Genomic DNA, 72,089 nt, shown 5'->3' on the forward strand with positions numbered 1-72,089 from the left:
GCTGGGGGAGATTATTTTTTGGAATGCAACAGACATTGTGAGATCCCCCTCCCCTTCCCCTTGTTCCCCTCCCCCATCAACCAGCTGCAGCTGCGCTCCTATTTGGCCTCCCAACTTGGACAGGTATTTATTGCTCTCTTCATCATACAGGTTGCCTCACGGTTGTGTGGTCCCTAGGGCAAAAAAAAAAAAAAAGATTGGAATAAGCATGATACATATACCTCCTCTCACTCCCTACCCAACACCAGCCCACTTCCTTTAAATATACCTCTCTCGCTCTCTCTCGCTCTCGCTCTGTTGGATATCTTTAGTAAAGCTGTGCAAACATAGAAAAAAAAGGTGCTCATCTATCTCTTCTTCGTACTCTTTGTCATTCTCTCACTCGGGCTCCCTGCCATTCCTTTAACCTGCGGTTGGTTAAATGCTACCCGCGCCTTGTCACACAAGGACAGAATCCGAAAAACTGCACAAAGTTAAGCACATTCATTCAATCGACCTCCTCATCCTTTGGGCAGGAACTATACAAGTCAAGTGTTTTAAGTTTAGGACAAATGGGTGACTCAATGTTTTTGTTTTTTTTCATCAAACATTCATACAGGTTTTTTCAACCACCCACAAGCTTCACTCTGTGAGAAATATGACATCAAGCCTAAGAGGAAAAACCCGATTGGTAAGTACACCTCGACATTAAGAGGGGACTAATGTCATATCACCACCTGCTGTATATACATGTATACAATTATAAAGTGTCAAGTACCCAAAGCAGTCAACAGAAAGGAACAACGACAAGAAAAATTAAGACAAAATCTAAGAAGGGAAAACAGAAATGCTGAAATTGCAGGGTTGTGAGGGATAAGAGGCAACGTAGTCAAGCCAACAGATACATTGACGATGGTAGTGCTTTAAAAACACAAACCCTCCACCCCTCATATTCCCTAGTCCTGCAATTGAAGAGCCCCCATTAAAGTGGATTTGACTCAATATGAATTTGTTTTTCAAAAAGACAAACCATAGATTCTTAAAATGCATTTGTATAGAGTAAGTAACACTTCAATCAAACCCTTGTCTGATTCTTTCTGGAACATTTAGAGAGAAAAAACTGTTGCATCAAAATTGTGGTGAGCTTTCCTTGCATATGCCATATTGTGACAATGGTGTTTCTATGGTAACTGTACATTTCAGACCTGCAAAAGAATAGAAAAAGAGTTGTTTTCACTGGGAGGATTTGTCCTCGCTTCACCCGTACAGCAGCCAGAAGGTGCTTGATAGACACCTTGCTTAGAGCTTGAAGGCTGTGAGGACAAAACCAATAAAAATCTAAATCAACTGCATAGTTGCTCAGAGTTTCTTTTTAGCTATCATACATTTGCCTAAGCACATATGCCAATGTACAAAACCCTTAATATTATAAAGAAAGAAATGGCCCAGAAAGTGGACGTCATGGGTGCATGATTTGAAGCGTCCTTTGCTCTTTAACAGATAAACCGACTCAAGTGCTTGCAAGTCTACTCCATTTCCTAATGTAAAAGGAGAAAGAAATATAAAGATTAGATTTTTCGTGACACCCTGATTTGGTTTATAGAGGAATAGTTAGTTGTTTCATTATTATTTTTTTTTAAAGTTTGCCTTTGCGTGTTTTTTTCTCCTCTCTGTTCACTGGCCTGTCTCACAGGCGGTGCAGAGTGACTATGGTGTGCAGCAGTGTCCTTGTCGCCCCTGCAGTATCAGGGCCTTGCCTCCCCTGCCTGCTCCTGCAGTTGAGGACTGTGTGCATGGGCTTCAGCAGCCCCTTCCATCTCTGCTGCTGAGGATGCCTCCGAGCGACGCCGTCCCCTGATGGTACGAGGCCCAGGGCCTGTGTCGGAGCCGGGGCTCAGCAGGCCCAGGGGAGCATCAAGGAGCCCTGGCTCTCGCACCCGAGGCTTTCGGCCTCGACGAGACGGGATGCCGTTGCAGCCGTCCTTCTTGAGGTGGCGGTGCAGGTGATCCGAGCGAACGAATGTCTTAAAGCAGCTTGAGCACTGATAGGGGCGCAGGCCGGTGTGTACACGCATGTGGTTCTTCAGGTCGTAGTTGTGAGCAAAGGCGGCTCCACATTGCGTACACAGGTAAGGCTTCTCTCCTGTATGCTTCCGCATATGAACCTTGAGCTTGTCCTGCCTGCAAGAAAGAAAGATAAACAAAATCACATCGGGATACACAGACAAAAAATTGAAATGCACTGAAGGATAAGATTACACTTATCTGAATACACTCAGTACACACACACCGCTTCAGGTTTTCTTTTCAGCCTCAGTTACTAATCAGGATAAGTAATATCATATACAAATATATAATTAACTCAAAATATATTATTAATTCTCATATGGTCAATTTAATATGCTTTGGATGGTTTTATTTCCTATTAAACAGCCATCTTTTGAATCTCTTCCAATGGGATTATTCTGTGAGGGCAGCCAGGCCAACTGAGGAGAAGCCATAAACTTTACATCTTTATCGGTGTAATTGCACACAAGAGCGCAACTGTGGACGGGCAAGACAGCTCAATGTTCACTGTGTCAGTTTTTATTTTTACGATTTCTGTTCACTTGTCTTTGAGGACGACCCCATAACAATTGACAGATTACAAGAATGCATTTATTTTGTGAATAGAAAACGAGGACTTCATTGTCCTTTGCAGCAGAACAATTCCAAAATCATTTTTGAAAACTTGACGTTTATCTTTGAGTAGTGCTGAAATATAGATGAGTCTGTGAAATATCATCAATTTCTCAGCCTGGTTCTATCCCCACAAGCCGTCATTTGATTGAATTTTGTATAAGAGCAGTTGTCACTTCTAAATGAAATGGCTCATATAGAAGACTTACTTTCCACATACAACTATTACACTCTGATCAAAACAAGACCAAACTACTACTTGACTTCTCTAAATCTAAAGTCATCTCATCACATCCTGGAACATGTTTTACTTTGTGTTGGTACATCACTGCCCACTAAACTTTATCAAGCTGCCTTGGCCTTCATCTGTCTCTCGTCTGTCCCCCCCCTCCCCCCTTTAGCCCTTACTATCTCTCTAGCTCCCGAGCACTTTAATCGCCTAACCCTTCTGCACTCAGGGCAGAGGGCTCCTAAACAAACAAGCGTAGTTAAGACAACTCTATTTGAACACACATACACACATGAACACACGCGTATGCCATGTAAGTGGATTAGCTGTCATACGAGCAAACAAACAAACCCACGGCAACCCTTACAGGTCTTTACAAACTGTGCCCCAAATAAAGAACTTAACAAAGAAACATGTACATAAGTGAGGGGAAACACACACACACACACACACACACACACACACACACACGGACCAAAGCCTTGGAAAAAAGCAGCACACTGACTGAGGTGAATTATTTAAAGGACAGGAGTGATTTATTACCGTGCGAGGCACACTCTTAACCCTGATCAAACAGGATTAAGATTACAATACCCCCTTCCCACTGCAGGTTGAATTGAGCTAGAAGGCAAATTCAGATTGGTCTTGGCCCTACCTGCCATGTCAGCAGAGGTTCTGGGTATCTCTAGCCAACTTCATCTATTTCCAGCAGCCCACTGATTAATTAATTAAAGGAATTATTTCAAGGAAAAGGCAGGACTCCTAAATACAGGGAAACCATGTGCACTGAAGTCCCCTGCTACAGACCTGCCACATTTATCTGAGTGGCACATGGCAGATTTCATTAGAGCGGTAAAGGAGGGACAGTGAGAGGAGGGGGGGGGGGGTGGGTGTAACTACTCTGCCGTGGGCAATAATCAACATAACCAAAGATCAAAAGTTCAAATTACTGCATTGGAGCACATAGAGCACCATACAGGCCCCTCTGTATCAGAACACAGCACTTTATAGCAGCCCTCCACTAGATAACACTACCATGGCACAGCCTTCTTTTATAGGACCCCTATGCTAAAATTCTAGGACTTTGCTATGAAGGCTGTTACAATAAAACAGACCTTTTATAACCATATGACCCCCCCTCTCTCAGAGCTAGAATATTCTACATAGCATTTTGATTAGCATTTGGCTACAATGTGACATTGCAAAAACCTGGTTAAGGACACGCCATGAACAAGGTAAACATTTAGATTCACTGTGCAACCTCCCTAATGAAAAGCTAAGTTGGTTAGCGCTAATACTCCTGGCTTTGTGGTGTTTCCCACTGCTGGGCGATTTGTCTACAGTGCCAAGTTGAAGACTATTAGTGCATGTGACATGGGGTAGCCACTTCATTAATTGGGCTTACCTGGTAAAGCGCACTTTGCAGATGGCGCATTCATAAGGTTTCTCTCCCGTGTGCGTTCGGATGTGGCGGGGTAGCTTGCCTGCTCCTTGAATGACCTTGGAGCATATGGGGCATTTCTGGAAGGCCTTAGAGCGCATCTTCCTCTCGCCTCCACCTCCTCCTCCTCCACCCCCACTGCCTCTCTCACTAACCCCCCTCTCTCCTCCTCCTCCTCCTCCTCTGTCTTGGCCTGTTCTGCCCCGTGATAACCAGAGTGGCGGAACTCCCTGTGTCACAGCAGCAGAAGCTGGATCCTCATTCTGCGTGCTGTTAAAATAATTCAAGTAAAATTCCATGTCGGGGTCATCCCCATCTCCCGGTTCCTCCCCGGTTGTTGCACGCTCCTTCTGTCTCTCAATGGAGTCCATCATCTGCTGCAGGAGGGCACTGGCAGAACCCCTGTCCCTCGCCATCGCCATCGCCTCCCTACTTCCATCCTCAACCTCTGTCTCCTGCCCCAGCCTGGACTCAGGGGGGAGGTAGAAGTGACCATTTTGGGATGGAGGGTAATAAGATGACCTTAGGCTTGCTCCGTTCCCCTGCACCGTATCCCCGTCCTCATCTTCCTCTTCTTCCTCATCCTCTTCCTCTGGCTCCTGTGTGGTGGCCTGGGCCAAGGCGAGGGCCAGGGGGGAGTAGTACTCACCAGGTCCAGCAGGAGCCCCATTGCTGGGGGTCCCCCCATTACTGTTGTTAAAGTGCAGGTGTGAGGGCAGGTCCCTGAGCTCTGGCGTGCTGCAGCTGCTGCTCCATTGCGCCCCTTTCAGGAAGTACTCCAGGTACTCCTGGGCCCGCACACGGTTTCCCTGCTCCCTGCCTCCTCTGCCCTTGCCCTCCTCATCTTCACCTTCATCTCTTCGCTCACTGCCCGCCTAGTGAAACATGACAAGGAACAAAGAGAATGATTGCAGGTGAAATTTTAACTCTCTTCACACAGACAGATGTACAGACAGACAGACAGACAGATGTACAGACAGACAGACAGATGTACAGACAGACAGACAGATGTACAGACAGACAGACAAATGTACAGACAGACAGATGTACAGACAGACAGACAGACAAATGTACAGACAGACAGACAGACAAATGTACAGACAGACAGACAGATGTACAGACAGACAGACAGATGTACAGACAGACAGATGTACAGACAGACAGACAAATGTACAGACAGACAGACAGACAAATGTACAGACAGACAGACAGATGTACAGACAGACAGACAGATGTACAGACAGACAGATGTACAGACAGACAGACAGATGTACAGACAGACAGATGTACAGACAGACAGATGTACAGACAGACAGACAGACAGATGTACAGACAGACAGACAGATGTACAGACAGACAGACAGATGTACAGACAGACAGACAGATGTACAGTAGTAATATAGAAAAAAAAAGAACTATTTAAAAGAACAAGGGCAATTTCCCTATACCCACGCGTTCATGCATTCCCACGTACACAACCTCACAAACTCTTGACCTCCATGCCAAATTTAAGCCTTCGAGGGAAAAAACTTTGCCCGCCCAAAGGGTGGGGGAATTTTTGGTCGACCGACCAACCGACATAGCAAGCTATAGAACTGCTGGTCGCGGCTAAAAATCCCTTTCTATAAAGCACATCAGCTTAGGTGAAGGATGACAAGAACAACCTAAACCTACAGTAAGGCCTATCAGCATAGGCAGATTACTATCAGGTTATCCTGAATGCACAGCTAGGGGTTCCTTATACCCAGGAGCACATTCATGTGCATATCACAGCTACACTTGATTGTGTTAAAGTGTAGCTGTGATGTGATGCGTCTGTAGTGGGCAAAATAGCATGCTGTCCTTGCACACACGCTATTGGCTCAGAATGAGTAAGTGCTGAACCCAAATGCTGTGGATGTGTGTTTGGCATGGTGAGAGAGACTGATAAAGGCCATGATGTAAGCTTGACTATGCTGACTATTTAATGAAGGGGGTGGTATGATGACCAGACACCTCATTCCCTAAGTGGCTGAAGCAGAAGAGCTACATTTTGAATGAGTTATTCCAGTTCGACAACACATCTGCTCAGCAAGAACTGCATCTTAGATGGTCTGTGCTTTGCTATAAATCCTTCAACACACATATTGTGTCACTAATTCACTAAGGCAGAGCAGATCAAATCTCATCCCAAAGCTTAAATTAGTCTGATTTTATTTCTAGTTAATGATCTTGTACCGGCGGGGAGAGCACTTTGGTGTCCAGCAGGTGTGTACAGACGTCCTGGACAGGTGTGATTTCCAGCAGGCGTGCAGCAGCAAGGATGTCAGCAACACTGCTGTGACTGACTGTCAATGTAGCTGTGTAGACAAAGTCCAGCAACGCTCCCAGAGCCTCCGCCACCACAAAGTCGATGTTGTAGATGTTCTGTTGGTCAGCAGTGACCCCTGAAGTGAAGAGCTTGTGGAAGTAGGAGCTGCAGGACGCCAGGACGGATCGGTGAGCTGGGAACTCCCTCTCCTCGGTAACCAGGAGCACATCACACAGCAGGCCGCTGAGCCGCTGCTTGTTCAGGCTGCCCAGGATGTCTGCGCTGTGCTCAGGGAAAGGGATCCCGACGGGTCCTTCCTCTGCCTCTCCTGCCCCTCCTCTCCCTCCTCCACCACTGCTGCTTGCTGTCCCCCTGAGCCGCCTTCCACCCCTCCCACCGGCTCCTGACGACATCTTCCACCAGCCTGCCGCCGAGCCGCCTAGCACAGCCCCCACCCGTGTATCCGTCCTGCCGTCTGTCCGTCTGCCTGTCTGCGGGGGGGGGGGGGGGGGGGGATAGAGGGATGGGATGGAGGGGAAAGACAAAGAGGAAATAATAAATCAGTTCATGACTTTCTTCATGTGGATTAAGAAAGAGAGAGCAACATTGATTAATTGATTCACCACAGTCAGAAATATACACAGGAATGCTTCAGAACAGAACTCAGTACACACAAAGCGTTCATGGAGGACACAGTTGAAATTTAAACACTGATCCCATTTAAGTCAATCTGTGCTACTTGCCCGATAGCCAAACGGAAAATGTAGGCCTATGAAAAATAAATAAAATCAACAGGGATTAAGACAATTTTTATTATTTATTTATGAAGCCTACAAAATATACAATTAATATGCTCTCCTCAAAGCCACTAGACTTCATTGACAGATTGACTCTCTGATCATCCTAAAACACACTTAATTCAAGAATTACAGAAGCTAAATAGAACTCATCAAAACCTGCTTTGTTAGTCTTTTCACTGTTCCAAGAATCACAAACTCTGCTTGCTTTGCACAGAAGCAACAGTCCCACTGAAACAAGCAGTCTCATTATGACTATCATGAACTGATCGGAGCAGCATTAACCTTAGTTTGGAACAACCGACATAATTGTGCACGTGCGTGTGCCGCTGCGCTGATACAGTCTCTTCAACGACACTTACATAGCCCACTTATATAGTCTTGGTATTATCGTCTAAAGATCCTGAGGCTACAAAAAGGAGTCCTACTGTAAGAACCCTGAGGATACAAAGGTATTATACATTGTCACGCATATACAGTATATCTACCACAAGGGATTAGTGCACAGTACATAACACAGTGGGTAGACACACACATACAGACGCTCTCAGCTAAATTTACAAAGTTGGTTCATATCAGTTTGTGTGTAAATGTGTATCGTTTTCAGCTGTAAAAAGCTGAAACTGCTGCATACCTGCATACATACAGGTGGTAGATCTGCAACCTAATATGGCCCATTTAAAAAGTGTTGACATTATTTTTCTCTATCCTATATGGTATGTGTATGACCTTCATCCGAGTAAACTGTGTATTGACTTTTTCAGTCTCTAAATAAATTTAAAATGAGTCACTCTAACGAGTCATCTTTATTCATTAGAATCTTGGCAATTCAAAAACTACTACTCTACTGAGTTTTCACATCAACACGTTGACAGTTTCATGAAAAGATGTGTTTTTATTCCCAAGCCATCGATATCAAAATCTCTCCCGATGATGCGTTTCTTCAATACCAAAACAAAACAACTAATTAAGGTTTCTAAAGTCATGTTGTGCTCTGCGAGTGTCCTGACCTGGATCTGAACTTCACAGTGAGCGGTTGACATTTGCTACATATGTTAAACGCTGTAAATAATCTTTTTTTTTTGGAAGGAGTAGCTCATGTAATAGAGTAGCAAAAACAGCTAATTCAAACATTGCACTCAAGTGTCCCAAGTAACTGGAGAGAAGCCACACAATGACACCACAGTGATGAACGTCACAACAGCTTGGAACTGATTTTAAAGCAAATCTACTGGCACAACAATTGTTTCCAGATTTACTACAACACGAGTGTGACGATGTGCAAAAAGAAAGTTTCTGGTGGCACTGAATAAATAGTGGCTCACAACAATTTTCCATTGTTTGAATTGCTTAGGAAGGTTTCTGACCAGACACACACATCGAAATATTTTGTATCTCCTTTAGCGTAGGATATACTGGACCATCCTTTACTAACAAAAAAAAATAAAAATAGGGAGATAATGCCGTCCCACAATTCCTTGCAGCAGCAACATTTAAAGCGATGCACCATTCGGCCGACAGTAACATCTGCCGCCGCTGTTGTTGTACACTGTGGATACATTTAAAACATTATTCTTAGGAATTGGGATTCTGTTGTGGATAGGAATCCAGTTAGTCACTGTATTCAAATTGCTTAAAAAAACAAAAACAACAAAGAATATCCGCTATCGCATAGTGCAAGTCAGATTCTCTTAGCACTGTGGTTGTCTTTTCCTAAGTCCTTGTTAATTCTCCTTCACATCTTTCCTTGACCTCATGACGTTTTCCAAAAGGAGGTTAAGGAAAAGACTATAGGATGTTTGTTTGACTATTCGACCACAGACCGTGACTTTGTGACTAAGTGAAGATGTTGATGTACTTTATATGTGTGCGTGTGCAGGTAGCTGTTTTTTTATTTTTTATCTGCGGGGGTGTGTGCATGCACTTGTGCAAGAAACTAAGTAATAGACAGATAGGCAGAGTACAGTGGGGATCAGAGTGCATGCTGGGAGCTGGACTGTGCAGCTTGTTCATTCTGTGTCAGTCGAGAGCTGGGGAGGTTAGCAAGGGAGGTGGAGGAAAAGGGAGGAGGGAGGGGGCTGCCAGAGCAGACCCTGTGGAAAAACTCCACAGGAGGAGGAAGAGGACACGCAACAAGCTGCGAGGCAACAGTATTAAAAAGGGAGGTTGTCAATCCGGTCTGAGCTGGTTACCCCACCCTGTACTGTGTGCCAAGTTTCAGGAAAGGCTGTCCCCTCGCTCACGTGTGGGGGGAGATTAAAATGATCGACTGAAGCCTGCGCAGTGGGGGGCGGGGGGGGGGGGTTCAGCAGAACAAGCCATCCTCGATTTCTCTATTAACACAATCACACATGCAAATACTGGAACATCACGGAGACATCAATAACGCACAAAACACACACGCACATAAACAGACATATAGGACATCCACCCAAGCCAACCCCCCTCTCCATCTGCCAGGGATACCCAGCAGGGGGTGAGGCCGGGAGGGGGCTGGGGGGAGGAGAGGATGCGTTGAGTGTGTTGCTAGCCGTTCAAATGACATTCCTTCAGATCAGCCCTCCTCGTATGTTTGTACACTACACCCCACCACCAAACCTGCCTAACCTGGCGGCCTCTCCTTTTCCCTACCTGTTCACCTTTTCTTTTCTCTCCACGGTTATACTTTCTGTCTCCACACCTTGAGATCTAGCAACATGTCAGCTGTGCCTGCCCACAAGTGAAAATAAGGTAAAGCCTTCGGCAGGAGACATTTGTTCAAACTTATCATGATCCTCTAAATAGGTCAATGATTGTATTAATTTCGGCAAAACATTGATAATTATAAAAGTTTATATATTGAAAGAACACAGGTTATATTACAGAGTTCTGCTTTGTTTGATTATTGGTCACATCTTTAACGGCTGCACTGTTTCTTCCTCCTTACTGCACGTCTCCCTTAACTCAATTAAGTTTTGATGGACAGCTGACCACAAAGTCTCTGCAAACACTGCCAATGTCTTTCCCAGAGCTCTGATGAAACCGGACTGTCAGACATGGCATGAGCACATTTTATTATCCAAGCCCTCATCTGAATATGCTGCGAGGGGAGGGGAGGGGAGGCGAGGGCAAAGACAAAGAGAGATGGCACAGGAGGGAGAGAGGAAGAGAGAGCAGAGTGAGATGAGATGGAAGAAAGAGCAAGACAAAGGGCAACCGCATGGCTACTGGTCACGTCCTTCACAGGTGGAAATAGATCTCTGTGAGCCCATCCAGACCCGAGCCAACCTGCTTCTCTCGAACACAGACACACAGCACCTGCACTAGACCAAGCTTTGTTGCAAGCTTTTGTAGCGCGTTATCCCCCGTACATATAGCTGACCCTGGGTCACGGCTTTGTGGGGTAAAGACGCTGAGCTGAGAGGAGATAAAACACACACACACACACACACACACACACACACACACACACACACACACACACACACACACACACACAAACACAAATGCAATTAAGTGCCAACGAAGCACGGAGAGACTACTCTGCATTCAGGAGCTACCTGTCCCTGGATAACCCCGCAAAGAGCACTAAGAAAGAGGAAACACAGTGCAACAAACCTGATCCTGACACCTCCCCATGGCTCGAAACATTCCTTATCACTAATTCATGCCTGTGGGTGACAAGGCCCGCAACCCAGCACAAAGCGGCGCAGCAGCGGTCTGTGTCCCTGGTGTTCCACTTCCAGGGAAGGGCCTTCTATCAATGTCCAATCAAAGAGCAACCAGGTCTGCTTTGCAAGTCAAACAACTGCTTTAACACAGGACCAAACCTGCCCTCATCATCTCCATCTCACCCCTTCCCATTTCCACACACATCAAGGACAGATATCAAAATCACACTTGAGGAATGAAACAACCCACATCGGTCTCCTGTAAAGCAGTTTCTTTAGTTGACTGCGCTGTGTGTGTTCCTACTACGCACGCCAAGACCGTCACACCCAATTTGCTTGTCATTCACTGACACATATTGACATCAGGCCGTGGTTGCAGTTAGTAAATGTGTTTTTATCATTCCTGATATGTATCATCTAAGGACGGCATAATTTCCACTCTCAAAGTATCTCTGTCTTTGGCTGACACATACCAGTCATTCCTAAATACAAAGGAACAAACTGTTAACCCTGTGCAACCTCAGATGTTTCTAAGATAGACAAAATAAATAAATACCTAACCTTACTGGCAATAACATCTTTAAAGGTTGTTTTTTTTAACTCGAAAAATGCATAAAGTAAAGATAATTACTATCAAACTATTAAAAAAAAAAGTAACATCAGTTATTTCACTCACCATTACCATTTTGGAGGACCGTTTAGGAATTTTAAAAGCAAATATCCTCCCTTAGGTCTCCTTTTATTCATAACTTTCAGTTACTAGTTTCTCAGACTTTGGCATACAAAAATAATGCACAATTCAAAACTACTGAGCAACCCAACTTCAAGCGAGAGCAGTCAGAGCAAACATAACTGAATCATTGATCCCATAAATGTTAATGCAGTACAGATCGGGTCACCTTTTAGTACTGAAATACAGTCATTCAGTTTATAAACACCTTGTGAAGTGTTAATAGCTTTTACAAGAGAACAATTCTTAGGTTACTCCAGATTTTACACTTCATGCATGCAAGTGTTTGTATTAAGATTAGAGTGCAACAGAAATACAAAGTCAGGACTGAAAACAACTGAAAAATCTGGATATTAAACAAGTTGAAGACTTTGGAAGCCCTTTGCTCTTTTCTATGCCTCCATGAACCTTTCTTTATTGTTTGACTTTCCTCCCCTGTCCTCATTTCACCACCTATGTCAGCTCTATGGCAACAAACCTGCCCAGCCCGTCTTGGTGCAACGGAATCACGTTCACTCAGATCAAGTGGGTTCAAGGTCGGACCAAGATAACACAAGATAATCGGAATGGGGAGGGGGTGGCAGTTCCTTGGAGGAGTGGATTTTGAGCAATTGCCACTGCCAAGTGACTCACTGCTGCCAGTAGTGGAAGGAAACCTGATTGGTCACATTGGGAGAAAAGCAGGAAGAGGGCAAGTGACTGATAAAAGTGAAGTTGCATAGGCTGGTCTAGGCCTGGCAGCTTTTACTAGAAACTAACCAGGAAGTTCAGCCAAAACACAGACACAAAGCATGTGAAAAGGTAGTGGGCGAGGCAGGGCGTTAAACTTGAAAGCTCAATCATAACTCCTGAGCGTACAGTGGCCTAGGAATCCGGCTCAGATGTCAATGATAAACTCAGAGAGCTCTCATTCAGTTACCTGGTGTAACCTGCTTTATTAAGAGGGAAGGTAACCACCCACAAGTTGGGCAAAGTTTTATGTGAGGAAGCTAGCAGGGGGTTTTACGATGTTATAAAGGTCTATGTTTGAGCTGCCAGATAGGAAAGGAACTGGAAAAGTGAAAACTGCAGCTGCTGCTGCTAATTACTCGTGCAACTCTCACACTGTTCTATGTTTGTATTTTTGTTTTCTTGTTTTCTTGCTTGTTTGTATCAGTCAGACCAACTGTGTAGCCACAGGCTAGCAAATTAAAAAACAGCTGTGAATTCCTACATTTACAAAATTTAAAACTATTAAATAGTTTATTGTCATAATAAAAGGAAGATAAAACTCTCGGGTCATTTTTAAGTCTGTAGTTTGTGCTGTTGGGTTGCATTACACTGTAATATTTGTAATGTAATGTGTAATTGATGCAAAATATTAGAAACATGAACTGCATATGCATATATTATATATTATATATATATATGCAAATGCAGTTCAATGCCACTCCACTAAAATGTATAGCATCACAAATTACAATAGCATTGTAACACCATAAAACAACTGAAGTAGTATTCTCAGCAAAAATATATCATTTTAAATAAAGTAGTAGTATTTCAGTGTTTCTATTTGTGTGGTCACTTCATACAGAGAAACATGCCAGCTAAAACATTGTCTTTTGGAGGATATTTTATCGTGAAGTCATGATTTCTATAACACATGTGTTGGGACAGTAGGCTTGCACAAGCTGCAGTGTAATAAAACCACATCCACGGTCGGAGTTCCTTTTAGCTTGAGTAACATGCTCTGACACTGCCATGCTGCCAACCAGGAAGTGTAACAAAATCAAAAGAGCGCTACCACAGCGTCGTCCTGCAGAACTCCAGCCGGCCAGTGTTGGTCAGTCCGCAGGCTCAACATGCACCACTTTGTGCATGCGCAGCCCGACAGGGAAAGGAGGACTTCCTGTGAGTCTGTGACAGGCGTGTAACAGAACCCGCTCTGTTATCAGATGACCAGCTCTCTGCTTGCTCACTCTCTCTGTCCCTACTGTCTGACCCTCTCTCTCTCTTCCTCTCATCTGTCGCTCTCATCTCATCATTGCTCCATCTCTGTCTCAGACTCTGCACTGAACAGTACCCACCACATCACCCACTTCCCCTTTCCTTTGCTGAGACTGCAAAGCATTGCAGGCCCACCCACCCTCCTGTGTCTCGCTAGCCTTACTTCTAATGCAACCCACCCATCTACTCTCCGGTTTCATCCAAAACCAATTCACTATCAACATGCAGACAGTGTCAAATTGGTCTCATATCCCCTTCCTTATCAGTTGCCCTTTCCGCTTGATTAAAAGGAGGTTCTGGTACATCTGTACTACAGTGTTTAATATCAATATAACAATCAATTATACTGCCTTCAACTAATTCATGTTTTGACAGTATGCTGAAATTGTTCAATATGTCAACAAGAAATCATCAAACTCAAAAAGTGTGAAAATTCAAGCCTAGCTTTACCCCAACGCTGAAAAATACACCAGCCTCTTCCTCTCCCACTAATTTGATCAGGTTGTGTTGGCCTCTCCATAATAAATGTCCCAGAAGAGAACAGAAGAAGCCCCTTTACTCCCCCTGGACTTTAGCACAACAACAGAAAAACAACAGAGAGGGGACTGTCTATCTGCCTGGCCAGGCTGGGAGCTGTGGTATACTGAACAGCTGACCAGGGGAACCAAACATAAGGGGGAAGTGAAGCTGAATTCACCAAGGAAGAGGGAGATGAAAGTATTAAAATGTGTTAACTTAAATGAACATAGATAGAACAGCAGCCCAGAAGTTGTGTTGTTTGGTATAAAAGTACAAAACAACAAGACATTTTGATTCCACTATATGGGCGACAATACATCATTTGACCACATAAACAAACTTTGAACAAATGTAATTACTGTAACATGTAGAGTATTGTATACAGCCAACATTTCACTCTAAAATAAAGCCTCAAACTGCCACGGCGACATCACAAAACCTGTCTTCTCAGTCTGTCTGAACCTGCTAGTTTCAGGCCATAGTGGTGCAGGCACAAACATACAGGAATATCAAACTGTATTCAGCCTCACCGCCAAATTGATGGGTGGTGTCTTGGACCTGCCCACAGCCACTGAAGTCCCTGCAATTCCCCTGGAGTCTATTGTTGGTAACACACACACACACACACACACACACACACACACACACACACACACACACACACACACACACACACACACACACACACACACACACACACACACACACACACACACACACACACACACACACACACACACACACACACACACACACCTCTCTTGGTGGAATTTAGTTGAACAAACTATACTTTGTGTTACCTAGGAAGTGGCATTGAGGGTAGCATCAGGACAACATTTACTGTAACTAATATTGTCTGTGACATTGAACTGAATAATAAATGTCATCAACCTTGTCTGTTGCTGTCTTCTTAAAAGCATTCCAAACACTTTCCCAGCAGTTGGGCGTCTTCATGTACCGTGCTCTTCTTGTACCCTCTCCGCGCCCACATGTTTAAAAAACGGGTTTAACAAGTATGCAAAGCCAAAAAAATATGCATCTGGTTATCGAGCAAAGACAGTCAGGGTTACTGTGAAGTCTTTAAACCACGAGCCACAAGCAAGCAGGACATGACAGGCGAGATTAGAATCTGCTTTTAACAAGATGTTAGTAAGAAGGGGGGTGAGCGGACTGGGAAAAAAAGATGTCATGAGATTGACCATGGTGTGAGTAGCTGGGAAAATGTTTAATCAATCAGCAAGTACACACGTTGTCCAGCGTAGTGCACAAAGTAACCAGAGCTTAAGTTTGTATATTCAAATGTTGCATTGATTTAGCTGAGGCAGGTTACCCTACTAGTGAAATCCAGTTGTCTCAAGATGTGTCACATCATTCCCTTCGTCAAGAAGAGATGACACTTACTGTGGTTTCTCAAATGAACTATTACTCAACACCCCACCTGTACTCTGTCAGTTATCAACATGGTCGCTCTGCCACAGTCTAGCAAACATCTGATGCAGCGGTTTTAGTGGAATTACTGTAACACCCTGAAGGAAGCAGCGGTACAGGATGCGCAACTGTCAATGTGCACCTTTTCACTCTACTGATAATAGCAGCATTGCCATTTCATCACAGCAGTAGACTAAAGACATTAAAAGAATATTGTGCCTTAATAAGATGGAAACAACACTGTAGTCTGATGTGGATGAAAACTTTATGACACAAACTATTTCACTGAGCGGTGTTCTGTGCAGCACCTTACACTCAGCACTGACCTATTTGCCGATCCCTCCTTTATCTGCAAGTGGGTCAAGAACTCTGAACTCTATCAAGCCCCATCTCTCTCACTCTCCTTCAAACACAACACGCTATGGTATTTTCTTTTCTTCTGCTCACCTCTCTTCTCCTCTCAGTCACAGTCTTAAGACACTGTGTGTGTATGTGGATGTCTTTGGAGTGCTTACCAAATAGGCAGAAAATGTTTCCTGGGCCCTATCTGCCTCCCCTGCCTGCCGGCCAGCTCTGCTGCCTCCGTCTCTGGGCAGGGCTCGAGCTTTACCAGACAGGAAACTTGCGAGTGGCCCTAGTCATACAGGCAAGCCCTTGCCTGATCCCACACAAACAGACACCTACCCCTCTAAGCACTACCACCACTTCACCCCCCTCCGTTTTCAGCCCACAACTCGGCTCTGCATCCCCTCCTCTCATTGGCTTGACAGCTGCTCACTCACCACACCTCCTTGTCGGGATAGGCTGGCAGCTGTTCCCTTTCCTGGATGGCCATGGGCAAGGCACTCTGGGATATAGAGTTCTGAAACCCCATTCAGCCTGCTTTACAGCCCTGGCTGTGGACTACGAGTCCCAGCTCTCTCTGCCTTCACCACCCCCACTATCTCCAAGCCTGCTCTAACGTAAGCACTCAGGGCTGAATTATACACTACAGTATGTTGCTAGCAGGCTGTCAGGTATTAAAGTACAGACCAGCCATCAAACAGGGCCGAGCTTCGTATGAAAAAAAAGAAGAAAATTCAACTGTCAGAGCAGTAACATTAGAGTTGGATTCTTTCATTCACTCACACTCTAGTGACATTTCAGACACACTTAAAACTCCTGACCTAAATTATGAGTTATGAGTTATTCCTATTCCAAACAGCCTAATGCTACTACAACATGCCCTGCGCACACAGCACACAACTTGCCCCGCACAGAGCATTTCAATCGGAAAGTTGTTGCTATCGCTTATACCTTGTTCAATACAATTATTTTTGGTTCCTCCTTCCCCTCGTTCAGTACCCCCCACCCTCTCTCGTGAGCCCCCATCCCCCCCTCCTCTTTCTCTAAGTGCTTCCACCTGCCTGAAAAGTTAATGCCTTGAACACATCCTATAAACTTTATCTCAAGATTCCCCAGAGGTAAAGAGCAGTACAGAGGAAGTACTTTAGGAGGATTAAAAAAAAAGAGGAACCTTGACTAGGGACTACTGCTGCGACCCACCTCTCCTCTCCGGCCAACCCCCCCACCCTGCTCTCCTTTCTGTCCCCCTCCCTCATTCCTCCCTCTCTCCTCTCCTCCTCTGCCCTGCTCCCCTCTGGTTGCCAGGCCCGGGGCAGACAGCATGGGGATGGCAGGGTGCCTTTAGCTCACCTGCGATGGCCGTGGTGAAGCTTGTTGTGGGTTAGCTCAGCCCTCTCCTCTCCTCCTCTCCCTCTCACTGTTGTGCAGCTTAAAGCCCCGTATGCGCTAACCAAGCAGCAGCAGATCAACTCAATTCCCTTCCTGGTTTCTGGAGGGCAAAGAGGTCCCTCCCTTTCTCTCTCTCTCTCTCACTCACTCTCACTCCCTCTCTCTTAAAGAAACAGCATTCCCCCTCCGTCTCCTCTCCCTCCTCCCTCTGTGAAGCAAAAGTAAAGTGGAAATTTATTCGCACTAAAAAGTGGACAGTTGTCAAAGTCATAAACTCAATCGGAGATGACACAAATCATTAACCCATACCTTTCCAGTCAGTGATTTCCCAGTGAATGTCAGCCAATGTTTCCATATATGAACACTCATATGTTTAGTTTAAGTGTAAATGAGTTGTAACTCTTGTCAATTCTTCTCACCCGCCTCATCTCTCACTGCTCCTTTTCCTTTTCTATGTGAGTCGCACCCACCCATCCTATTGCCTGAGGTCATGGTGTCCCACCCCAAAAGCAAGCCATGGCACATTCCAGCACATACAGTAGGGGCTGCCAGCAACCCCCTTGATACACTTCCTGGCTCGACCTGGTCTATGTACATAATACCTGCCAAGCTCCAACAGGTGAGGCATCAGAGAAGACATTACTAAGTCGAAAAATGTCTTATCCACTATGGCAAATGGCAAGTTCCCATGTGTAAATTTACAGCTATTGCACTTGATGTTGCGCCATTTCCAACCGCCCACCCGCACGCCCCCTCAGTGAGTGCAAGCCAGCCATTGTGCCATGGAGTGGGATGGAGCACAAGATGTATTCAATGATTCTGTTGCATTATAAACCATCACAACACACCTCTGAAAGCACTATAGTCATATACTGTATTTCATGCACACACTATATAAAACGTACCTTTTACAATGATGCTGTGTGTAAACTGTTGTCTTTTGGCTCTAGTCTCACAGGAGTCGTGTCCCACAGTGCCGCAGGGCTTGACACTGGCTTGGCACTGTACAGATAACCATGCAGGGGTATCAGGGGGCTTTTCTGGAGAGGTAGTGACATACCCTCTGCCAAGAGGGCACTGTTAGGCACCGTCTCTCCTTTAGCACAGGCGAGTCATAGCTTTCAAACTTCAGAAACACACATGGATTGCAGTATTTGGACATTTGGTGCCATCACTTGCTATAATTTGCAAAGCTAAGTGAAGATGATGCAGGTGGATAAGTTGCATCCTAAGTGACATGAAAACAGTAGGACATACACTTTCACATAAATACATAATATTTACACAAGTTGCCCTTTATTCTGTTTTGGCCTAATTACCCACAGTCGAAATTAGTTGAGCCCATGTCTGAGATGATGTCAGACATTTTTATGGCAATGTCGTCTTTCAGTCCAATATAAACTGCTCCTCTCCAAGTCCAGACAGCCCACATCAAATCTGTGTTTACCATTACTGTCTGAATGATGGTTTTGATTAAAACTAGCTAAAAGAAGGAGGCAGTTAACTAAAATCCCTGTATTCAGATCGCTGTTTGACCCTACTAACAAAGACTGAAACAGTTCAAATTAGTAGTCCGTGTGGTGGAAAGTAACAGTAAGTACATTAAATCAATTACTGTACAAGTTATGAGGTATTGTTACTTCACTTAAGCATTTTCATTTATGCTACTTTATATTTCTACTCCACTTTATTGTACTTTTTACTTCACCACATTTTTCTGATAACTTTAATTACTATTTACTTTGCTTGTTCAGATAAATAAAACAACATATAACCTAATCAACAAATAGATTACAACTTATTGCTATGGATAAAGATAATACTGTATTGATGCCTTGGTGAAGTTTATAAGCTACCCAGGCTATATATAGTAGGCCTAAACAAAACACTTTTACTTTTGGCACTTTAAGTATATTGTGATGCTAATACTTTTGTAGCCTACATTTATTATTTTGAATACAGGACTTTTACTTGTCACGGAGTATTTCTACACTTTAGTATTAATACTTTTAATGAAGTAAAACATCCGAGTAGCCTACCGTAATTCTTCTAATTATTTTTCGTAGTTCATTTTGACACTATTTCCTCATTAACCGGAAACGTCAATAAGCTAACGTTAGCTAACGTTAAAGCCGTGCTATTCTGAACTGAGATGGCACGAACGTAAAAAACAATAATATATATATTTAAATATATAAATAAAATAAGTATTAAAATAAGCAGTTACCATTTTAAAATTAGAAATAGTCGTCATCCATCTCTCAAACGATTTGTAGTCAGTTTAGTGAAAGTTAGTTAGCTTATTGGTACACGTGTTGCCACGGTTACCTGCACTGAGCGCGCGGATGGTTAACAGAAACCTGCCAGCCAATCAGAAACGAGTATCGACACGTCCATAGTATAGTAAAACTATATTTTAGAGGGTGGTTTGAAAAAAATCAAGGTAGGTGACTGAATATTAAAATGCCTTGAAAAGACAAAAACACACACATTACAACCAGGGGCCACGTCCCCTATCCAAAAATATATTTTTTATAATTATATTTGCTGTTAAAACCTTCTTCACACTAAAGAGCAAAGTTGTGGTAGGGAAATATTTATTTTAATACATTGGCCTAAAAGTAATGCAATTTAAATGACTTAAAGAGCTGGAAAAATACAAGTACATGACCTCTATGGTAGCTATGGCCCTGACAACCATATCAATGTATGATAATCATGAATGAAGTAAAACATTAGAGAACAATTCAAGTCAGTTCTACTCTAAAATGGAGTCTGCAACTGTGTAACTGTAATATCTTTGTTTCTTCGTTGTCTGCTGCAGTTAATATTGTTTTGTTAGAAGGGGATAAATATATTTATTAGTGTGGTACAAGTCTGTCAAGAGTCATAGATGCATAGAAAGTGGATACCAATAGCTGTCAACAATGAATAACAACTTACAGTACATTCACAAATAGGTTTTATTTTTAATCTTTTGTATACATTATAACCATATCCAACATTTTTATATTATAATAAAATGACTCTTCTCCCTTGTCATTTACATAAATCAAAAATTTGTATATTAAGACTGCAAAATAGTACTCCTGTGACTTTTGAATATAGCTTTGTACACATACAAGTGACAATGCATTCATTTATGCTCTGAACAAATGCACATTTTTTTGGGGAATAAGAAAGGTCAGCCATAAGCAGAGAGAATGCAAGTGCTCTAGCAAGACGACAGGCTAGCAAGTAACATCACCATCATGTGACCAACACTGACCTGGGTTAAAATGTTCAGTCAAACCCTTTTTAGTACTTGAAACATCTGAAGCACCACTCAATGTTGGGTTGTATTTTTACCACAATTAATTGGGTTAAATCACAGGGAAAAGGATCTGAAATGTATATCAACACAAGTCTTTTCCAAAAGCATGCCTCTAGGCTGGTTGTGTCCCAAGAGAAAGCTTGGAGCGTCACACATAGCAGTACAGTGAAAACATAACCAAATACACCTCAGGGGGAAAGTACAGACCAACAACAAAGAGGAAAATAAAGTTAAATTCAGTCAACGTGATTGAAATCTCATATTGACATTGCAGAGATTCAGGATTTTGATAAAAACACCAGCTAATCATCCCCATCATGATCTTGGGAAATACAATACACATACAGTATTTGGAAGATAATAACCCATGCTATATCATCCCATGAATACATTTTGATCATTGTTTTCTCAATGTCAATAACGACATTATGGCATATGTCGGGCCTCCACAGCATAAGCCTCCTCCCGTGAGAGAGTGACAGCGTGGGATGCGCATGTATGTTGAGGAAACAATCAAAAGTGTAGATCACTGAATGAAATAAATCAAAAACATTCAAAGTACACTGATATGATGTTCATGAATGTGCATACGAGAAAAATAACTGATCAGGCATTGCAACACTGTCATGAGTACCCTCTTTGGTTTGTGACATTGTTCACAAAGTGATCGCTCATTCACCAAAAAGTGAAAATGACTCCGTATACGCCGATTTGTCCTGCACTCTCTACTATCAAATGTAATCATTACATTGGGAGGTAACTGCAAGGTCTCTGCAGAGAACATTTTAGCAGATAGAAGTTTGACAAAGGGATTTTAAATCAAAATAGCAGCATTCACCTTCAATAAAACTAATTTAGAATTTGCAAGAAGGGGATATGTTTGGATTTCTGTTTTGAAATCTCAACAGCAGGTAATTTATTAAAATACATGTTCCACAAGCCATCAGCTGTTGCCATAGAATAGACTAATACAGAATATTCAACAATACAAAAGAAGTTTGTCAATCAATGCAAATTCAGCTGACACAATGGCAGCCCTTAAGTGCTTTACATCCTCTGTAGCATGGTGGAGAAGTGAGCTGTGGCTACCTTTTGACACTGGCATGGTGAAGCTGTGGTCTTACAGTACAATGACTCAAAGGGCCTGGCTGCTGGTGAAGAAATAAATTGGGGAGGGGGGGGGGGGGGGGGGGAAGGGACAAAACCATTTTACCAAGAGCAAGATGGAAAAAAGTGCCAATGTGTGTGATGGCTTGTGTACGTGTATGCAAGCAAGACCCCGGGGCGTGATAGGGCAGTGGGGGCCTGTTCACTCAGTGCCGCGGGTGGGAGTACTGGGCTGGTTGAGGCCCATGGTTTTGCACAACCAGCCGGCAAAGTCCACTTCCTCCACTTCTGATCGTTTGATGAACGTGTGACTCTGAAAGAAAACCCAAAGTCATTAACACAAAAAATGATAACGGCTTAAAATCAAACTATCAGATAAATGAACATTTAAGTTCAGGTACCCACCATCAACATCTTCAGATCTGCCCTCTCAGCCGGGTTTTTGATCAAACTGCAGACACAAACGACACCAAAAAAGAAAAAAAACTATAGAATTGATTTCGTCAATGAAGGTTTAAATTGGATTTAAACACTCTCAGATCTCACTAGATTAGTTTCTGCAAGCACCTCGTACATAGCAAAACATAAGCATTTCAGTCAGCACCATCTGCTGTCTTCATGTCACATGACATTAAATGCACAAGGAGACAAGAAAGTAAAACTCTACATTATGTAGTCATCATTTTTGCACAGAAGATATAGGCAGAGTCCTTTTTTTAAGTTGCTCACTCCAAACATGTCACTGTCGATGCTCACCATTTTGTCACAAAGTCCTGGAAGTCATTGGTGTAGACCCCAAGTGGCAGTTTAGGGGGTGGCTGAGGAGGAATCAAAAAAAGGTAAAAAAAAATTGTACAATTGATGCAAACATACACTTTGTGCTTATGTATAAAGAGAAAGAAAGGTGTGTGTTTATGCAAATCAGTGTTTTCTCACACCTCATTCACAATGTAGTCCAAAAGTTCAAAGATGGCCATAGCTGGTCTACTGTCCATCCCATGTCCTGTGGAGAAGTTGCATATCATAGACACAATTATCATCAATTTCCTCCATTACAAATCATATCTTAAACATGTTTCGTTTTTTTTATCATTATATTTGAAAGACTTTATCCTGAAAACATGGATGTAAAAATGCTAAGTCTAAAAATCTACTTCTATGAGTTTGGAATTGTTTTTTGCGCTTCTTACCGCTCACAGGCCGGCCCGGTGGTCTGGGCCTCTGCATGTTGGTGTGAGGCGCTCCCTCAGCCCCGTCCATAATGGCCCGTCCGAAGATGTTCTCCAGCTCTTTGGCGTCTGGTGGGGGGATGGGGTAGCGGCCAATCGCCAGCTCCACCAGGGACAGACCCATGCTCCACACGTCAGACTGAACAGAGTAGTGTGTGCCCTGCAGTCTCTCCGGCTGTTGAGAAACACACGATCTACGTCAGAGGGAGCGGGTAGAGCCAAGATGCCGGGCAGGAGAGAGGGTTGGGCAGAGGGCTGGGTGGGGAAGGCACAGGAAGTGGTTGAGAGGATAATAGGAGGGGGGCATGATGGCAAGAAGAGTTGGGGTGTGGCGAGGGCAAGAGGACAGGGGATGGGAGGGTTTGGCAGGAAGTGAACGAGTAGCTTTGGACTGCTTTAGTTAGAAGGGTGAGCAAGGACAGGTGTGTGTGTGTGTGTGTGTGTGTGTGTGTGTGTGTGTGTGTGTGTGTATGTGTGTGTGTGTTGGGAATTATGATCAAAGGGCAAGTGTCTCTACACCACTGGCGCTTTGTGAGATGGGACAGACAAGCAGCTTTCGACACTGCACCCACCAGGTGTGTAAGAGTGAGGGGAAAGAAGGACGAGAAGGAGCGAGCACAGTTGCCTCGCTCATTGCCAAAGAGCCCTTTCCTGGGCACAGCCCTCGGTTCTTGGCAGGGGAGTGAGGGAGGGCCAGAGGAAAGGAAGGCAGAGGGCGGGGCCAGAGAACAAGAGCAATGTGAGAAAAGAAGAGAAGGAAAGTGGGGATAGGGCCAGAGGAAAAGGGGTGGGGGCGCAGGCGTGCAGCGCTGACTCACCGACATGTAGGAGCGTGTTCCAACAAAGGAGTTGGCCATGGAATCTATGAGCTGGCCGCTCACACCAAAGTCGCAAAGCTTGATCTCCCCGCGGGAATTGACCAGGATGTTGGAGGGCTTGACATCTATGTAGCAGAGGGGACGTGGAAAAACAAATAAATGTACAATACATTTTCAAGGCGACTCGTATCTCATCTGTCGTTCACACTCAACATCTCAGTGTTGATTATTTGAGAAGATGAGAGGAGACGGCTTACAATAGAAACTCATGACTTAACATATAACAAATAAGGACACTGCTACACTGGTATGTTAATATACGGGTTTAGGTATGCAAGTATATGCAGGGGGAATTAATGTACGTGTATACATGTCTATTGCATGTTTCCATGTGAGACACAAAAGTGCAGGCTCTGAAAACCTCCAGAGACAGTAAAAACTATGCATCTGATAACAGAAGCAAATATCTTTTGTAGATTAAAAAAAAACATTTTCTTGCAACATAGAATGACTTCAGAAACAAATATTTATATGACGCTTCAGTCTGCCTCGAGGCTGGCATGCACAACACCCCCAGCTTTATCTGTGGTGCCATGTTAATGGAGCAATGGAGGAAAATAGCTACATCTCAAGCTGAGCCTCCGTTATAAACAAGCCTGGTCCTCCACATTTCCCGCTCAGCGCTGAAAAACATCCTGCAAAAATAATGGGTTAAGACTGAGCCCTGCAATCTGTCCTCTGTGGTGCGACCCCCCCCCCCCCCCTCCCACCTACCAAGGACATGTGAAGAGTGACTGAGAAAGAGGAGGCATGAAAGAGCGGGAGAACGATGGAGGGAGACACGGAAGGAGGGGTCAACAGGGCGCGGCTGCTGTATAATCACATCTGAGAGGCTGTAATTACTGCCTGAGCTCACAGACAACTGTCCCAGTACCACCGACCCTGTAGCAGTGAGACTTCACTGCACTGCACTATGCAGGTCTGAACGCTGCCTTCAACTGTGCTTTTCATGGCAACACGCCCATGGTAGCTCACTGGTGTGCTATGGAAAAGTTCTGTCTTGGAGACTGTGCGACTTGTGATTTTGTTTGAATGCAAAGATAATGGGTTTTACCGAGCCTTTTTTCCGTCATGCTACAAATTTCTATGATGAGGAACTTGTGATGTTCTCAAACAATACTTTGCCTTGTGGTGAGCGCACTTAAGCTCTTACGATGTTGCTCGAGTGCATTTGGAGGAAAAAGCATGAAGACAATTAATTAAAGTGAATTAATGTGGCGTATTTCGTATCAGGCTTGGTTTCACTAGCAAAACAAAAGTTTGGGGAAATAGCAATCATACCTAAATGCTTTCCGTTAGTGTGTGTGAGCCGGTGTAAGAGCAGCAAGGATAATGTCAGGGGAGAATTAAAGGATAACCCTGCATTTTTTTTTTTTTTAATGTGCTGTTGAGACTGTATCATTTGCAGGGTCTGAATCTCAGCTGGTTGCTCCACAGGCAACAGCAACATTAGCTGCAACTAAAGTCCAGAGAAAAACATCTAACATTGCATTATTTCTAAAGGAGGATGACTGGAATCTGGAAACAAGGCATAGTTGCCCCTACGCATGTATTAGCTAGTACCTAGTCCATACACTAAACAGTGTTGAGCCTGTAGTGAAAAACTAGACTTGAGTGTAATTCTCAGTCACTACTTTGTCATAAAATATAATCAGGAGCGTATCCATCAAGTGTTTTAGTCATCTTGCTCCGGATGATTTGAAAATGTTGCCGAAGAGATTTTGAGAGCAATAGTAATAACTGTGACTAGAGAACCATCTTACCTCTGTGCATGATCTGGTGCTTCTCCCGCAGGTAGGCCAATCCCCTCAAAACCTGTGAACAAGAGAGAAAAACCATTAAACATAACACACAAATACACACAAATACACACAAATACAAGAATATATGGACACATGATTTAAAAAAAAATGTTTTCCTTATGTAGACAAACATTATTTTGGTTATCCCAGTATTACACTTAGTTGTTTGGACTTGATGCAAGAGTTTACAGTAGTGACTCATACATGACTTGACAACACACAGCTAGTTAAGCAACACCGCAGGAGACACACACCCACAATGAGCAGTGCATCTGCAAAAACATGTTTAGTGTAGTAACGAGCTTTATGAATCTTCATACAACTGCCAAATTACAACCGAAACCAATTATACAATTACAAACATGTCATTAAAAGGCTTTTTTTTTTATGCAACAGAATTAGGGAAATACATACAGCTATGCTAACTTTCCCCAGGATTTCTTCTGGGATTCTTCTGGCTTCCTTCAGGACCTGGTCCAAGGATCCACCATCCTGTAGAGACAAGTTGCACAATTATAATCTGACATACCATTTTCAAAAATATAAAAACTACACATTTGGGAACAAGTATTTTGTCTGACCAGATCAATTCTGTGTCCGTTTTGTAGGAGGCCCTTGCTAACAGTCTTTGTCTCTCACCATGTGCTCCATACAGATGCTGATCTCCCCATCGCTATAAAAGGCCCCATAGAAGCCCACAATGTAGGGGGAGTTGCATTCATGCAGCACCTGCAGCTCTCTGATAATCTGGTTTCTGATGGCAGGCTTGATTTCCAGGTGGATCAACTGAGGAGGGAAAGGATGAGATCATAAACTGCTGTTCTGACAAAAAACAAACAGCTGCATCTACATCATTCACTGATTGCTTAATGTCTCAAGGTAACACATTTCAGAGGTGGTGGTCAGAATAACTACAACTCTTTTAAAATATTTGTACTCACAAACACAGACCAGGTCTGTACACCTCTTTTAATAATGATAACCACAATATAGCAAAGACAAGTTCCCATATTTCCAAATTGTTTCACGTCTTTTGCATAATTTGTACGGGGGAAAATAAATTGGCATGACAACACACACTTAAAAGGCTCAACGGCCTACAAGCTTGTGCTTGCTTGAGTCGCTGCTGCAGTGTCTGTTTGGAGTCCCAGTAACTTTCTGTCTCATAAACTGTACACTATTCATTATGATCAAATTAGAGGGGAAAATTGCCAAACCAACCGCCGCAAGTTTACAACAACTTTTGCGAGATAAATCTCTTTTACACAAACAATGTAATCGAGACACTGCTTGTAAATTACCTCAAACATATTTTTGGCATTTCTTCATTGTAATTTTGTATGACTCATAATGTGCAAAAGATATTTATCTGTGATAAGCCAATATTGGCCCAGATGATTTATGAAGACATATTTATGTCTAGGTCAAGTATAAGTGGTGTGAGATATAGCATCTTATAGCCCCTCACATTTTTATTCATGTTAAGAAGTTAAGTGCTTTTCTCCACACAGAAAGTCAGTGTGGCTCCATGTAGAAATGGGCGCAGCAAACCAAGCCAGCACCAGGGTGCAAAGATAACATCTAAATTGAATTCCCAAATACACCTCTGGAATGTGTTTTGTTTCAGCTCCCTCCACACTTCAACTGCAACAACAACAAAAAAATCCAACAAATGTTAATTTTCACCTTTCGAGCCATGACCAAACCCGAGGGTTTGTGGCGGACCTTGTTGACCACTCCTCCGTTTCCAGCGCCCAACTCGCATATGGGCTCGAAATCCTCATCCTTCAGCTCCCCAACTTGAGCTTTCTGGGTCAGAAAGGCCTCCAGTCGTTTCCTCTGTTGTTCATCCAGGTCCAACTCACCCAGCTTCTTTTGTAAGGCCTCGAGGTTGGCTCTGTGAGGAGGAGAGAGGGAGAGAGCGTTGAGAAGACACGGATATTTAACGACGCAATTTAAATGGTGGTGATGACGTTGTGCAGAGCTTGGTTATAACTTGCACGCACAGAGCAATCTCTTTAACACGGGTTCAATTAATCTTAACCTTTTTTTGTAAGGGTTGTTGTTAGAATGTACAACAACAGCCATACCAACGCATTCAATTTCAATGTAAACAACTTAAAAGATGAGGTTGAATCAAAACATTTAGGTTTAATAATATGAATTGTCCCTAATAAAGATTTTTTTTTAATATCACAATCAAAATTAAGTGATTTGTTTTACCTTCAATACTAACTGTGTGTGTTGTTTTGCACAATATATAAAATGTAATCATAAAACAGATTTTTTTTTTGTTCATCTTAAGTCATACTAGGGTTACTCACTCAGATGCAGCATCAATGGTGTTGGAGGTGGCCTGTCCCTCCCCGATGGGCGTTATGTTCAGGGGAACGGGTCTTCTTTTAGGAGCCATTTCAAATATTAACCCTAAAACACTTTCTCAAATAATGCACTAACTTACAACGAGCTGTGAAGCTGCTTATCTAGTCTTTTCCTTGTTCGAAACTCAGTGTGAAAAAGCAACAGGAACAGCTCTTGGTGGCTAGTAACTTGGCTAGCTAATGTTAGCAAAGTTAGAATACTTTAGGTAGCATGTCAGTCAACTATTTGGGTAAATCGTATCATTCCGAGGTGCTCTTTAAAGGTCAGGTTGTTTTTCCGGTGCACCTATAGCTTATGGAGTAAAAACATTTCAATTTGTCTGCTTTCTTCTGGGTTATCTACCTGCTGCTCCTAGCCATTAGCCACCTAGCTGCTACTAGCTAGCACCAGCTCCAGGAAAAATCGTGCCCTGCGTCTGTGAGTCCTAAATGTGCAGCCCCCCCTCGCTTCTCAGCTTTCACGAGACCACAGGCCAACCACGGTTTTTTACCGGGAGACCGACACAAGTGGCAGGACGACAGCGTCGGAGATACAAATTCCTCCGTGTTTTTAGTTCAGGGTGCGGGGCTCTGAAGCGAAAAGGGTTGTCTGGTGGTGTTTCAATACAGGAAGCAGCAGCTGCAGCATCAGACCTGTGTATGACACCCACAGGGAGAGCCCTTCATAAACACCGCGAGACTGAGGCCGTCTCACAAGTTGGTAAGAGAGACGCAGGAATCTCATGGGAGGTGTACGACATCTACAGTTTGTGATAACACCTCCGGTATGCTGTTTTTAATGAGGTAAAAGCTCAGTTTGACCATCTGATCTGCAGCTTTCTTATGTGTTCTAATGGCAGTTAGTAAACAAGCTGCGAAGTACATTACTGCCCCCCAGCGGCGACAAGAGGGAACTGAAGATTTACAACAGGTTATACTTTGTTATGAAGAAATGTTGCTACATTTTCAGTTTAAAAAAAACATGTTAAGTTTGCATTTGAAGTTGTATTACAGTTAAAATCTGAGCTTTTCTTATCATGCATACTAAAAACACTAAACCCTGTCCTTCACCTGCACAATATCACTCAAAGAGACATGAACCAATCAAGAAGAGACTCAAAATGACCACAAAGAAACATAAAAAAAACTATAATGAGATACAAAAATTCTACAGAGAGACGAAAAAAGACAAAAAACATAACAAGAAAAAGTCCATAGCAATTACAAAGACACAAAATGACCACAAAGGGACATAAAACCAACAACAACAAAAAGGTTAAACAACTATGAAGGTTGGGTGTCTCGCTCCCCAGTAGGAGAGGTGGTGGGGTCTTTTGCATATCTGTGTGTTCCCACATTCTCCACAACGAGTAAGACCTTGTACCCTCTGGCAAACGATATAAAGTACCCCATTGTAAACATTTGTTCCCTCCTGCATAAAAAATGTAAATGGTGTTATGCGAGGCTGCAGGGGTTGTGCAATAGCTTCATATTAAGATGAGAGGAGTTGTGTAATATGAAGGCGTGTTCTGGTCACAGGTTGTGTTATACGTGTATTTTGGGGTTGTGATATGCTTTATAGTACATTGTTTACATGTGTGTTTGTTTTATTATTACTATGGAGGCAGCTGACAAAACAATGTGTCATGTGTGCAGCATTTGAGTCTCCTTACGGGGACAATAAAGTTTATTGTATCATATTTCTTTATTTAATTCTTTAAAGTTGTGTTTAGTAAGGTAGGCCTGTTTTCATACAAAAATAATGAGATTCACATATTATGGTAAAAGCCTTTTCTAAAGTGATACTCCGAACATACTCCTTTATGTTTCCGTCAAGAGCTTGAATTTACAACAATCAATAGCAATGAAAAAATAATTAAAACATTACAATTAAATATAAATAATGTCACAGTAGGAAAAGCTGCGTCAGTTTCAGGGTCCTAGTATTTGTGCGTTCTGTCAAAATGTCTGTTGTGAAAAGGTTTATTTAACGTACGCATTTCCTCTGATTGACTTTGAGTAAACACTTTGCACACACATGTTGCAACATGTGAAATAAAAACTATCATTTAGCACAAAAAGGAAGCAAATATTGTAACATTTGGTCAGTTTGGGAATGTTTCAGTGCACCGATTTAATTCCTTCTCACGTCATGCTTTAGGTCTACACGCTAAATTCAAAGTGAAATATTTAAAATATTAAATTCAATATTTCGGCACCTGGGAAATGGTTAGTACATTTCACAAGATATTTGAACGAACGCTGTGGTTTGACCACCTGCAGCTTTAAGGAGTTTAAGTCGTTGACCATGGAGCCGCAGCGGTTCGAGTGCAGCCAGGGACCTTTATTGCATCATCTCTTTTTCCCCCTCAGATCTTTAATATCTCCCACTACTTAAGTGTAATTAGGAAACAAACACTATTAAGTGCAAGTGACTATATTTCAGAAGGTATATTACATTACACAATTTGCTTCAACATTTTTAGGAGCACCTGCAGACAGACTGAATAAATACAGACTATTTTCAAAATAAAACAATGGCAGACATGTTTTTAAGAACTGATTTTAATTAATTCCACACGTCAATAACAGCTGTTAGAATACGATCATTTGAAATTTTACAGTTTTATCCTCAACAGGCATCAAATGTGTCCCCAGATGTGAGCATTTGGTACAGGACATTACAATCTGGACCTTAACCTCCCAGTCCTCTGTGGCATCAGCTTCAGGTGCTGCTGCCGCCCTCAACAGCTTCTTATTGTCTGTATACCTATATGAACAACTGGAGGCGATTCAAGGCTTAATAAAATATTATTTAAATTTTATTGTCTTTTAATATGAACATATAAAAAAAACACAACAAAACATTTACATCATGGATTGTAAGCCTCTGCCCATGCTACCTTATGCAGTATTATAAGAAGAGATGCCACTACAAAAAGACCAGACCCTCAGCTCTCTCCAGCTCCCGAACCATCTGCGAACGTCTCTGGCTCAGTTCCACAGAATCAACCTGCACCACCTCTCGTCTTTAACCATAAGGCAACGAAAAGTTTAGGAGATGACTTCAAATAATGACCTTCTATAGCTATCAACAAATGAACAATGTCATTTTTATATGTATAGCGGTTACTTACAAATTGCCTCGTTAAAGACAGGTATTAGAGTTCTTTACATAATTTTGCTTCAAAGCGCCTTTTTTATTTATTTAATTTTTTCTCTCATATATATATATATATATATATATATATATATATATATATATATATATATATATATATATATATATATATATATATATATATATATATATATATATATATATATATATATATATATATATATATATATATATATATATATATATAAAAAATGTAATTTATATATTTAATTTAAATATATATATTTAATTTAAATATATATATTTAATTTAAATATATATATTTAATTTAAATATATATATATACATTTAATTTAAATATATATATTTTTTGCCCTTTTCAGGGACAGACTGATGTATTAGAGGCGAAACGCCATTAATCAATTTTGTGTGGATAATCAAACATCTTTCAACAGTATATTGATTCTTACGTCTCAAAGGAAGGAGAAAAATGGAAGATCAGATTTGACTCGACCTACTTTTTCAATCATCAACCTTATCGGAGGACGCGCTTGCAACAGTGAGGCCCCGGATCAATGTGTAAATGTCATTTCTCTGTGCTTATGAGCAAGGCAAAAGAAAACCGGATTCTGTGCTGGACAAACCGTAACAAAAAGGATGATAAGAGAGGGAAACATACAACGCAGAGCTCATCTGAGTCACTACTCAACCCCCCCCACCCCGCCCTCCCCTCCCCCATGTGTCTCACAGTGGAGCAGACCGCCACTTTTCTAGTTTCACATTTTCTTATTCCCACGCATGAGATGGTTGAGGAGAACTGATCACAACGGTCAGGGATCCTTGATTAATACTCACTACATGACGGCTTTAAAATAAATAAGCCTTAAAGTTGGGATGAAGTATCAGATGAAAGTGCAAACAGCTCTAGCAACACAGCAACATATTTTCTTATCTTTAAGCAAACACTGATGGCCTTCCTGCAGACAAAACTTAAAAAAAGATTCTGCACATGCAGCCCGGGTATCCTTCTGAGAAACAGCCACCACATACTGACGACACTAGTGCAGGTGCAGAGGAATATTAGTTAAGCCTACAGCATGTAGCAATTAAAGTCCAATTCTACTCCAGCAAATAGATGTGACCTTATCTACATTGAAAGGAGGCCGAGGGGATTGTTTGTTGAAGCAGCTCCACTTGTTCCAGACAAGACCATTTGTTATCCAATCAATGACTTTAAGCGTGGTGGGGTTGCACTTATTGACACTTCATTAAGTTTTGTTGTGTCAGACATGTTGAACCCATCGTAGCAAAGGACTCTGAGCGGTGCTTTGACCCAGGTCAGATTCATTCAGAGGAAAAGAAAAAGGAGCTTTCATTAACAGCACAGCCATGAGCCACTAATTATAAACACTCAAGCCACAGCAGAAGAGGTGTCCTGCTTTCTGCAACCAATAGCTCCCGTCTGTACAGAACGACACTTGTGTGTAAATCTACAAATGTGGCTGTTAAGAAAATGTGAACCAATTAAATAAATACGATACTACTTTCAGAGGACATCAAAATGTGGGGGGGAAAAAAAGATGAACGCACTTCCTGATTCATATTTTATAACTGTCCTTTACGAAAGATTTTATTCTGCATCTCTGTCCACTTCTCCAACTGGGAAAACATCTAAGGAAATCCTCAATGAAATAAAACTCCTTCTCTTGGGTTCTCGTCTGCTGGCCAGCTCAGCTAGCCTGAAAACAATGGGCTCCAATCTTCACCACTCAACCAAAAACAAAAACAAAAAAAAAAGGCACCAAAATCTCACAACCATTTCTTATCAGTGAATTCTTAAAATAGATCTGCTTTGGCACAGCTGCCGCACAGTAATTAAGATGAGTTACGTCAATATGCAATGCTGATATATCACTCCTAGTAAATCCAGCACAATAACTGCAGTTGTGTTTTACAGAGTGGCACAGTTCCACCCACAACATTGTGCATCACTGACACCTACAGTTAGCTTGGCTATCCACAAACTATCTCACCCTTTAAACAAAGATGTTGTTGCTGCAGAGGGAACAGAGCTGCATGGAACAATGGAATAAAACAAATAAAACAAAAAATGTAGGAAAACAAAATCTCCAGTGTAAAATTGGCTTCAGAAAGACTCATCAATGCTTCCGTCCTCCACTTCTTTCTCAGCTACGCTCTGGTCAGTCTGCTAACTTTTTATGACTGAGGTAGGTTCTCTTTAGCTAAGGACAAAAAAAATAAAATAAAAAATAAATGGAAAGCATCTCACAATGAGGCCAGTATCGTGTTATGCACCTTCATAATAATAATAATAATAATAATAATAATAATAATTAGAAAAAAAAGGATAAATTCCTGAAAAAAATAAACCTTTCAAGCCTTGAATTCATTCTCTGAACAAAGAAATAAACACAATGAGAAGTTTAACTTTGCATCACACTCCAGATATCTCTGCCTTGTACTCCCCCCAAATGTTTCATGCTCTTTTCCATTAATTGTTTTTGACCTTTTACCAAAAACTGCTGAGGAGCTTCCATTTTCAACTTGCCTGTTCATCACAAATGTGACAAAAATCAGAGACGCACACATCGAACGCCCAATGGCTAAAAGAGCCTGTAATTCCAAGTCAAATACAAAGAGAGATGAGGTGGTAGAGAGGGAATAGTCTGGAGAGAGAGAGAGAGAGGAGGAAGGGGGGGCGGTGGTGGCGGGGTGCACGATCCATTCAGTCTCTTAGGTAGAGGCAGGACGGTACAGATATTCACTGCAAGGTGATGGTTGGCCAAAAAGAGTTAGAGTTGCTTCCAGTGGTGTACAGTACAAAGAGGAATCCTAATCACTCTAGATTGAAGATTCATTAGCAGTGCATGTTTGAGTGTGTTTATTTTTGACTGAATAGAAACCAGAGCTGCTAAAAGGCTCCGACGTTTGGGCATATGGGAGGGTTGTTGCATCTAGTGGATTGCTGTGTTCCTGTCCTTTGAGCCCCCTGCCTCTCTGTCTCTGTGTGTGTGTCAGTCTATGAGGGGAGAGAGCTGCGGGGTCAGTAGGCAGTGACCAGGTCCTTGTCGTAGTTGTATCGGCCCCTCTTTGGGGCAGGACTGTCGGCGCTGTCCTCAGTGTCCTCGCTGTCTCCTCCTGCCCCGCCCCCTTCCTCCTCAGACGAGGAGTCAAGAGTCAGATCTACCACTGCACCTCCTCCCGGTGCCCCAGCAGCTCCTCCTGCGGATCCTGACATCCCCACAGAACCGCTTCCAGATTTGCCCGTCAGGCTGGTGCTGCTGTGGGCCGGTGAGTGACCGTTTGCCTCAGGAATGCCTGCAGACACAAAAGGTAATTTTAAATTGATTACAAAAGATATTTACACGAGCACACTAATTCACTAAAAAAAAAGAAATTGAGACATCGAGAGGTTAAATTGACAACGTTTGACACTTACATATATCAACAACAGGATAATCTGGTGTGTCGCTGCGTTCTCTTTCTCTGTCCCGCTCCTTCTCATCACTGATGGGTCGCCAGGAGCCGTCGGTTAAGTACTCAATCTCCTCAATGTCCTCACTCGTCTCTTTCAGAATCTCAGCTAGCAGCCTGGAATACACATTGCTGGTTAGAGTCGCCTCGCAAAACAGATTTCACACCAGAAAAAAGAAACAAAATACTCCATTCAAACTCAATTACAGGAGCCGAGCAGCGGTCTGCACGGGTTGAATTTCTTAGTTTTGGTCCTTTCCTGCAGTCTGAAGATCATGTCTGTCATTCTAAATCCTTAAATTACTTTGTCACCATGATGACCACATCGATAATTTTGACCATTTTCATTAAATAGCAAGATATTACTCAAGTTACGCTCAATGAAGAAAATCAACTGAATAATCTTGAACCCGTAGTTGTTTATTATCAACTGAAAATGTATTCTACAAATGTCACTGCCTCAAAACACCACTCTATAAACTTCACAACATTTAGTAATTAAGCTTCTGAAACCTGAAATCTAGAGTTAAATAAGGGACTTTCACACAAGGAATGCAAATATACCTCAAAGCCAAACTGTAACACAATGCTTTCAGTCTTTGAGAAAGTAAGGGAGTGTCTGTGAGAGTTGCAAGAAACTACACGCCCAAAAGGTTGTGGATGAACGTATTTTAGCATGATTCTTTTTAAATATAAAATGGACTAAGTAAGTGTTTTTCGCTATTCTGTGGTGATAAAATATAAGAAAGAAAAGACAAAATGTGTTTAAATGCTGTCCACATCAGGAAAAAACACTTCAGACTGATTATAGATCAATTTGCACCTATACCTTCAAAGAGCACTTTTGTTCATGTTGACAGTACAATTGCTAGTTGTCTTGAGAATCACTTGTAGCAATTAGTACTGTAAATAAAATAAGAGTATTGAGCCCTCTTGACTCCCAAGATTACATGGTTCTCTAAACTATAGCCTGTTGCATCAAGTAAAGTCAACAAACAACGCAATTTACAAGATCAAATATTTTTGGACTACAACCTGACAGCAGGTGTAGAAAAACAAATCACAACAGAGTTGGTGCATGGTTCAACTTGTCCTTAAAAATGCGCATCTGTGCAGCTTGAATAATTTCCCCCAAGCCGGATTCAACACAGAATTACACAAAAGTGTATTTATTTCGGAATTTATTGAGGGGGAAGACAAGTCAGAGCGTGTTTCCGTCTCCTTACCCATCAATAGTGAGCAGCTCAAAGGGAGCGGGCTTGTCACAGACAGGGCAAGTCCATGTGGGCTTCTTCTCATTCATCTGCAGGAAGAAGACTGCGTCGAAACACTGAAGATGGGCACAAGTTAAAACTCGACATGGCACACCGAGCCGCATCTTCACCAACTAGTGGGGGAGGGGGGGAAGAAGCATGTTAAAGTGATCACGCTTCATAGAAGGACAATCATTTATGAAACTGGCCTTTGATACAGCAGGACAAGTAAAACAGAAAATGTGTAAGATAGTGAAGACTAACCGATCCACATCTTAACACATCGGGTATCATCATAAAGGTGTACTCACTGGACAGATGAGAGAAACCCGGAGGCCTGTGGTCGCAATTTCACTCTCTGGATCAAAACGTAGTTTGTCTTGGACTATAGATAAAATGGTAGACAAAATATCAGGAAGTGTCATAACAGTTTATTAAAAAAAAACATAATGTAATATGTGAAATTACACAATAAAAGTATTTCTTCTTAGTGTAGTTTTCAATTCCAAAGTCACATTTGCATAGAAATGTAGGTCAGAGTATAAAAGGTAACACTTACTGCGCTCACAACAGCGTTCTGCACTCTCAACAGAGCAGAGTTTGAGTTGGCTGAAGAGGTCTGCTGCAGTGAAAACCCTCACTAAATACACGGCCACAGAGTACCGCTAAAAACACACAGATTCACAGGTTGTGAGCATATATATTTCAAAAAGGCTACTAATCTAAAAATGTTGCCTCCACACAGAGTGAACCTCAAAGCCACTTACTAAGGTAAGATAAATCCACTTGGCTTCACCATTCTGTTAGAAGAATTAAAGGCGAATATTCCCTCCTGATTATAACTGTATTTAATGCAAGATATCGTCTTACATTATATGGAGCCAATTAAAAAAGTCACACATCTTAGGAAAACCTAATAGCAAATTCTTCCTATTAATGAATATCTCTTGAATCTTTGTTATAATGCCCTAAACACATAAATACGCTTTAGTGCAAATATGCCTCTATGCCATTTGATGGAATGACAACCCCGACCCCCACTTGCGGGCCAACCACAAGGTTATGGACGTGCATTGATTAAGTATGCTGAGCAATCAATTCTGTTCCACTTCAAACACACCAAAAAAAGGGTTTAGTCTGCCTCTAATCATTAACATTCCTCCAGTGCAACACACTTCTAAAGAGCTGCTGTTGGTTCATAACTGCAGTATTTTGATCACGTTGAGGATAAAAGGAGGATGTTGAAATATCTGATCAAACCTTCATGACAGAACAGATCTGTCATAACACGCCTCTCACGCTCTCTCCATGGACATCATACAAAACACTATAGAGCACTGAACAAAATATCATACAAAACAAGTAAATGAAGGTTTTGATGAAGGCCATATTTTCTTCACACAGAGCTAGTCAGCTGTCAGGCGAGCTTAGTGCAGGCTATAGGGATGGGGCATTTCCTAAACTCTGGCAGACAAAAAACAGCTTCTTATTATGTTTAATTTCAACTGTCATATTGCTCATAACTAATTGGATTCCTCATGAGCTGTAAAGAAGAGGGTGCCAAGAGGAGAAAGTGTTCTTATCTGGAACAAGACGCTAATGTAGTTTAGCTCTTGGCCCTGCAGAGTTTTCTTTTTTAGCTAAATCATGTACGACTGAGTTGGACCCATGACACAAGAAGAAAGAACCGCTTGTCCCGACTCGCATTGGTGCAGCACCACGAACCTAAGCTACACTAAAATATCAAATTCAGCATAAGACTGACCTTGCCAAAGTTTCCCCAGGTGACGGTGACTCTGTTGGTGACGTTGGAGAGATGCAACCAGGGAGTGATGTTTACAGGACGACAAGGACGACGGGGCTCAACGCCAGGCTTATTAGAGGGGTAGTAGCCCTGTAAACACACAAAAGTACCAAAGAATTATGTAAATGATTCAATATATCATCTTAAATCTAATTGTTTTTGAGTATTTGTTGACATAACAAGCATCAGGAATCCCTCTGAGGGCTTAGATACAGTTTAAAAGATGAATTGTTGTTGGGCTTATCATAGATGTGTAATCACTTTTTAAAATGCAAAATTAGAAAAGTGAAGACAAGAAGCTCTTTGCTTGCAAACAGATAAAGTGGAAATAGGATCTCAGTTCTCCTTCGAGTAAAACTGAAGGAGCGCTGAGCTCAGGGTAAGTTGCACATGGATGTTAGATTACAATCACTCCTACAGCGTTTCTGTATTCTCTCGTGTTTATTTACTTATGTATAGTCGAGGCATACCAGCCAAGAAGCCTCTCTCATATTAATATTTGATTGCACGCCACTGTTGTTACTACATAGCACATTTTATGTGTGAACAATACAAGTTGTTTAGTTAGTAAGAAAACTGCAGTGACTTTTATCCTCTGTCCACGTTAAAAGGTAAAGAGAAGTATTTGGTTCTGCTAATCACAAGTAACATTTTGTCCAATATATAACGTCACAATATCAATACAAATACTCAGAGAAAGCCAGTCTCTCAGTATTTTAACTTTATTTACGATATTCAATCTTGTTGGACTCACTTTCTAATCCCTCACCTTGCTATGGATTTGTTAGTGGCAACAAAATAACATTTTGCTATTTGTCATTGGTCAACTTAGTGGTTTATTACAAAAAAACATTATTAAAACCACAATTAATCTCATATCTGTGTATCGACATTATCTTTGTTGATGCCACTAAGTATTTAAAATAATCTGTCACTGTTATTACATTTGATTTGAAGCTCAAACACAAAAGACTTATTAAAGTTATTATGTTGTCAACAGCAAAGATTTTCTTTTCTTAAATACAAAAGTTACCAGATTCCCATTTTTGTTTTCATAACATTAATTTTGACCGTTTTATTTTCTCACCGCTGTCAGGTGGAGACGTTCCTACTCAAGGCTGGCTAACAAACACCATCTGTACATGGATATCATTTTTTTCTTGCCTTATTCAACATCCACCTGCATTAAGTTGGCTAATCCACCACTGTAATACATCCGGATGCTCGTTTAGCCGTGACCAGGCAGTAAGTCTTCCATTAACACCCAAACTAGTGACTCATTAACTGTACTTAAAGACAAAAAGGGTGATGACGGAGGAAATTATTCAACAAGAGCAGAAGAACAGCCAGGCTTTAGTCGTATTTCTTTTCTGAAGGTGTGGGTTGAGGTTAATCAACTCACCGGCACATGACAGTAGGACTGGTTGACTTTGACAGCAATGTTGGGAGGATACTGGTCCTCCTGGACACCAATAGAGTCTGTGTAGCAGATTCTGCAACAAAGAGTGATAAGAGAGAAAGGTTTGCGTCATAAGAATGTCTAACCGTTAGCTTCAGTCGAGTCTTTGTGTACTTCAGAACCTGAATGAAATCAGAATAATCCTTTTTAAAGTAAATTATAGGGGTAAAATGTCGTTTGCTCATGCATGTTAAAACTATTTTCCATTTTTCCTTGCTCTTCAGTGGAAGAAAATCAGATTAAACACACAGACATACAGTGAATTATTTATTAAGTTTCAATGGGAATTAGTGGGGACTTACCTCAGAACCACTTGGATTGATCTGATTCCTGGACGAAGCTCACTAAGAAAGTAAAAGGATCACAAATTAAAATGAGCATTAGTTACAGAGTTTGTAAAATTGAGCCAATGTTAACAATGCTGATCTGGGGAGAAAGTATTGATTTTCTTACCTTGCATTTCTAATCTGGTCTGCTTGGTTCGGTGTTAACTCAAATATGCATTGACTGTCCTGCAGTTTCTCATTGTTCTGGGCAACTGTAAATATGTGTAAAGAAAATCCATCACAAACACAGCACAACATGTGGCCATTTCCCTTCTACAAAACAAATGATTTAAATACAAAAACATCAAACTATACACTCACTTAGCTCTGTTGGTTGCAACAGTGTCTCCAAAGTTTGGTAGAAGGGCAGAGGCACCAGCTTGACCTCTGCTGCAGGTGTGGGGATTGGTTTGGAAATGCCGTTGAGGTAGTCTGCGCCCTGAGAGGTGGCAGTGGGGGAGGAGCTGAGGGATGAGTAGGCAACTGGGACGCCCTCTGGACGCCGTGCCGCAAGCCAGCCAGATGTTTTGGGGAAGCGCGACTCATAGAGCTGCCTGACGTTCTTCAGAAGCTCTGGGCTGTATTCGGTCTGCACCAGCCTCAGCGCACGCCCCACCAGGTCCTGTTTCAGCCCACTTTTGCTGCGGCCCATCGAGGCCAGCAGCGTCTGCAGGTCTGAGACCCGGAAACTTTTGACCATGTTCTAGAGGGAGGACAAGACAAAACATGAGAAACACAATTTAGGGACAATGAAGTCTGTAAACGGGTGACAGTGCCATGAATGTACAAGTCCAGACTCATTTTAAAAGCTAAGTCTCAATCTGTGGTGTATTGATCGAAATCCAAAACCATTTACGACCACAGTTCTAATGGATTTGGATTTCTTGTACTCCTCTGACTTTTTCAAGCACCGTGATACCCAAGGTTGAAAATTAATTACAGTACATCATCATTGTCAATATGGGAATTGCTCCAGTAAAGTATCAAGTTCTTGAACATGCTCTTTCTGAAAACAACAGTCAAAATGAATCTGCACAATATGTAGCATCATTTAACATGACACAACAGTGTCTCAAACCTTTTGATTCCTGATAAATTAGGTTCTTCCTTAGTCACTATAATGCTACAGAGGCTTGAATCTGCATCATCATTCGTTAGATAGACTAATGAGTAACACCACTCCTTGGTCAGACCACTTGCATCATGGCCTAGTCATTTACATCACACCATTCTTTTAAAAAAAAAAAACTTAATCTGCAGCAGTTAAAATATATGACTGCATCTCAATGTATTACATGTAAGGCACACAGACAAAAAACAGGCCCAGCTACAGTATAAACATGAAACGTAAAAAAGGCATGCCCACCTTGGATTGTGTTTAGTTTAAGGATATAAAAGCAATATATCAAAGAGGAATCACACACACAAAAACGAGAAAGAATTCAAATATGTGGTAAACCTAGTTTGGATTTTGAATATACTTATATTTGTATTATAGTTTTCCTTGCACAATGATTACATGTATACCAAAGTCTGTTTACAGTCCCGTGGAGGTCAAATACGCCTACAATGTAAAACTAAAGTAACTTCTGCAAAATGCACTCTAATTACAATAGGTTTAATAAAAGATGGACGCGATGTTTATCAATCAATTCCCGAGTATTCACTGATCAATCTAATTTGCATCGAGTGATGGTGATGGGTGAATTCGTTTGAGCATCAGTGACAAATAAACAAACAAAAAAAACAGCGGAAGACAAACCATAACAAGCACGGATGTTTACTCTTTGCTGAATTAAAGTGTAGTCAGCGCAATCCAATGCTAATCAAATGTTTAATTCACGAGACACGATGGGTCCACTTTTCGATTAGCTACACTAAACATGTGTACAATATTTACATAATAAGTGACGTCGGCTATCGCAAGACAGGGAACATAAGACAAAAACAAACCGCCTGGATGAGAAAGGATGTTTATTTTATTATGGAAAAGCCTGATCCCTATCACGTTAACATGTTTTAGCTTTGTCCGACATTGTTTAGTTGTGCATCAGTGGCACAAATGCTTTGTGTCTAGATTACATTTGCACAATAACGCGGCTGACCATGAGGCAACGGATGGACAATAAATGTGCAAAGAAATACAGCCATAAAGTCACTAACGTTGCCATTTCTTTAGCTTCACTTGAACAATATAGCATGAGCTAATCGGCCGGCTAGCTTCTCTATAGACTGGGCTGTCGGTATTCAATCATGGCAACTGGACATTTTGACAGGTGCACAGCTTCACAAACTAAACGGCTTACTACAGACAAACATTATTATAAGACAAATAACGTCAAATAGTAAAGAGCCGGGAAGGATGCTAGCAGCAACCCCCAAAGTGTTTTTATGGTCACATCATTCATTTTCAGTGTCTTCCTTTAGAGCCAGCGTGATGCTAGCTAAACCAACGCACTTGCCTGGTTAACATTACCTAGCAGGCTAGCTACGTTAGCACCACAGGCTAGTTCGTTTCGCCGTGAATGTAATACGCCACATTTCTAAGGGTACAGACTCTTAACTATATTCATACAAAGCCCCCAGTTTTCCCACGACTGGGCTGAGTTTTAAACCACACTCCCGCGCCCTTCTCCCATCAAACCAAAGCTAAGCCAAGCTCTACTTGCCATCGCTTCCACCAGTTCGGCCGCCATCTTCGTGCAGCAGTACCGCGAGAGTCAGAGACGACGGCTAGTCTCTCACCAATGAAACGCAGAGCTGGCTTTGATTGACGGGTACCCTCAGCCAATCACTGAGCGGCTTTAACCAGAGACCCAAGAGCTATATACAAAATGGGCGGGACCATCGTGTTTTTAAAGTTACAGTGCAACTTTTTAGAAGCACTAAGAGACAGGTCTCATTTCCAAATTAGGCCTCAGTATCCATTAATGATACCACGTGTCAAAACATTTTGATACCCTTTATATTTCGGTTTAATAGTATCGAGATATTGTGAATGTGTGTTTTAATTTTTTTTTTTATTCAACATTGAAGTAAGGCATGGGGTGTCAAGTGGATCAGGTCGCATGGTCTGTTCAATTCCCGTCCGAGCAAAATACTCCGTTTCAGGTCCTGCGCCCAGCCGTGAGATGTGGAGTTAATGCTTTGTCTAAGGTATGTTCATAATTGAATTAAAATAAGTAATTAACGACATACACGTACAGGTAAAAGTATAGACCAGCCATACCCTGTCCAAAACACAACTACAATGACGTGTCAACCTTTTAGCAAAATTAGAAAATGTAGTGTGTTAAGGACAAATATATACTCCCTCTGGTGATCCAGCCCTGCTTTTCCAGAAACTCTTTATATGTGGCAAAGAATGGCCTCATGAAAACACAAAAATCAATTGAAGGAATTGCAGTATCATGTAATAACATGGTGTGTTTTGTTTTGCTTTATTTTGGATATGAAACGTCAATAAAACAATGTTGTGTATTCAAAAGGACTGCTGGTTTTGCCACTTCACTGCCTGATGAAAATGCTATCTATGATTATGATTATTCATAGATATAGGGAATATAGGATTTAATCAGCCTATTTTCTTTCTAAAGTTAGCTCACAAATGCAGACCTAAATTACAGCATTGTTCTCTACACTAAAGGGTATTATTTATACAATTCTAATATTGGTTCAACATTTTTCATTAATATAACATAAGCCCATAAAGCCTATGAATTAATATAGCTAATTACAATCCAAAAGCTCAGTAATGCAAAGGCACTAGTGCTCTCTGCTGTGTATGCATAACATGTTCCATTGTTTAAACAGAAGAGGGCAATATGGTCCATGATTTGACCTGACTGTCATTTAATTAATTCCGTCACTGATGTACAGAACAAAGCAGATATATCCAGATACCAGATACTATGCTATTACTGTTATCTGCAATAATGTGAAGAAGACTGCAGTGGAATGCCAATATTTATTTGTGGGTGGTTTTAATCTCTACAACTCCACTGTTATTAAGTCCATCAGTATAAACTAATGCACACAGACACTGTTAAAACTTTATTTGTTTCAGATCAGAGAGATTTAAAGGATTTAAAACATGGAAATAATGGACATTGATAATTAACATGTGATGTAACACTCTTATATTGAAATATTTCATACACTGAAAGTGTGACACATTTTCCCTACAGTGCTAAAATTAAACATTTTTAAATGTTTTATATGTTATGTATGGGGAACTTAAAGGCAAATGTTGAGCACATGAGGTTAAATAACACTAGCTTTAAGGGGGATTAGGTGATTTAGTAAACCTCAACACATAAGGACCCTTGGCTTTTTCTTCATTGTAAAAATGCCAATAATATTGACTGTGTGTAAAGGTAAAATTCACAATTTATGTCAACATTCAAAAGTATATTTCACAGGATGTTTGACTATATCATAATATGAACAACATATCCAAGTCTACTGTATTTCAGATTAAACCATAAATTCATGTTGACATTAAAACATCATCACAATCAGAGCACAAATGATAAACTTTCAGAAGTTTATTTAAAAACAGAAATAAACTCAGTAGTAGAGTTCTATGGAGTCAGATCAGTGTCAATATCAACACATGCACAAAGAAGGATTCACAAATGTATTTTGGGATTTATATATGACTCTCCACAAAAAGACTTTTCAATGCACACAAAAAAAGCAATCGTTGTATTTAAATGTACAAAAGAATCCAGATAAGTTTCACAAATATATTTCTGATGCACACACAAACATTTCTTGTTTTAAAGAAATATAATATACATCCACAACTATGTGTATTTAAAGGAAATAGAAAAAACAGACCAATCTCCGGCTTCGTGGACATACCTGCGCCCGGCAGCCATGAGCCAAGTTGGCCTCGTTGCTCCACAGGTCACCGCTGGGGGCTAACATCGACAGAGGCATTGAAGCCGGTCTGTCCGCAGTGGAGCTGTTTACTTATGTAGGTAATATTTACGCACCAGTATAATCCTAGTGCGAGAAATGCTATTGTATGTAGGGTGTGTTTTGTGAAAAAAACCGCATTGGGATTCATAATAATGTGCAGCCAGCGTGTTACTACTTGACATTAACTTAGTTAGGTTGGCAGGAAGTCAAAAAAGGTTCCCTACCCCCTGCATGACGCTGAGAGTCAATTTCCTGTATCTGTGTCAAGTGGGTTCGCCACTTCCACAAACCTTTAGGAGACTAGCGGCAGGTCCCGAATCTACTAACTCCAATGGTGAACGTGAACACAAATTATGACCGATTCTTTCGCCCCATAGTCACTAAAGTAAATATTGGACCCATTTCTCACAAGCCTCATATCTTCTAGAGTCTGTCTCAGCAGCACTGAGCGTCAACGTTAGTTAAACTGTGTCATCATTTTAAGCTAATGTCGACTAACACTCGCGAACGCCCTAGCTAACTAACTTCCATAATACTAAATATGTTTGTTAGCTGAGTAATTATCTAATGTTAGCTAAATAAAATGTAATTACATTAGGCCGTGCCCTCCTAGGAGATAGGGAGGCTCAGTCACAATGTCCACACTCGTGGATTTAGGGCTGTCCCACTGTCAAATCCCCAAGTGCTTGAGTGCTCTCTTGCAGACATTTTTAGCCCTTTATACACACTTTCCGTAAGTCGGCATCTCTGCAGACTTTGGCTGAGGGAATTACCTACAATTCACAGTGTGGTGACGTTAAACACGGGGTCACCAGGGGACGCCTCGAGGCGGTTAGAAAAAAAGCTAAACAAAGAGGACGGCACATGTGTTCAGCCTGGCGTATTACATTTACACAGAAGCATTAAGGATTTAAGATGGAACATAACAAGCAAATGAAATCAGAGGAATGTAATCTTAGGCTACATTACACACCTTGTTTATTCATTCAGTCATTATTTTAAGTTTGCATAATGAAGCCGTTTTGTCAAAAACGAGTAAATTGATTATTTGACAATTACCTCTTGTAATGCAAGATCCTGTAATGTTCAAATCAGGCAGTAAACAACGTAAAATATAACGTTTTTTAGCGTTGTCACAGCAATGTGATATGCATTTGTACATGTATTGTGCATCAGAAATATATTTGTGAACCTTGTATTTTTAATATGAGGATATCTTTTATATTATATACAATATTTCTTATATATTTCTGATATTATGTGCAATAAAAAATGTTTTTGTGGAGTAATTTATATATAAATCACAAAATACAAGTGAATTCTGATCATGTGATAATATTGAGACTGATATGACACCATAGCGTCCTAACACATCATTAGAAAGCACAATTTAATAACCAGTAACATATTAATACACATTTAAAGATTACAACGTATTAGTGCAGAGACATTTCAGTTTTGATCTCTGAAATGGATTTGATAAAATATATAATATTATATTTGTTGAACTCATTCACAAGCAGAAAAAACAGATAATTGAAATGAGTTTATTGTTTTGCATGTGGAAAAAACACGTAAACATTTCCAGTGGCTAATAACAAAAAGGTCTATTTATAATAATAGCACACAGGACACACAAATAAAAAACAGTTTATGTCAACAACAGAGAATAAACTCATTAGGTTTTTCTGTCACACACTTTACTGTGGTTTCCTATCAATGTCTGCTCAGCACATTCATGCTCCCTCCAGAAAAGGAGACTGGACTGAATGTGTTTTGTCTGCCAAACATTGCACTTGACCCATTAATTACTGCTCTATGGTAATTGAAGTAATTATTTTGACACATGGACATAACACTGGTATCTAAGAGGCGTTTGGCTGTACTGCATCCATCCTCTGGACACCACGCCTTACTAAATCTTGAGTGTTTAATCTCCCGTAATTACAAAGATTTGCTTAGGTTAATAAAAATAATCCGCCTCAATTGAGACCCCCTACCCGGACCTCCCCTGTGCCTTCTTTGCCTCTTTCTGTGAGGGATGAATATAAATAGAGACACCTTCACAACCGGGAGGCACAACTCTTCGATTCAAGAGCAAACAGGCTGTCAGAAAATTAGAAATTAGTTTTGATTGTCAGATTTATCAGAGAGGGTTCATTTCCTTTATTAAAAGTTGTTGCGAAACAAAATAGCCGTATTAAGTCTTATAGACTGACGTCATATCCAACAACCACAGGTTGAGATTGTGTCGCTCGTGAGCGCGTCAAGTTTAACAACAGTTGAGAGGCTCATCTTTATCCGTGATCTTGTCAACAGTAAGACTTCCGCGAAAGAAGCAAGGGGCATTGAGGCATTCATTTTATGAAGGGTCCAGCACAGAAAATAGCCATGCTGTGAAATTCAACCGCAAAAAAAGGACTTTTTGGAAGAGAGACTTTTCATTTATCACTTGATACTTATTCAACAGTCAGTTTGGAGCCAATAAAACCTCTGTAATGAGTCTGAGATATCTTAATTCAGAGATGACAATGGAGGACAGAAGCAGCTGCACCGGCGGCAGAGAAAGGCTAGGGCTGAGCTTCACTATTGACTACCTTCTGTTCAATAAAGGAGTCAAAGGTTCCAAAGAAGAAGCGACAGGAAGTCGTACGGCAGAGCAGACAACGAACAACATGCTAAATCATCCTAAACCCGAAGAAGTGGGGATTTGCTCTGAGATACAGGAAAAGCGGTTACAGAGGTCAGCGGCGGAGACGGAAGAAAGGGAAGTCAAAGAAGAGGAAGGGGATGAAGAGCAACAAGAGGAGGGGCAGGAGGAAGTGACCACCGCCACATCTACCAGCAGCGGTCAAGAGAAGTCTGCGGACAAACCCAACCAGTCGTACATCGCACTCATCTCCAAGGCTATCCTGGCATCAGAGCAGAAGAAACTGCTGCTATGTGACATCTACCAGTGGATCATGGACCACTACCCTTACTTCAAGAGTAAGGTATGTTCACGTCACGTTGCTTGTGTTGTTGTATTTACCTGGCAGGCAGACATCAACATATAGGGCCCTGTAAGAACACGATAGCTGTAGTTGTGGAGGAATTCAGAAAGGCAACCTGGGTGATTATGTGAAGTAAAAACTACGATAGAGCGGATCTCTGTCTGTGGGACTTCTTTGAAAAGAATCACACTGCGTTACTTTGTCACAGCTAGGACAATTGTTAAGGCGATCGTGAAACGGATAACGAGAACATGTGTTTGCCCGAGTCAGTGAGTTGCCGGAAAATTATGTGGCAGCCATTTTCAAAAGCAAAGCGACCTACTTGGCACACGTAATCTGTCTGAGTGGTTAGGCAATTAGGTGCGGGGACACTAGATGATCTTCTTGTTGGCGAATTCACAAATAAAGTAATCCCGTTGCTAGGTTGCAAACCGCCAATGCCTTTACCAGGTGCAACAACAGATTGGACGTAGCCTAGTGGATTAAAGTTGATCGCTGGTTTGACGTGCTAGAAAGGTAACTGAGGGTGTTCATATACGGTCTTGACACGACATGGCACTTCCTGCCAACAGGACAAGGTGACATCCTGAGAAGGATCATTGACTTAACAAACACCTGTGTTAATTTCGATTGGGGACGCCCATTGTGTAATTCTTAATTTGTTTTCCGGTTTGGTTTTTGGCCTAACAAACATCTTTTCTTGCTCCAACAGGATAAAAACTGGAGGAACAGCGTGCGTCACAACTTGTCGCTGAACGATTGCTTCATCAAAGCAGGGCGCAGTGACAACGGTAAAGGCCACTTCTGGGCGATTCACCCAACAAACTACCAGGACTTTTCTAACGGAGACTACCACTGTAGAAGGGCACGGCGGAGGGTGCGCAGGGTGGCGGGACAGCTCCCCCTTTCCTCCCTGAGATCCCCCTACCATCCTGCCTTCACCCGGCCCCACAGAACGACCTGTTGGTGCTGCCCCCAAGCCCAAGCACTCCCTCTGTCCTGCTTGACACCCAGACTCTACTGGCCATGGTCCAGTGTGCACCCCCAAGTGGGGTTCCACCCAGGCCTGCACGCCTCTGTACCCTGAGGGTTAATAGTTTGGCCCTGAATTACTGTTTGGTGAAAGATACATTTTAGTAATGGATTCGTCATTAGGTGATGTTGAAATTGAAGTGGACAATGTTACATTATATTCTGCAAACTAAAGTGTCTTTAGGGTGCTCAATGATAAAATGTGTATGAACATTATGGAGCTAGTGCACTTCTTTCATTTGTATTCTGAATGTTTTTAGAATAACAAAAACACACAATGTTTTGTTATAATCTCATTAAATCATATTGAATTTTAAGCCTTGTGATGTTTTTTACTCAGCTGCCTCAGTGTGTGTGTGTGTGTGTGTGTGTGTGTGTGTGTGTGTGTGTGTGTGTGTGTGTGTGTGTGTGTGTGTGCGTGCAGATAGCACCAAAAGTGAGCCCAATGCGAAAATACCACCCGGTGTTAGATGCTAATTAGTCAAAGCTGTCGGGATAAAAAATCTTTTGCCTTAAGAGACTAAAATCGGGCTTTTCAAAGCCGGCTCTCAGGGATAGGAGGCCAGATAATCTGCGCAATCCCAAATAGTTATAAGAAATAGGAAGCTTATCACACAGTGTAATCCATAACTACGGCTGCAGAATAAGGGGGACAACGGGAGGTCAGGGATGAAGGGAGCAGAGGAAAGGGACGGAGGCAGGGAGAGAGGGAGGCTGTCTATCTTATTGGAGAGAGGTGGTAGGGCTTTTTTTTTTTTTTTTTTTTTACACGTACAACAACTGAAATAATAAAAATTATACACAAAGTCGCCGTCAAAATAAATACAGTAAATAACATAAGGGACACCCTTTAAATAACGAGGGAAAATGTCTCTATAGTAGGAAGAGTGCAGTTACAAGACGACTCCTAAATACTGCCATAATAAGAATGAAGTCAATGTTCACCTGTCCAGCTCTCACATCAATAGTGAAATTCCTCTCTGACTTGCAAAGGTTGGCATTTACATCCACAGTGCTCCAGCCTAAGAGGATTAGGTCATACATTGACTTTTCTGAAGTTTGTTTGTCTCAGCTCATGTGGGCTTCTTATTTGCAAATTATTGAATATTTGAATAAGACAATCTTTGACATGAAATTAGATTCTAAACCGACAAACAATATGTCAGAAGGAAAAAGCTTGAGAGAGAGAGAGAGAGGGAGAGAGAGAGAGAGAGAGAGAGAGGGAGTTATACACGTTGCTCATTAGAACAATGACAAATCCATCTAATTAATTTTTTTTACCAAATCTTCAATGTCAGCAGCTAATTGGAGACCTAATTTGCTTAATTCCCATGAATTGCTCTCTACATCAAATCCTCTTCAATTCACCAGCTTTAAGGCTTTAATTTGGTTGCATATGTTTGCTGTACACACACACACACACACACACACACACACACACACACACACACACACACACACAAACACAAAATGTACAATAATTCACACTCATACAACTCCTAAAACACACCAAATAATAAAATTACTGTAAATTGTGTCGAGTGATGTTGTTTTTTGGGCTTTTTTGTATACTTTTGAAATAACATATTAACATTAATTAACATTGTAATTAACTACATTTCTAGGCGAATGAGATTGAGGTCATGTGCTGTGTGTGTGTGTGTGTGTGTGTGTGTGTGGTTTTGCGTGTGTGTTCATATGTGCATGTCATTTGGCTAATCTAATAGGATGGGCGGAGGGTTGCAGGGGGCCGTAGATTAAGGCACAAAGATTTGTTCCTGATTAGCAGAGAGTGAGGTAAGAAGATCAGTCCTGCTGAGATGGCGATGAAACATTATGGCCGTGTTTTAATACAACACATTTACGGCAGCATTCCAAAGCTGATTCCCTTTAGCTTACATGTATCTCGTTGATTTGACGATAGACTCAACATACAACAGTTAACACAACATGGGATGAAGCCTGAACCAGTAGATCAGAGAGATACACAGGGGGAAAAAAGAGAAGGTTGATTTTCAGCTTGCAGCTCGTATTGTGTGAAATAGATTTAATTAGCAGCACTGAAGAAATGATTAAACACACCTTTTGAAAAAATGTAATTGATTGAATAACTTGTGTAGTATCTCTGCTTTTGTCTTCTTATAATACATTAATTACACACTGACACACATTGCAGTTATACTTGAGAAACTTGAGAAAAAGGACTTTAAAAATTATTTTAATTCATATCCTTAATTCCCTGAAAATGGCTTCCCTGAATACTTCAAGAAATGCATTAACAAATGAAAAAAAAGACATCTGGGGTACAGTTTAAATATTAAAATAATATGTTTACATGTCTTCAAGCTCATTTTAAATAATACAAATCAAATGTTTTTAATTTATCGATGTGGTCTTTGGTTGACACCTGACTTTAGACCAATGAACAGTTAGAGCTGCAGAGCTTTTAAACATTTAATGGTAATGAATCATCATTATCAATAGTCTTACTTGCTACTATTCTGTTTTAATTTATTTATTCAGAAATAGTACTGCAGTGCAAGTGGTTTCAGCACTAATGTATATCTATACCATTCTTTCATTTTGATTTAGTTGTACCTTAACTGCTGCAGTATAGGCATTTTAAGGTGGTGTAAAAATAAAATTAAAATAAAAACTCATGGTCGATATATTCTGTAAACTAGCTAATTATAATCTGTATATTGTAAACTAGCATATTATTAAGAATAATAATAAACCTGATAAAAAAAACAACCCAAAAAACATGTAGGCTACACCCAGAGGATGAAGATAATGAGAACATTTATGTCCTCTAATAAAATAAAGTAGACAATATAACGTTATTAATGGATAAAGACGTGATTTAAAATAAAAATACACTTTTTACCGCAGTGCGATTGCAACTTAATGTGAAAAACTCTCAATAGGCCCAAAGCCTGGAGTAGTCCAAATTGCAAGTCTATTAGAAAGCATGATTGCATAGAAGTAAGTAGTATTTAGGGCTCAGGAAGCGCTATAGTTGAATCAAAACCAGCTGCTATTTTCTGGTTGTGTCCCACCATGAACAATAGCCTGGCGTTACCTCGGCTTCAAAGGCTCCATAATAGTCAATCGATCAGAATGCGAGGCGCTATTCTGCAGATTACTGTTAACAATAATTTGCCTCCTAGTGCACCGTTGCCATCTTTGAAGCAATGTTTTATTGCCTTTTTTTCTTTTTCTATCAGCATATGTCATCCCCGAGGTCCGCTGTTTGATCTCTCCCCACCAGTGTCTGCCTCCCCGGGGTCGCGTTGACCTGTTGATTGGCAGCTGCGATCAGACATATGGTGGGACGAGGCATCGACCGCAGCTCCCCGGAGACAAAAGCAGACTAGTGGGGTTCTTCCCCCCTCCCCTCTTCCACCGCGCCGAGGAGCCGAGCAGCAGCACCGAGGAAGAGGTCTCATCCCGCCACTAGATGACGCAAGGTGCAAGCGAATATTTCCGGCACTGTTTCGACCATTTAATGCAAGACGTGGCAAAGTTTTTTTATTTTTCTTTAAACCTCAGTCAGTTATTGAAAATAAGATATAGGCTATAGCATACATTATTTATCCTTAATGCATGCGGACATTTGAAATATCAGTATTTCCCCCACAAAGATATTTCTTCTTCGCAGATACTTCACTTTGCAGGGGTACTTTGACCCCTATAATAGGGCAGAATGGCAGAGTGGTGGTGCAGCTATAATCAGCAGATAGAATATGGCCACCCAAATAATTAATGTGGCAAACCTGTATGTTTGTCAGTGTTCATGTCAGGCTTCTTGGGATGTTGCAGCTGTGTGTTCATTCACTGCAGACCAATTGGGGGCTAGCTTGACTCCCAGTTAAAAAAAAAAAAGAAGCACAGATGTGCTGCTCAATCTGGTGTGTGTGTGTGTGTATGTTTTATGGTGCATGATTTTAGCATACAGAATGCAAAACACCCCCATCTCTCCTCCTATAGCGAGCACAGTGTTGCCATAGTGATGCATCTCTGGACAGGGCCTTGCAGTGATCTGCATTGACCCTGGATGGTGACCTCTGACATTTAGGCCATGGCCAGGGTCAAAAGGTCAGCGATGGCCGAAGGGCAACAAGAGCACTTCCATGATTGGCACTCTGACATGCTCGCTGCCCCAGTCATCTGCATCGCTCACCTCCATCCCAGTTAGCACCTCTCATTTGCATTTCTTTCAAGAGCGAAGACCAACAGCAGCAGGAGGTTCATCCCACTGTTTTACACCTTCGCAGGTAGCTTGTTTTACGCCCGAGGCAATGCAAGGCTCAATATCACATCATTTGCATTCAATGCTTCTATACTTTCTGGGTTCGTCCACTTCAGTTTTAGTGTAAATTGTGATGATAAAATGCAATCTCTAATCTCTAACATCTTGTTTCATGAGGGCTATGATAGCAGTAATGATTATCAGTATTCCCTTGTCCCATGCAATCCACTGCATGTGAGGATATTTATACTTCTTCATGTGATGGTGTGTGTGTGTGTGTGTGTGTGTGTGTGTATGTGTGTGTGTGTGCATGTTTGTTCCTTTCGAGGGGGGGGGGAAGGGCAATGCACCACACCGTGGTTCTTCTCGTGGGGAATAATTACAGAATCGTGGGTACTAAAAGTCATGTGACCCTCGCCTTCTGCTCCCAAATAATTTATCCCCCCGGCTGATAGCTCGTCAATATCAATTTATTAATTTAACAGTTCTGGACTGATAAAAGGTAGTGCGCACAGTTAGCTTGTTGAAATGGGGAGTAAGGATGAATCTTACAGTGCAGTGAGGGAAAGGAAAGAGAGAGACACCGGAGGACAAAGCGAGGGGGAGAAACGGCACAGGGGTGATCAATGGCAACACAGAGGAGAGAGATGCATATTCGCCGTGAAATGGGCCGCCATCACTCATATTCCAAAGCTATTGAATGAAAGTTATGAAAATTAATACACTTATTATCACCATATTAAAAATTAAGATTGAAGACAGCACACTCATTGTATTGATATTCAAATGTATCCGATGTATTGATCAGAACAACCCAGTTCTTCGCCAACCTCTTCCTGTGAGTCTGTGCGACAATCCACGGAGAAAAAAAACATGTTTTGCAAGAAGAGCTTTTAAAGATTTTAATTAGCAACGAGAAGGAAACCCTTTTGTCTCGGTAAGAAGTGTTATATAAGATGATCGTTTCCTGGAAGATGCACCTTCCAGAACACATAAATGCGACCTCTTACGTGTGACCCCTCTTGACCTCCCAGCACTTCCTTTGCATCCTGATTTTTTAAAAAGGGTAATGAATATACATCTGGCATAAAGCAGAACACGTATATCATCCAGTGTCCACTGCAAAACAGTCAACCTGGAAGCTAACGTATTCCCAGAGCCATTACATAATATCCCTGAAGGAGGCTAAAAGGTATTTTAACAAGACCCACTGCTCTGTGACCGTTGACCTCTTCTCAGTTGACCCTGAGCTCCTGACCCCACTTACACTAGCCAGTGACAGTGGTGGACACACAGACCCTGTACACTTCCTGGTGCGAGAAAACAAATTGATGCATGTGAGGATTCAGCATTTCTGTCCGCGGCTGACAGATGTGTTCAATTGGTTGATCTATCACTCTATCTGTAATTTATTTTCTCTCCCTTTTATCCATACAGGAACTACAGGAAAAGAAACAACCAGTAAATCCGATCACATCTTGTTGTTCTGTGTGTCGGCGCATTATATAATCCTTTCTTCTCTGCAGGCTCCGAGGCTCCCCTCTCACGGACAATCACTGTAGTGGATTCTCCTCGGGTCTTTGGAGAGCTGCGGGGTAGCGAGTGTCAATAGAAGTGGAGTGTGTGAGTGTGAGAGATGATAGACTGAGGTTAAGAGGTGTCAACACAGAAAGAGAGAGGGCTCGAGGACTCGAGGACTCTTCACCGGAGCCAGCCTGACACTCTGACACACTCCTCAACCTCTCCTCTGATTAGCCTCTCTAAAGACGCCATTGAGACACGGGTGCTTCACACAGAAACATGCGCTCACATGCAGACACACACACACACACCGCTGATTCGTCTACACAGTCTTTACGAATCCCATTCTCTCCCCTCAAAGTCACACACTTCTGTGTGAGGCTACATTTCATCTGTGTGTGTGTCTGTGTGTCAGACACACATCAGCTCGGAGGTGTGGAAACCTGAAGATGTGTTGTTCACAGGCACAGAAACTCTCTGAAAGGTTCTGGCAGTCAGGAATGGATTTGTTACACCTCTGATGTGCTGTATATGTTCAGCCAAGTGTAAGATACAACAGTGCCATCCCACAGGGCTTTGCACCTGTCAGGTGATGTAGTGCAACATGCAGACTGCAGAACACACACACCGGCATATATTGTCACTCTCATGCAAACACACTAAACCACTGCTTCTTCACCATCAGCCTGACGACAACACTCATATGTATTGTGTAGAATTGCTAGTTGTGTCCTTCTTTAGAGTTGCACACGGCTCTCTGACGGTCTCTGGGCTTGAGATGACAGTAAACACACAATATACTGAATGTAATCGTCTGTAAATGCACACTTTTCAGTCGTTCTTATGCTGTTTTACAAGGTATACTATTAGATAAGATTGTTTGGTTGGTTTAGAGGAGCTTTAAAAGGGTCTCACTGGTATCTAGCCATGTGAGAAGGTGTTGGTGTTATTTGTTTAGGTTGTATAATATCTGCCTCACCACAATACATATGAATACAATGAAAGTGATGTGATGCTTACAGCAATGTGTCTGAGTCTTTTAGCCAAAGGGACGTACATTTGGGGAGAGAGTTGTTGTTCAGTGTCTTGCTCAAGGATCGTTTGACATGTGCCTAAGAAGAGCTGGGAACTGAACCATCAAACCTTTAGAGGCTGAAACCAAAGGAAACTTTACCATATCGGGAGAAACCCAGGCAGCCTGGGTGAAAACCAGGAGTCCTAACCTCTACACCGCTAACGTTCAAAGAATATTGTCTCTGTTATTCCACTAATCTACTAAACATATGTTGTAGAAGGACTAATCCTTTGATAGAAAGTAGTTCCTGAAGTGAGCAGACATCTCAACACCTGGGCAAATAAAGCAGTACAACTACAGTTTAGTGATAAAATGTGTTTTTTTTGGGGGGGGGGGGGGGGGGAGAACCAACACTTTAATACCTTGTAAAGCAATAAACTACCAACAGACTCAATATATGAGGAAAACATAACTCTAGTCCTGATCTTATCGGCCTCTTCGTGTACTCGTGGATGTGCTTCATGTGCAGTTTGATGTAAGTGAACTCCTGTTGGTTTTGGACTTCCATCCATACCACATACATATTGCTTTACATTTTGAATGACATACTTATTGTCATTGTGCAATATTCCCTTTTTTATAACTTTTGCAATTACAATATCATGTGCAATATTCACTCCTACACCTTTTTCCCCCAATGACCCATGTACTTTTGTGTCAATCTTTTGCATTGCATTGTGGAAGAATACTCAGAAATCAAGTATTGTTAGCATGCATACGGTCTAGTTTCAGTTCAAATGACTTCATTGTATTTAATGTATCCAGTATTAACTCCCCACTTACTCAAACCCTGTGCAGAATGAGTGTTTGGTATGGATTTGGGCTTTTAAAACTCTTCTATTTGCCGTTTGATTTCCTTGAGTCTCTACATACTGATTATGTGTATGTTGCAAAGACTAAGGTCATTTTAATTGGGCTCCTCTTTGTGTTCAACATCAAGCCAAGCAGCTGAAGAGATCCTTGTGACATGGCCTCCCTCTCCATCATGCTTTAACATAAAGCAAGTGTCCAGACAAAACTGTACAGAAATAGAGATATAATACACACACTGTGTGGGCTATGGATTGCAGAATGTGAGAACAGTGCATGAGTCAATACCTAAATGAAGAAAGATGCTGATGTGAACATAGATGTATGACTCATATCTGTAAGAGTTGACATGCAGGCAGCTTCATGAATCTTAATAATCAGAGTTGAGAAGCAAGTAGGTTGAATGGTATTACCAAGATATGACATGTGAGTATTTAAAACAAATAGTCTCGTTGACAGCGATGGATATAAGACCCTGACCAACTGGTGCCAAACCAGCGCTTTTCTCTCTCCCATCCCCTCCCTTTCCTCCTCAAAACCTGTGAGGTAGAAAATAGGGAGATATGAAGAGGTGGGGATGGAGGGAGATAAGCAGAGGTGGAGATAGAGACAGGTGAAAGAGGTTAGGGTCATAGCACATGGTCCTCTTGGCCTTCACTCGCCAATGTTGTTTTATTAGCCCTGTCAGATTGTAATTTGCCCAACGGTAAACATACAGAACGGGCTTAATTAAGAATTTTTGAACGGGGATACGGTCAAGTCCGGAAACATTAGAGAGATGCAACCGGGTGTCGTAAAGATTGATTGAGACGGAGGATGGAAGGACGTGGTTAGAAACAGAGGGTGGAGGGAGGGGGGCGGGAGTGGTGTGTATGTTACAACTGAGGGGTATTCTTGTGTTGCTCAGGGCAGTAGGGTGAGATAAGTTTGGAAAGATAGGGACAAACGATTTTTAATGCATTAACAACCCCGGCTGTGCGAGGCAATAACAAGGACAAGATCAGCGTTAAAATGTTTGACATCCTGCTCCGAGATCAATGCATCCCGGACAGGGCACACAGGCGTAGGCCGCATATTCACCTCAACTACCGGCACAGATAACACACACGTATACAGGGCACAGAGCATGTGGGTGGGTGCATGAGTTAACAGCCTTCAAACCTCAGGGCGATGTGTGGAGAATGAAAAACAATACCTATATCCATAACAATATCCGCAGGTAAAAGCATCTTTAAATCAAAACAGAGAGGGAGCATCTGGAGTACATTGTTGAGAGCTGTGCAGACTACGTAATAGCCCAGCAAACTAAAAGAGTAATGAGCCTATCCATATCTCCCTGTAGACCTTAAGTTTGCATTCAATACATTATTTACAGCTGAATTTTTACTGAGGTATAGGTTTCTCTCAGGGGTGTTTACAGACTAGTACTCTAACTGCTTTCCATTGTCTGCAGTTGAGTTGAGCAACCTTCAAAAGTAATGCTTCCAACTTGTTTCCTCACATTTACAAACCTGTATGTTTAACATAGAGTTATTTAAAACAGTGCTTATGGATGTTTGTGAGTGAAAGAAGCATTTGGAAAGTAGGAATATAATCTGCACTTTTTGTCTGAATGATATACATAGAAAGACCTCTGAAAGAACTATGCTTTGAAAGGTAACTTTGGAAAAACTTGGTCAAAAGTTACGTTTCTTTTTTGTTCTTTTTCTTTCAACTGTTCGGTTTTGTCTGCACTCCGGTTCCTCCAAAATGAGCAACTCCTACCACAGTGTTACTGGGGTATTAAACACGTTTAAACAGATGTTTTATGAACATGAAAAGTATGTGGAAATGTAACATTTGTGGGGGAAAATAGGATATAATTCAGATACCTGCCGATGCAAGAGTAGGGTTTTTATATGTACATGTAGTGTGCCGTAATGTAGACTGCATAGATCATCTTCAGTGTCTAAAAAGAGGGTAAAAGTGCTGGTACTGCCCCGTTGTAGGGTGAAGGGCCCCCGACCTGAGGATAAATTAATGTTTCAGGTTTATTATGTCTCATTTGTACCCAGTGCAGATGGTAATTTGGCTGAGCCAGTGGGTTAGGTTTACGCCTGAGGTTTATGTGGGTGACTGAGTTTGTATATAGCTCGCTTTTTTAAATTGGTGTAAAGACGTGGCCAACGAAATCAGATATTGGCAAGAATTCAGAATTGAAGACTTGCACTGTAAAATTCAGAAAATGCAATCTGCATAAATGTAGCTTTAGCACATGTGAGGAGGTTAAATGTGATGTCAGTTGCAGGATTCTGGTGCAAAATATTTGTCTGTGGGGCTGCTGTTAAAGCACGGCCTTCTAGATCTAAAGGATTGTTTTTATATTAAGCCCCCCTCCTCCTCCTCCTCCTCCTCTCCCAGCCAGAATACACACTCGCTACTGTAGCCTGAGAAGTCCCTGCTCCCTTTGTCTTTGTAGTTCAGCAGCTCTCGTCCAAAATACTGTAACTTCTGGGAAACGGGGAGGTGTCAGCTCTCCGCTCAGAGAGCACCAGCAGAGGCTCTTTCTCCATCACTTTATGATGCACTCTCTCCCTCAGTCTATTTGAAAAGGGAGAGACAAAGACAATTTGTCATCTCTGAAATAGAGCATTTTAAAAATTCAACCTGGAGCCAACCCCCACCCTAACTCCCCTCTATTCTCACTCTCAATTCCCCAGACTCTGGCCAGCTACGATCAATAGCCTATTGATCAACTCTCTCCATTCCCATTACACACCAGGGCCAAAAGAGCCGACCATTTTCCCTGAAAAGCTGATCTGGAGCATGTTTGCAATGGTAAGGTTTCTCTAATTTCAGCGGGTTATTATTAAAAGTGTAGTGTGTGAGTGCTTTGGTGCTCTGTGAGGTTGAGTGGTGAGAGCGGCTGAGAAAGGACTTCAGTAAATGCAGTTACCTTTCAATTGCGGGGTATTGTACTGAAGTAAAGTAGTGTATGGTTCTCCACTTAAGTAAAATAGGAAAGGTGAGAGCATTACCACATGCGTAGAAAGTAATTCTTTTTCCAGTTTCTACTTCATTTCTCTCCCCCGCGTCTTTCTCTCGTTTCTCTCTCTCTCTCTCTCACACTCTCTCTCTCTCCATAGACAATGCTACGGGCAAAATCAATACTGGAAAGGAAAAAAAGAAGGCATATTTTTAGCCTGTTATTATATGAGTTGTATGAGGAAAACAGTGTTTGTGGGAAACACAGAAATGCCAAGGTGCTGATAAGAGAAAGATTGGGTGGGAGAGATACAGCAGAAGTGAAAGAGTGAGAATGATGGTGGTGGGCTTTATAAGGGAGAGTCTAATGGAGATGGATCAAACGAAGGTGCAGATAAGATGGGGTAACTGTGAGAAAATGGCTGATGTCTTGACCAAGGGAGGTAGCTCTGTATAGCCGTCAGGACAATGGCTGCAGGAAGATGTGTTGATAAGGTTTCTGAAGGTGTTAACGTGTAAAATCGAGAATAGATCTAAAATCTCATTTTGAAACGTATTTGTTTTACACTTAAACAAATAAAACTGTCTGTTTTTTAAATCTGCAACTAAGCACTATCCTCTTTCATTTCTTGTGCCTAAGTCAGACTTATTGCACAACAACACAGCGATGCTTTTAATACCTTCTTATGCAGCTTTGTTCCACCTCTGTGCGTGTTTGTGCCATCACTTTATCTCCTGTTGCCAATGGCTTTCTGATGGACTCCTTCTCCCTAACCTCTTTCCGGGCTCACCTTTGTGCCGCTGTCAGTCAACCCGCAAGCCTCCTCCTATTGGCTAGAGATGCTCTGTTGATCAAATAGCGGGGCCGTCCAATTGGCCAGAGAGCTCAGGGGGGAAGGAAGGAATTGATTTATCTGTGGTATTAGGGGATCAATTAATCCCCATTGTGTGTGCCAGCACAGATAGTCCGATGTGTCTTATTTGGTATGGCTTGTTTCTGCTCGACCAAGATAAGAGTCTCTCCCATCACTTTCCTCTATGAGCAACAAATCAAATCAAATCGAAAGGGATGACGGCACGCAGAGGGTTCCTCCCCAGGCTGTGGCTGGCTGATCACAACAAGGAAAGGCCATCAATATGAAAAGTAGTCTGTGCAGAATAAATGCAGCTCATTTGAGGGCTGAGATGACTGCCCTGTTGCTATGACAATCCAGCATGAGGATATAAACATCTTAAATAACTTGAATAGTCACATGACCCCGTTTACGATTGATCAATGTTTTCAGCTAGAGCTGCAACCATTGAAGGATAGGTTCACACTTAAAACAACACTCTCATGCATATATACATATATATATATATATATATATATATATATATATATATATATATACACCTTTAGAAATGATTACAGTCACTAATAACTATTTCAACATACGTATCGAATTATTGTTTTAAAGCAACTACAAGGAACTTTCATTTGGTGTTGATTCTGGCGACCCCTGTGGACAAAGGCGGTAGTGTTTCCCTGAGCGTCACCGCCTCATGTGCTCAACATCTTCATCTAGCATGTGCATTTGTTTTGGAAGTGAGTGAAAGAAAGACACTTCTTCTTTTTCATACTATGTTTTCACTTCAAAACACAGCTGTTTGCAGGATGCATAGCGATGAGGAAATGTATCTATTTTAGGCTATGTAAGATTAATAACCGTTATGTGAAGTTATTGTTTTAGTACCGTTCATACGCTACTAAATACTGGAAAGGGCAAAGTGGTGGAGCTTCTCAACTTTATACAAACTACTGTCGATCGCCAGGTGCATGTTGGTCATCATGTTCATGCAGAAAGCTTTGCAGTGCTTGCTTTGTTCGACAAATGCAGCTACTGTTAGCTACATTCAGCTAGCCAAAGCGCTAGCTAGCTTTGTTTTAGCCTCTAATGAAAATTCCTATATCGATATAAAACCACATCTTGCAATGTATTTCATAAATAAAATATACATATTACACACCAGTCTAGGAGGAAGCCAGTTCAAGATCGGCTTTGAACCCTTTCAAATCCCGCACTCCTCTTCGTCTGTTGAGCGACCGACCAAGTGTCCCAGTGTCGGCCATGACAAAATACAACACCAAAAATGTAATTCTTCAAAAGAAAAATCTTCCCCTGCTTCCTTTTAACCGGATAATGTACTCACTGCGAAACTCTGTGAAAATAGGCACAGGCAGAAAGAACAAGTTGAAAAAGCCGATCCTAATGCTGGTGGTCTCGTTTGCTTATGTAGGTCATAGAGAGGCATCAGTATTACATTGAGATGTTTCACAACCAGTTAACAACTCTTTGTAGTAACTTTAAGAAAGACTTGAAAAAGGGTGAATCCATCATTCGATTCGTGATCGATTGAAAAATAAAAGGCAATTTTGTTATTTTTTGAAGAGCAAAAATGCCTCAAAATGGCAACTTCTGCTTTCATAGTTTTATACGATTGTGAAACTGAGCATCAACGTGTTTTGGACTATTGGTCGGACAAAACAACATCTGAAGACGTCACCTTCAGTTGTCATTTCTGACATTTTATAGCTCAAACTCTTAAATCGATGAATGAACAAATAATTCGACAATGAAAGTCCTTGTTAGTTTCAGGTCTACATGCAACGTCTTAATCGTATATGATGCACATAAAGAATCCGCACCAAACACTGAGAAAGCAGCAATGCAAGTAACACACTGTACTGTACATTTCTGAGTGCAATCATAGCCAGAGGAGGAAGGGAGAAGGGTCAGTGCACCGATAGTGGCCGATACTCACTCCAAGATGACAGTGAAAAGAAAAAGTAAGAGAGACTAGGATAGAAGTGGGTGCTAATTCCTACTTTTCAGTTTAAATAAAGATTGGAGCTGGATAAAAGCTATTAAGGTAGAAATCAGACAGGGCATGCTATGTAGGACAAGAGCTGACTGCAGGGAGGTGAGTGGTGGGATCGATACTCAGTCGATGCGCTCAACACCCAGCTCTGCGCACACACACACACCACACACACACACACACACACACACACACACACACACACACACACACACACACACACACACAGGCATGTGGTATTACCGCGCATCTGCATGTTTGTGTGTACATGTGTGTGTATGTGTGTGTGCAGCAGTGACTAATGGAGAAAGAGAGGGAGCCCGGAGAGAAAGAGTGCATGCAATATACAATTAACTCTCTTTTGAGTGAGGGAATATTAAACACAGGCTGCTTGTGCGGACTGTAATTTGTAGTGATAAAATTATTAAAGTAAAGCACTTGGACAAAGATGGAAGGGTGGACAGCTGCAGAGATGGATTTATTTTCGGAGGCACGATACAGTTAACAAAGATAGATGTTTCAAAAGAGCGTCTTCAGCCCGAACTGGAGCCTCCGTACGACTGCAATCACTCTGCATTCTGTCCTCCCCTCCTCTCCTCTCTCCCCCTTTCTTTTACCTTCTCCTTCCCTCCCTCCTCTCTCCCCCCTGCCTCCCTTCCTCTCTCTCTCTCACTCTCTCTCGGTCGAATTGATTGACTATGTCTCCTCAATCCATCTCTCCCTCTGTCGCTTAGCAACGGGTGCTCTATCGGGTATGGAGGGTGGGAGTTTCACTAGGGGAGGGGTGGGAGGAAGAGGGGTAGGAGGGGGCATGTATGGGTGGTGTTGAGGGGGGGGGGGGGGGGGGGGGGGGGGGGGTTAAGCAAAAGCCAATTGTACTTGATTCAACATTTATTCTGACTGATACATGTTTCCCTTTCATACTCCGTGTGTGAGGTTTTACTACTCGGCTGATGAATATAAAAAAAGATTTACAAGATAACAAAACGATACTGGCAGAGAGATCTTTCACTATTTATTCCAGCTAAAAGAATGTGCTGCAGTTGTAGCACACCAACAACATGTTTGATATCAGAGCCAGGATGACTAGGTCACTGCTTCTGTTTTGTGTGAATGCTACAAAATCCGAGTGAGCGGTCCATCACTTTCCCTGAAGCTGTGTCACCGTTTCATACAGTGAGCCGTCTCTGTGAAAATACAAAAGCACAGTGGTGTGAGCCTGCACTTTAAATGTATCTGTACGCCTCCTGTTTTCTGTCAACACGGAGAACAACAAGAAAGAAAGGAAAAACTTCCAGGATATTTTGGCTCATACACACATCATTCTGTTTTTTTTATATATATATATATATATATATATATATATATATATATATCCACATCTGCAGATTACAACACGGTCACTATGAAAAGATGCAGCATTAAAATAAACAGTAAACTGCTAAATGAATACTATAAAATGTGGGGAATATAATAAACCCATGTGTCCATGAGAATCATCGTTGATTGCACGAATATAATTTGAGACAAAAAGCTGTTCAAAGTGGTCGACGTACAATCCCTGAATTAACATGCATATGGGAATAAGTGTTGAGCAAGAAGCATTGTTCTGTTTTTAAGACCTTATCCTTTTGATCTACACTTAATGTCTGATCCCCTTTGAGGAAGATGTGTAGGCTATTCTTTAAGCCTAATAAATCCAGCGTTAGCACTACTTAAGAGGGGAAAAAGCTGTGTGGTTTAAAACCAAGAGGGCAGGAGGAGAAGAACAATGAAGAATGCTCTTAACTAGCTTGTGAGATAATACATACACATTACAATCTATAATCATTCTAATCCACGATCTATGAAGCAAAATGAACGTATAGATATTAGGGCTTTGGCTCAAAGCTATCACAATACGATCCTTGATCGCTTTAATCCAGAATATAAAGGCAAAGATGTGCAAACGTGTGTGTGTGTGTGTGTGCAGAACCCAACATCTGCAATATATATTTATACATTTCGGCCACAGCTTTCACTTGCACACACAGACACACACGTGCACACACGCACAGACACACATGAGACAGCTGAAAGATCATAAAAACATTAAATATTAGTCCAAAGCAGTTTCTGTTCATTTGCATCTGTTCAACTAGAATCAATTGACTCTTACTATCAATTTTAAAAGAGCCTTTGTCAAATATTTACATTATCTATCTATATATACATCTATCTATCTATATATATAGATATATAGATATAGATATATATATATATAGATATATATATATATATACATCTGACATACAAACTATTTTTAGGAATATGCTGAAACATTTACAGTTTTTAATATAAAAAATACAATTCTGAGACAACTACAGTTTACAATAGGGAATGAGACACACACACACACACACACACACACACACACACACACACACACACACATACACAGTAATATAATTTACATATGTAAATATATATATAATGATAAAAAAAATATATAATAAATATATATATATATATATATATATATATATATATATATATATATATATATATATATATATATAATAAATATATATTATTATAATATATTATAAGTCCTCTAAAACTTTTTATCTGTTTTATCAAACTTTTTGTAGATGATTTTAATAACTTGTGGAATTATTTCCCAAATATTTTAATATATATATATATATATTTCTTAATATGTATATAAAAGAGCATCCTCTGCCCTGCACTATATTCCGGCTGTTTAAAGTTCTCCATAATAAAAGACACATTGAATAAAAAATAAAATAACAAGTGGTGATCTTATTTTAACGTAGGCCTTTATTTGATTTGAAATGAAAAGATTCTCAAGTCTTTGTTTCCTGTCAACACAATAAATATCCGAGCGTCTCATTAGCACTTTGAGGCCTCGCCTGCTGAAGTTAAAGGAATCCGGAAGAAACTGAAAAACGAGTTAATCCGTATAACATTTAGTAATCCAGCCCAATCGGATCGATAGTCTATTGAATGTGTTTGTGATTAGTAGCTCTATTGATTACAGTGACATCATGTGAACACACCGGAGTGATGCTTATTTCACTAACAGCTTGTCAGAATCAAAATATATCTGTAGTGTTTCAATGACCTTTATGACAAAAATAAATAAATATTTACAAAGTGTTATTGTCACAAATTGCGTTTCTTTTCGATAAACTACACGACGCATAGAGACGGGAACATTTGTCCTTTGACAAATTGGCCAAATGAAAGAATAATGAAGCAAAATAGCGTCAGATGCGCGAGGGAATGAGTGTATATAAACTAAAAGAATAATAAATAAATACAATTCAATTGTATCTTTCTTATAATAACGAAAACGTGTTTTTTTGGACGCTTTTCCTCCTAAACTATCCTCTATAATATATATCCAAATGTATCATATAACACGTATTTATATATAGAAATCAAGAAAAATATTAGCGTGTCAATTATTGATCACAGTCTTCTGCAGGGCATGTCAGGCTTATATGGCACCTGTTGTCCTAAATATTTTAGAGACAGGCCTGCTGTATTAAAGCCACTATTTCGACACAAATTGACTTTCATTTTGAGTGAAACCAAGAGCACAGAAGATGTGCGCCCAATTCTTTCTGCCAATCGATCAGACTGCGGATAGATCGATATGGCACCAGGACTATCGATCACCACAGTCCTCTATTGCTGGGCGCTTTCAATTGCAAATGTACCTAAATAATAGTGTGGCAACACACTAATTCCTTAACAAACAGCAGGGAAACGCTTCACAAACACAGCGATTTAATGTGCAAGTGATTCTTTTTTTTTTTCTTCAAACATTTAGGCCTTTAAAATTTCACCTCTGACTGTGAAACAAGCGGTTGAACAGTAGGCTGCCGTGTAAGGATTTAACAGGGCAAACAGGTAACAATTCAAAACGCAGGGTGACATTGATTTGGCCTGTAGCCTATTGAAAGTTTGTAGAAAATGTTTGAGGGCAAAGCAATAAGTTAAAGGAATAGTAAAAAAAAAAGGATTTAACTTGACAATATTTAGCCCAACAAAAACAGCAAAACAAATGTATGTTTAATAGCAGAGCAAATACACCCTGCTCAGCAAAATACAGTTTCAGTGTTTAATGTGGCCATCTCTGCAATGTATATGAGAATTATGAGCATAACAAAACACTTTATCGGGCATCTAAAATGTTAAGGATATCCATGTACACCTCTCTCATTCAAACACACGCACACACACACACACACACACACACACACACACACACACACACACACACACACACACACACACTCACACACGCACGCACGCACACACTAATTTAAAGTAGAGCCATAGGCAAACAAGGCAGATGTGAGGTTTTTTCTCTCCATCAAGGCCACATCAGTGTGTGTGCGTGTGTGTGTGTGTGTGTGTGTGTGTGTGTGTGTGTGTGTGTGTGTATTGGGATGAGAGCGGCAGCGCCCCGTCCCGCTGACTTGCTCAGAGGCCTGATCAATGCGACATTACTAAACACTGCTGCTTAACTTTTGCCAATAGCCAGATTCAAGTAAATATACTTTAGAATACATTAAGTGTGATGCATCAGCCGCGGAGTCATTCAAGAAGTCATGAAAAGATTAGTCCGTCTCTATCGAGTGATTCCTGGGAAAATACACAAGCTTACGGGAGAAGTTGACCCACTGGAAACACCTCTCATTTACACACTGCTTCATATAAATGCAATTAAATAAAAATATTTTTAAGGCGGGTACAGATTGTAGTGTGGGTGGCTGCTGCATAAAAAAAACATGTTGCTGTGTAAAATCCTGAAGGATAAAAATGTTTTTATATTTTTAGAATCTACACATTACTTTCAGTAATAATTAAAATACTAATAATATTAATAATTTACAATACAGTTAGTATTTACCATAGAGAAATATAGATTGAATATAATGTGTTTTTTACACTGCAGTCTATAGCACTCAGCCAAATGAAAAGCTCAGCTTTAACTTTTCAGCTGAGTGCTATGTGGTCATTTCCTGTAATGAAACTGCCTGTTGAGACAGGTCAAACACATAACAGGACACACCTAACTTGAACCATTTTAGCAGAATGCATTTTGGGTGCTATCGATCCTTCAGAAATGCATTGAGCAAAGCTCCGGGTTCAGCATTGATTAGTTGATCAGCAAACGACAGCAGTGCTTAAAGATAAAATAAAATGCGTTGGCACTCATAAAAGAGTGTAATGGTGAGAGTAGCTCAGTGACTTTAAAACATAGTGTACTGAATTACCAAAGTCCTATAGAAAATAGAACTTTTTGGAATAGGAGTTTATATTATTAACACATAAATTAAAACAAAAAAGGCTGCTGCACAATCACTGCAGTGTGTGTGTAAAGTCGATGCCAACGTGGTGCTGAGGCCATCGCCTCGCCCGCTGTTATTAATATGAAATAAATCACAGGGTCTCTGCGGCATCGCCCCAGTCACACCGCAGATATCGACACAGTTAATATTTCATATTGTATTCGCCATAGGATATGTTTATTTAAGTATTCGAAAACAGTACATTAAAATACAAATTAAAACTGAGCTCTAGGCGGACACATGGATTTTTTTTTTTTTTGTGGGGGGAAAATAGATGTGTTTACTTTGCATTCACTTTTTTTTTTTTTGGGCTGGCTGAATGAACGATTTAACCAAGATGCATAAAATAGAAGAAAACTACATTGATTGAAAATTGGAAAAGTACACTGATCAGTTCCCCACGCCCTGTTGACCCTGCTGTTTAAGCTGTTTTTAGTTACATGACCTCGCGTGGTTCAGTGGAGCCCATATAGAATAAAAACACACGAGGGGAGAGAGAGGGAGAGAGGAGGACTGGTATGAAGTTTACAAGTTCTTGGTGAAAGTATAAAACTTTTTAGCGCGTTGTTTTGGGTTGTAAACCCTGGTGAATTAGGAGCAAGGAGCCAGCAATGAAAGTTAACATCCATCACCACCGCGACCAATAAGCTGCTCTGGCCGGCTGGCTGAGCACAGATGACGGATTCGCTGCTGTGCGGGCTTCGGTAATTCATTTTCGATAGCAGTGGTTGCTGGGATCAATACAGGGACATTAACCCAAGCGGACACTGCTGTTCTCCTGATGGCACAAGCCAAAAGCCACCATCCCCCGTTGGCAATCAGCAAAGACACAGTTTTTAGGGTCATTATTTGGGGGGAGAGGAGCTGTGTGCCAAGGCCGCTGATATCACAATTCATCAGTGAAGTTATGGATGGCCTTGACCTAACTGTTGGTAAACACTGGTCAGGGAAATTATTTTATGCAATTTGCAAATGATTAGTGATGCCACTTCCTGGATTGTTGAACTATTTTTTTCCCCAGCTCCGGGTCGAAATCCTAATGGTCTCATTTTACATAACATTGGTGTAAATGCCAGAGCTGATCACTTGGTAACAGTGTTCACATAGTTTACAGAGCAACTAAAGGCCTAGTGAGGGCTGCTGTGATTATTGGTTGCGACACTCTCTCTCTCTCTCTCTCTCTCTCTCTCTCTCTCTCTCTCTCTCTCTCTCTCTCTCTCTCTCTCACACACACACACACACACACACACGCACACACACACACACACACACAAACACACGCACACACAGTGATCGAACATGTCTAAACTGAAACATGTCACAGAGGTGTTGATGTTGTGATTTCTTACAGTTTTTCTGCACTCTCCAATATAACAACACTGCAACACATATTATGTTTGTGATCAGATTTAGTAATTTCCTGTATATTTCCGGCCATATAGGGACAAAATAACACGAAGCACCTTACATTATAACAGAAATTAAATACAATATCACCACAAACTATAGTCCACTGTATATTGCAACCTTATCACTTTTTAAGTAATTTAATATCGGAATATTGGCTTTATTACTCTGGACTGTGCAGGTGCTCGTGACATTGTATCCACCCCATCAGGAAGCAATACCTGGAACAACTAAAGCTATATTTACTTTTTGAAGTAGTTTCTCCTCAGTTTCCACAAAAATCGCGTTAATTCGTTAGACCTACAGGATCCAATCCCTCGATCTCAACCTGCTATATCGCATCCATATTGCGGGTTTCTGCAATAGGCACCAACCTATCGATGCATCTCCTGATCCATACATACTTTGACATTGATGGATTGCTGACCTGGATTGACGTCAGTGAGCAGCACGTTTCATATAGAAGTTTTGTGAAGCACGAAACACTATGTGAGAGTTTATGTGAGGGAGTTTGATTTTCGTGGCCTGAAAACGAGGAGCAAAGATGCGAAAGTGGTCAAAGCCTAGAGGCGAGAATGAAATTAAACTCGAAAGATATATTCAGTCATATTTTTTTTTAAATACATTTACACCATTACAAATACAGCAGTTATTTCAGTAGGCATCAAGAGATGATGCATCTTCAATTTAATGAGTAAAAAATAAAAGGCAGAGGCTGTGAGCTGTGACCTCCTCTTCAAGATAACTTGTGGTTTTCTCATTACACTCGTGGCCTGATGTGCCACATGTCAATTAATATTTAACCTTTAAGAGAGTCATCACATGGTGCTGGCGCCGTGTCAAATGGTGTTATCGGAGAAAACCAGGCGCAAGTCCTTCTTATCCATCTGAGTGTAAATGTTGCACACACTGCAGAGGATTGCACTTCTGTATTTTATCTACACAAGTGTCTAATGCAATCTTTTTCAGGAATTTGAGGTCCAGTGTGCAACATGAACAACCCATGACATAGGGGCCAGTGACGTCAGCTTGGCCCCAGACAGAGTGCGCGAGTGCGAGGATATGCCACGGGGGCGCGCACATGCGCACAGGCTCGGTCTCATCTTAACATGAGCGCAGGCACGTCAATATACACACAGAGAGCAGAGCAGCGCTTTGGGTATAGTAGAAGGTGCTCTACAGCGAGAGAAATCCAGGCAGGCGCAGACACCTTCACACACTGAGCAGAGGTTTGCGGCGCAGTTTGTGTGGCGGCCGGGACCCGATCTTTTAAAACCATGCTGGATTGACTGCAGAGAGGCAACTACAATCAATGGCTTGGCTTTGAAATCGTTCAACATTTATTGGAAAGGAGTGTGAGATAGAACGACAGTGAGAGAGGGAGAGAAGCGAGGGAGAGAGCGAGAGAGTGGCGATAGGGGTGGAAATAAAGATCCTTTCAACGATGGAGCTTACAATGGAAAACATTGGAAATCTGCACGGTGTATCTCACTCCCATCAAACGAGCGACTTAATGAACTCCCAACACGCGCGCCAGTCGTCGCATCGGAACTTGGTGTCGCACGGACGGTCAGCCATGGTGTCCAGCATGGCCTCGATACTGGAAGGTGCAGGGGACTACCGCACAGACCACGCTTTGTCTGGCCCCCTGCATCCGGCAATGACCATGTCGTGCGACTCCGGGATGAGCCTGAGCAGCACCTACACCACACTGACGCCGCTGCAGCATCTGCCACCCATATCCACCGTCTCGGAGAAATTTCACCATCCACACCCACATGCTCACCATCATCCGGCGCACCAGCGACTCGCAGCCGGGAACGTCAGCGGCAGCTTCACCCTGATGAGGGACGACCGCAGCCTCGCCTCCATGGGCAACATCTACGGCCACTACCCCAAAGACATGTCCGGGATGGGGCAGTCTCTATCCCCTCTGTCCAACGGTCTCGGCTCTTTGCACAACTCCCAGCAGACTCTCAGCGCCTACGGTCCTGGAGCTCACCTCTCCAACGACAAGATGATCTCCTCGGGGGGCTTCGAGTCCCACGCAGCCATGCTGTCCCGGGGAGAGGAGCACCTGGCCCGGGGTCTCGGGGGCCATGGGGCCGGGCTCATGACATCCTTGAACGGCTTACACCATCACAGCCATCCGCACTCTCAGGCAAACGGGTCCATGCTGTCAGACCGGGACAGGCAGACGGTGGTGGGAGGAGGGCAGGGAGGTGGGTCAGGGCAGGTGGAGGAGATAAACACCAAGGAGGTGGCACAGCGAATAACAGCAGAGCTCAAGCGCTACAGCATCCCCCAGGCCATCTTTGCTCAGAGGATCTTGTGCCGGTCCCAGGGAACTCTGTCTGACCTGCTGCGGAATCCTAAACCGTGGAGTAAACTCAAGTCTGGCCGGGAGACCTTCAGGAGAATGTGGAAGTGGCTCCAGGAGCCCGAGTTCCAGCGGATGTCGGCGCTCAGGCTTGCAGGTGAGTGAGGAGACAGCTCCCAACCTGAGTGATGTGGAGGGATCAATTAGAAGTCAATGTGGCAAGACTGTCAATAGCTGCTCAAACAGACATTACTAGAAGTTATTAGTCGATTGTATCGAGTAAAACTTCATCATGACAGTTGGGGTGTTAAATGTTGGTGGAAATCTATATTTTGATTGATGCTACAATCCATGATAGTATAAACAGAAGCTGTGCCACACTATATGTGTTATAAACAAAAGCAGGCGAGGTGCAAACAGCAGTCTGCACAGATGTGTTGGTTCTTACGCACATACAGCGGTTTCTTACGCACGAGTACAGCATAGATACATACATCCCTCTCACTCGGCCTTACTCTGCTCTCTCTCACACACAAACAAAAACACACACAGAAAGAGATCAAACAAAGGAAATAAAAGCAGGATGTGATCAAAATTGATTACATCTTGCAGCTATAATACTTTAAAGGTAATACAAACATAGAAATCACTGCAACTCAAATACTCAGTTTTACTTTGGACTCATTTGTATCAAACAAACTTGATGTAGTAATCTAGCACTCCCCCTGTCAAATAAGCGCGTCGGCGCAAACAAGGATCGTCTGAGGCCTGGCCAAAGAGTCGGGGGAGCATGACCTCCTATGGATCAATATTTCAGGTCCAGGCGTCCCCTTTCAGAGTAGCACACTGATAAATGATCGATTTGGATGTGAAAGACGGAGACACAAACAGATGCGTCTTTCTCTGGCCTGTGTTGTCTCCCCTGCACTCTGGGGTATCTTTTCTCCCAAGT

At 41.7% G+C, this 72,089-nt stretch overlaps 5 protein-coding genes across 6 annotated transcripts in view; 2 read left to right on the forward strand and 3 right to left on the reverse strand.

Moving 5' to 3' along the window:
- Positions 1 to 251: 251 nt before the first annotated feature.
- zbtb7a (zinc finger and BTB domain containing 7a) lies at positions 252 to 16,602 on the reverse strand. Its single transcript, XM_029429619.1, has 4 exons — positions 16,516 to 16,602; positions 6,546 to 7,109; positions 4,293 to 5,203; positions 252 to 2,160 (listed from the first exon to the last, which is right to left on the reverse strand). Exons 1-4 carry the CDS (start codon positions 16,600 to 16,602, stop codon positions 1,725 to 1,727), a joined length of 1,998 nt encoding a protein of 665 aa, XP_029285479.1. The 3' UTR covers positions 252 to 1,724.
- A 3,804-nt stretch (positions 16,603 to 20,406) lies between these two features.
- Positions 20,407 to 28,952, reverse strand: map2k2a (mitogen-activated protein kinase kinase 2a). Of its 2 annotated transcripts, none has more exons than XM_029430021.1 (11): positions 28,116 to 28,952; positions 27,478 to 27,688; positions 26,431 to 26,577; positions 26,206 to 26,283; positions 25,753 to 25,804; positions 23,930 to 24,054; positions 23,073 to 23,286; positions 22,821 to 22,885; positions 22,639 to 22,700; positions 22,288 to 22,352; positions 20,407 to 22,195 (listed from the first exon to the last, which is right to left on the reverse strand). In XM_029430021.1, exons 1-10 carry the CDS (start codon positions 28,202 to 28,204, stop codon positions 22,313 to 22,315), a joined length of 1,083 nt encoding a protein of 360 aa, XP_029285881.1. In that variant the 5' UTR covers positions 28,205 to 28,952; the 3' UTR covers positions 20,407 to 22,195; positions 22,288 to 22,312. The 2 variants fall into 2 exon arrangements, with proteins under 2 accessions (XP_029285881.1, XP_029285880.1); XM_029430020.1 differs by having other exon boundaries at positions 22,288 to 22,333; positions 28,116 to 28,951.
- A 3,917-nt stretch (positions 28,953 to 32,869) lies between these two features.
- pias4a (protein inhibitor of activated STAT, 4a) lies at positions 32,870 to 42,380 on the reverse strand. The gene is made up of 11 exons (XM_029430323.1): positions 42,279 to 42,380; positions 39,931 to 40,312; positions 39,737 to 39,821; positions 39,586 to 39,627; positions 39,227 to 39,317; positions 37,786 to 37,914; positions 36,580 to 36,685; positions 36,332 to 36,405; positions 35,994 to 36,154; positions 34,733 to 34,884; positions 32,870 to 34,611 (listed from the first exon to the last, which is right to left on the reverse strand). Exons 1-11 carry the CDS (start codon positions 42,303 to 42,305, stop codon positions 34,337 to 34,339), a joined length of 1,524 nt encoding a protein of 507 aa, XP_029286183.1. The 5' UTR covers positions 42,306 to 42,380; the 3' UTR covers positions 32,870 to 34,336.
- A 4,680-nt stretch (positions 42,381 to 47,060) lies between these two features.
- On the forward strand, positions 47,061 to 52,020 carry foxq2 (forkhead box Q2). Its single transcript, XM_029429620.1, has 3 exons — positions 47,061 to 47,528; positions 48,241 to 48,490; positions 51,788 to 52,020. Exons 1-3 carry the CDS (start codon positions 47,061 to 47,063, stop codon positions 52,018 to 52,020), a joined length of 951 nt encoding a protein of 316 aa, XP_029285480.1.
- An 18,241-nt stretch (positions 52,021 to 70,261) lies between these two features.
- Positions 70,262 to 72,089, forward strand: part of onecut3a (one cut homeobox 3a) — a 32,746-nt gene continuing 30,918 nt past the window's right edge. The window contains exon 1 of the mRNA XM_029430100.1: positions 70,262 to 71,294. Within this exon, the coding sequence (XP_029285960.1) occupies positions 70,262 to 71,294 (1,033 nt within the window). The remainder of the gene's footprint in view (positions 71,295 to 72,089) is intronic.

Source organism: Cottoperca gobio, chromosome 4 (assembly GCF_900634415.1).
Source record: "Cottoperca gobio chromosome 4, fCotGob3.1, whole genome shotgun sequence".
Taxonomy (NCBI): Eukaryota; Metazoa; Chordata; class Actinopteri; order Perciformes; family Bovichtidae; genus Cottoperca; species Cottoperca gobio.

Bases quoted from the DNA above. Each gene is read 5' to 3' on its own strand.
- pias4a (XM_029430323.1), bottom strand. From the start codon at position 42,305: ATGGCGGCCGAACTGGTGGAAGCGATG. The intron at 36,406-36,579 runs GTAAGTGTTACC...TTTTATCTATAG, and splicing joins AGAACGCTGTTGTGAGCGCA to TCCAAGACAAACTACGTTTT. The intron at 34,612-34,732 runs GTAAGTGTCAAA...TTGTGTCTGCAG, and splicing joins TTATCCTGTTGTTGATATAT to GCATTCCTGAGGCAAACGGT.
- map2k2a (XM_029430020.1), bottom strand. From the start codon at position 28,204: ATGGCTCCTAAAAGAAGACCCGTTCCCCTGAACATAACGCCCATCGGG. The intron at 26,578-27,477 runs GTGAAAATTAAC...TTCCCTCCTCAG, and splicing joins GTTTGGTCATGGCTCGAAAG to TTGATCCACCTGGAAATCAA. The intron at 25,805-26,205 runs GTATGTATTTCC...TCTTGTTCACAG, and splicing joins TGGGGAAAGTTAGCATAGCT to GTTTTGAGGGGATTGGCCTA.
- zbtb7a (XM_029429619.1), bottom strand. From the start codon at position 16,602: ATGGGGTTTCAGAACTCTATATCCCAGAGTGCCTTGCCCATGGCCATC. The intron at 7,110-16,515 runs GTGTGGTGAGTG...CCCCCCCCGCAG, and splicing joins CAGCCTATCCCGACAAGGAG to ACAGGCAGACGGACAGACGG. The intron at 2,161-4,292 runs GTAAGCCCAATT...TCTTTCTTGCAG, and splicing joins TGCAAAGTGCGCTTTACCAG to GCAGGACAAGCTCAAGGTTC.
- foxq2 (XM_029429620.1), top strand. From the start codon at position 47,061: ATGACAATGGAGGACAGAAGCAGCTGCACCGGCGGCAGAGAAAGGCTA. The intron at 47,529-48,240 runs GTATGTTCACGT...TTGCTCCAACAG, and splicing joins ACCCTTACTTCAAGAGTAAG to GATAAAAACTGGAGGAACAG. The intron at 48,491-51,787 runs GTTGGTGCTGCC...TTTTTCTATCAG, and splicing joins CCGGCCCCACAGAACGACCT to CATATGTCATCCCCGAGGTC.